General features: G+C 34.8%; 2 protein-coding genes and 1 pseudogene across 3 annotated transcripts; 1 reads left to right on the top strand and 2 right to left on the bottom strand.

Annotated features, from left to right (window-relative positions):
• Positions 1-24,620: 24,620 nt before the first annotated feature.
• Positions 24,621-28,940, top strand: LOC120120469. 2 transcript variants are annotated; one of them, XM_039140101.1, is made up of 3 exons: positions 24,621-24,814; positions 25,808-26,813; positions 27,627-28,940. In XM_039140101.1, the coding sequence occupies exons 1-3, from the start codon at positions 24,781-24,783 to the stop codon at positions 27,715-27,717; spliced, it is 1,131 nt and encodes a 376-aa protein (XP_038996032.1). In that variant the 5' UTR covers positions 24,621-24,780; the 3' UTR covers positions 27,718-28,940. The 2 variants fall into 2 exon arrangements, with proteins under 2 accessions (XP_038996032.1, XP_038996033.1); XM_039140102.1 differs by having other exon boundaries at positions 24,655-24,814; positions 25,726-26,813.
• Positions 28,941-29,137: 197 nt separating this feature from the next.
• On the bottom strand, positions 29,138-31,367 carry LOC120120496 (40S ribosomal protein S25-4-like). Its single transcript, XM_039140137.1, has 6 exons — positions 31,332-31,367; positions 31,187-31,259; positions 30,953-31,089; positions 30,250-30,256; positions 29,480-29,510; positions 29,138-29,389 (listed from the first exon to the last, which is right to left on the bottom strand). Exons 1-6 carry the CDS (start codon positions 31,332-31,334, stop codon positions 29,314-29,316), a joined length of 327 nt encoding a protein of 108 aa, XP_038996068.1. The 5' UTR covers positions 31,335-31,367; the 3' UTR covers positions 29,138-29,313.
• Positions 31,368-49,541: 18,174 nt separating this feature from the next.
• Positions 49,542-58,401, bottom strand: LOC120120542 (annotated as a pseudogene).
• Positions 58,402-66,344: the final 7,943 nt, after the last annotated feature.

Here is a 66,344-nt window from a genome sequence, read left to right on the forward strand (position 1 = left end):
AAAACGATTAAACGAGTAATTTCCCTATATTCAGATTAGTGAGAATGCGAAATAAAAACGGAAAAATAATACCCGAAATTGATAACAGAGTTCAGCCAATTAAGTCTACGTCTCCGGACTGCTGTAAATCTTTTTTACTAAGAGAGAAAATTTATATGTGTTTATAAAACACTTACTACTCACAAGAAAGCTCTATAGTATTAGGAGAAAGAAATGATTTGGGATGATATTGAAGCTAAATGGATTAGGATATTTATAATTGAACCTTAAAGACTAATCTTATAAATATCTTAAAATATATTGACTAAATGTGTGATTATCCCATAATAAAAAATCAACATTATCATGCTCTTTTTTGACCATTTTTTTCGGTGCATTAATGCACCACTTGCATCAAACAAATTTCTGCAAATCCTATCGAAAAAATGGCCTGCAATTGTTGACTTCCAGCCCCAATTTGCTTCAGCCCCACATTTGCCTCCTATTTTGACTTTACACTTCTTTTATATGGCAAGGCGACGCAACAACAAGCTTCCTTTATGGCTAACATTCTTGAAGTATTTGGACTCTTTTCTGGCCATTCCGTGAACAAAAGAAAAACAAAGATATATTTTTCCCCTAACACGCCTACTGTTGAGAGAAATGCTATTAGTGATCTCATGGTTTTTAGCCAAGTCAATGAGATGGGTATGTATTTGGGAACCCCGGTGTGGCATCGTGGTACTAATATTAAACTGCACACTACCATCATGGATAAGTTGCGCAAGAAGCTTTTCAACTGGTCTTCTTCTACTCTTTCCCTTGCGAGTAAAATCACATTGGCGAATGCTGTTTTATCGGCTATTCCAACCTATTTCATGCAGTCGGGTTTACTTCCGAATCATGTTTGTATGAGCATTGAGCAACTTATTCAAAAATTTAAATGGAAATCAAAAGATAGCGACAAAGCTTTCTCCTTCGCTAAATGGAGCACCTTATGTCAACCTTATAAACATGGAGGTTTGGGATTCAGGAAGCAACTGCTCCATAATACAGCTCTAATTTGGAAGATTTGCAATGCCTTAGTTTCTACCCCGGAGGCACTAAGGATTAAGGTGCTGCGCGGAAATAATCTGTCTCGGATTTAGCTCCAATTTCAATCCATAGATCTTCTTGTTCCCCTCTTTGGAGATCTCTAGCTAAGACGTGGCCTCTTTTTTATTCGAATCTCTCTTGGTCTATCGGAAATGGCCAGTCTACGCATTTCTGGTATGATACTTGGGTGCCAGAACTTGGAACTGGCCGATTTTGTTTTCTCTCTTAGACAATACAGCTATTTCTTATATAGAAGGAATTATTGCGCCAAACTCAGTCCTTGGTCACGATCGCTGTCACTGGAAGCATGGCACCCAAGGTGTTTTTACAGTTCGTAGTGCTTATCAAATTCTTGCTGAAGACTCCTGGGGTATTGCTCATCCCACCTGGACGATACTTCGAAAATAAAATATCCGAGAAAGGCTCCGAGTTTTCCTTTGGCTGGTTGTTCACGACAGAATTCTCTCGAATGTTAACAGATATAAACGAGGCATTGCTCATTATCCGTTTTGTACTTTTTGTGGTTCTTCGGAAGAAACAACCATCCACATCTTACGTGACTGTCCATCGATCAAGCCCATGTGGTCCACCATCGCTCACCAATCTGGTATTTCATTTTTTTTTAATTTGCATCTTCATGACTGGATTATGGAAAATTTACCATCCTCTTCATTCAAGCAGTATGCGAGTGACTCTTTACCTTGGAGTATTGTTTTTGCATCTCTCATATGTTAGGATATTTGAAAATAAGCACCACCCCATTGATTCTTTGCTTCATCAAAGTCTCTGTTGGGCTGCAGTTTACTCTTCAAGAGCTGCTGCTGCAATCACAAATTTTAGACCAAACAATGCTGTTGAAATTCAATGGGAACCCCCTTTATTCAGTTTTTTCCGTTTAGACGTCGATGGGTCGGTGGATATTGCTAATAGAGACTCAGCCGGTGGTGTGTTGCGATATCATTATGGCAACTTTATTGTGGGTTTCAATCGAAACTTGGGAACAACCACAGTGATTCAGTCCGAGCTTTGAGGTGTATTTGAAGGCTTGAACTTAGCTTGGGAAAGAGGTTTCCGCCACTTAATTCTTCAGGTTGACAGCAATGACGCGCAGGTTTTAAAAAACGGCCGCAATCACGGTAAATTCGAAATAACCGAAAACGCGACCACAACCGCGATTTAAAACCCTGATGCGTTTGAGACGATAACATCGGCCTCCTCCAATAGCACAATTGCTCTGGTTCGGGGTATTTTTGATTTGGTTAACTGAGATTGGCAGGTTGACTTTAAACATATTCGCAGAGAAGCAAATATGGTTGCTGATTTTACGGCAAATCTCGACGATGAAATAAACATATTTGACGTTTGTCATTCAGATATTCATGAGATTTTATATCGACATGTAATCTGTCCTCCATACGTCCGTTACCGTAAATTTATCTTTTAGGGTGTGTTTGGTTGGGAGAATGTGAGATTTTCTTAGGAATGGATCACATTCCCTCGTTTGGTTGGCCGGGAATGTCATTTCCGGTAATCTTATATTACCAATAGTGGATTTTTTGGAGTATATTATCGAAAATATCATTACCTTCATTTCCTTAGGTATTGTTGGATTACCAACGTTTTGGACTAAAATGCCCTTAAAAAATTTTCAAAAATATCATTATTATGTCATTGAATAATAAAAATTCTACGAAGGTTAAATTACAAATTTATCCTTAAACTATTTTAAATTTACAAAAAAAAAATTATAATTAAAATTTTATATGAAATTTAAGTATTAAAATAAAATTTTACCCTTAGATTAAACCTTTTTATATTTTCAATTTTGTAAAAAAATATAAATTTTATGAATTTATTTTTTTTAAAGAAAATATATAAATATTTTCCAACTTGTTAAAAAACAAATATATAATAAAGACAATTTGGTAAAATATACATTCTAATAATCTTTTATTCCTTTAACCAAACACGGTAATCTTACATTCATGCTAAACCAACCAAACACAAAATACAACATTCCCAGTAATCCTATTCCCTGATAATTTTACATTCCTACTGGTAATCTTACATTCCGTGAACCAAACGCACCCTTATGTCATTTCTATTAAAAAAACTTTTTTTGGTAAATTACACATTTAGTATCAAAATTATTATTTTTATTCTGTTTTAGTATCTATTTTTTTTTTTTAAAACTAGACTTAATGTTTAGTTTACATTTCATTTTAGTACTACACCATTAAAAACAATGAGTTGATCTCAGCCATCAATTTTCACTCTTCTAACAGTCCCAAATCTGTGTAAAACTAAAGAGTTTTACATTGTGTAAGTAGATACTAACTCATATATATACACACACATGAATTTTGAGAAATTTTAAAATAAATTTAAATAATTTTTATTTTTATTATATTATTAATTGTATATTTTATAAAATTAGAAATAACATTTGAATAGTCAATAATAAACTGATATATAAATTCATATGTGATTTAAAAAATAATATATATCTTTTGAAAAAACAACTCTTTAAATAAAATAACTGCTGCTCAACAATAATCGATTTAAATATAATTTCATACATTATTTATAAAAAACAATAATCGATTTAAATATAAATTCATACATTATTTATAAATTTCAACATGTTTATATGTTCATATCGTGATATTTGTCCTAGGTATTAATTATTTTCTTTTATCGTTTACAAATTCATTACATATTTTTCATGATTTAATTTAATCTTTTCTTTTAAATTCATTTATTTAAAATTTATATAATTTTATGAATTATTAATTACAATTAATATAAATATTACTTTAAAATTTAAATTTAAATTCCCTAACGAGGGATTATTTTTTTAAAATAATCTTTAGATAAACAATAACATATATTATTAAGACGAAAAAAACATGTAAGTTTTAAGAACTAAAATTGTTATTGTATTATTCCACAATAACATTTCTATTAAGCCAAGAGTTAAAAATAAGAATCCATCGGAAAACCTTAATAATAAAAAGGAACCATGTTTTTGTTAGAACCAAATCATAATAAATATGAAAATTGACTATGATCTAGTTATGTCAAATCATCAAGAATAAAATACTAGATAAGGAAGAGTATCTAGATTAATTGATAGGTTTAAATCTTTGAGTCTTTATTTGGTTGTGATCTTCCAAGAATATAAAATTCTCTTGCGTATAAATTCTTTGACGAGATAAGAGAAAATACAAGATAATCTATTTCTTAGGGACCATAAACTTTTTTATATAGCTAATTTAAGAATCAATTATTGTATATACTTATAACTTTGTCCCTCATCAAATTATAAATACAATTTTAATAATATTTACACTTTTATTTTCATGATACTTCTAATACCTTAGGACTTTATAACATAATTCGTAACTTAATTTATGTCTTATTTTATATTAACAATATACATTAAAAATAAGCTTAAATGCACCATTGCCCCATAAAGTATATCATTTGTACCGAGTTTCCCCTAAAATATTTTTCGTGATGTTTTTTCCCTTTGAAGTTTAAATTTTACCTCATTTGCCTCAAATCTTTATTTCCGTTAAAAACAACAAGAGTAAATTACATATTTAGTCACTCAACTATTTTAACGGTTCTGTTTTGGTCACCCAACTATCTTTATTTTTATCAAAATTATCACTAAACTTAAGGTTTTATTCCGTTTTGGTCATCAAATTCGATTCAATTTATTTTTAAAAATTGTAATATATAAGAATTTGTTTATATCACATATTTTCTAATTGACAAATAAATTTAATTCATAATAATAAATAATATTATAACATAAATAATAAATAACATATTAAATTATCCATACTTGAAAATTTAATAAAAGAAATATTAAATGTTAAATTAAAATATCATAAATATTTTAATAAATAAAAATATAAATATTTCAGTAGCATCAACAGTCTCTTCAACAACCCTTAACCTAGATACAAGGCTCGCTTCTTCACTTCAGTTAACCATGCCTTCTTCTAGTTCAGTTCCATTGCCAGTAGCTCAGACACGATGGTATCATTTACAAACCTTTTTGTGTCTCCTTGTTGATGGATTTTAGAATTTAAGCTTTTAAAGCTATATTTGGTCAGCATATGCGTGGGAACCACAGGGATACTATTACTATTGCAGAAGTAAAGAATGTAGTCGACGTTGGAGCTGATGTCCATTCCTCAAGGGCTGAAATCATGTCCATATTAGAGGTGTAAACACTAATTTTTTCATTTTATTATTATTATTATTATTATTATTATTATTATTATATTATTAAAATTATTATTATTATTATTAAAATTATTATTATATATTATTATTATTATTATAATTAAATAAATAATTACAAGCCCAAGACTCGTAGGCCCGTTTTACAAATCCCAGAGACCCAATCCAATCCAAAACCGGCCCAAACCAGATAAAAGCCCTAAACCCATTTAGGGTTTCTACTAGGGTTTCTATCCCTATTTCCAGCAGTCGCCTTGGACCAAGGGAAGCTTCCAGCCGCATCTTCACTGCCGACGCCTCTACTGCCAGGTGCTCGAACCCGTTATAGCCACGACGTCGCCGTCTCGACGAAGCCTCCAGAAAGTCTACACTGGCCGTCCACGACAGCTGCTATATGGTGAGTCACCACATAGTTCGGTGACTCACCGAAAGTCACCAATGGAACCGGTCCGAAGGGAGTACCTCCATGGCTATAAAAGCCATCACACCTGCAAAAGGAAAAAAGAGAACAACAACAAAGAATAGAGAGGAAGCAAAACGACAACAACATCAACAGCAAGCAAACAATACCAATAACAACCAACCACCAACCGAGAAAAGAGAAGGAAGAACTTACCTTGCCGGAGAACCCCAAACGTCGTCAAAAAAATCTAAAATACCGAAGGTATTTTCTTTAGATCTACGCGATTCTAAGGGTTTTTTGAAAAAAACTAATGTCGGAATCGGTTTTAGGGCTTTAAGATCTTTGATTTGGGGTAAGTTTTGTAAAATTCGGTCACTATGGACGATGGCCGGCGATGGTGGTTGGTGCCGGAGTAAGGCAGCCGGCCGATGTCTGGTTTCCCTCCGGCGAGGGAAACTTAGAGAGAGGCGAGAGAGACTATTTTCTTAAGAGAGAAGAAAAAAAGTAATGAGATTTTATACCTAAAATGGCCGGTTTGGGGGTATATAAATCCCTCCCCAAACGAAGCTGTTTTGAAGAGGGACCCTGCGTAATTTTATCCATGGGTAAAACCATATCCGCACTCCATCCAATATTGTAACTTTACAATTTGGTCACTAAAATCAAGTTTTATACGTTTTAATTATGTCTTTCAATTTAAGTTTATTATAATTTAATCCTTAACATAATTATATATATTTTAGGGTGAATAACCAATTTAGCCACTGTAATTTTATTAATTAATCTTTTAGTCATGTATTATTATTATGGTTAAATTACACTGTTAATTATTGTTTCTCATAATATTTCGAATTAGAACATTAAGTTTTGATATTTTATATTTTAATCATTTATGAATATGATGCTATATTTATTTCTTTTATTTTGATCATTATTTAATTGCAATTTTATTTTATTTTTATTATTACTTTCGATATGTTTAAATTATTACTTTTATTATTATTTTATTATTATTTTCATACTAGTCATATCAATATATATATATATATATTTGTTTAAATAATAATATTTATTTATTTATTTTTAAATATTAAGAAAGGACAATCTTAATATAACTGATGTCCTATTATGGTATTTTAAATAAATAAATATTATAAAAATTATATATATAATTTAGTTTTATTTAAATTATTTTTTTAGGAAAAATTATTATATTTTTAATATTTTTTTTTAAATATTAAGAAATGGGCAGTCTTAAAGTAACTAGATGTTCTTTTCTCATATTTTTAAATAAATAAATACTTTATTTATAATTTATAAAAATCATTTTATATATGTTTATTTTAAAATTATGCGATTGAATTTGGAATAAACGGATCATAAATTAAATTTATATTTGAACTCTTAAATTCTATTATTAGAGACAATTTATAATCATCAGGGACCAATTTTGGCGTTGTGGGGTGCTAATCCTTCCCCAAACGTAACCGATCACGAATCCCTTTTTATTATTAAAAAGAACAAATTTTTGGTTAAACAAGGCCAGTTTATCTTTTAACTGATGTTTTCTTAAAAACTCTTTTAAAAGATGATTTTTAGGTATTCGACCTACCTAATCGAAAAGGCCGATGGTGACTCTTAAAACATTTTAATAAAAACCATTTATTCACATCACTTTTCCCGCCAAGTAAAATTTCGTGCCCGAACGAAAACAGGTTACGGCAGCTTGGCGACTTCGCTGGGGACACTGGTCAACCTAAGTCGATTATATGTTGTCTCTATAATTAGAAATTGAGAATTCAATTTTATTTAATTTATGATTATTTCTTTCAATTTATTTTGTACCCTTGTATATTTATTTTTAGATATTAATTTTTGTGTGGACATTTCTCCTCACACACAACACATGCATTGCATAACATAAGCTTTATAATCAAGCTTGTCCCTTTTAAGTGGGAGTGAAAGCGACGTCTTCGTGAGAATTTATTCTCCGTGTCAGACCTAGCAAGCAACTTTCAGGGTTCATATATCTTATATCTTCGTGAGGATTTATTCTCCATGTCAGGCATAGGGAAATGTGTCCCCTCGAATTGAACTCGGTCCGCTTAAGTCTGTGATGGACTAGAATTGAGGGTTTGGCAGCCCAAGGAGGCACCAACAAGGACAGTTCGAGTACCTTTACTATTAGAACCAAAACCATGCATATAATAAACCCTAGAAACTCACCCAATCTAAGACAATGCCAAAACTTTGTCCGTAGGTGTACACAAAGGAGAAATAAGTTCTAACTTTTGTTTTTTTATTGATTTTATTTTTTCTTCTAAATAAATACCTGCTAACTAGTAATCATGCGGTTAGGTTAATTTTTCCAAACAAAGCATGGAACTAGAAAGCATGAGGTTAGGATTTATATATAAATACCATGATAGATAGAATCTTTTCTTTCCATTAATTGGTACTAACCATTTTATTTTTTCTTATTTTTTTCCATGCATTGTATTTTGCTCTAATTTGTTTATATTGATTTCTTGTGCTTGCATTGCATGATCATGACATAACCAGAAGGTGTTGACACTTGAGAGTGGACATCAAATTGGAAAGAATTCATAAATGGACAAAAAGTTTTATGATCAAGCAAACTATGACGCAACTAAGGAAAGACATCATAAGGGAACTCCGAAGATAGAGGAGAGCTATACACCCAAAGATCATATGCCCATTGAAGAGAAAAAAGAGATACGAGAAATAAGAGAGCAGATGTCCAAGATGATGGTTAGAATATCTGTTTTGGCCAAAGGAAAATAGACTACTGCACAAAAAGAGAGAGAGCTCAATGAAGATAAATCTGCAATTTCATATATGCAAGAGACTTCTGATTTTAACCAATTTGAGAAATTACAGACAGTCATCATTCGTATTCACAAATTGTCCGGAGATACCAAAGAAATGGTGACAACTGTAAAAGCTCCCAGAGATGAGAATAAATCATATAATATGAAATCGTCGAAGTTTAGTCTACTCCCGATGTCTAAAACTCAGGTTCAATCCAAGACAAAAGGCGGTTCTCATTTTTATGCTATCCCTATATCATATAAAGAGTTATATAATAAGCTACTTGACACGCGAGAAGTAGTGCCATACTACATAAAACCGTACCAACCTCCGTATCCGAATTGGTATGACATCAACGTTTATTGTGAATATCATGTCGGAGCTCAAGGACATACCATTGAGAATTATCTTGCATTCAAACGTCGAGTCCAAAGTCTTTTGGATCATGGAATCTTACAGTTTATGATAAATGGTCGACTTAGTTTGGTAACTGAAAGTCCTGCTAGATTAATACCAAAAGTGGTTAAAGGTAAGAGCATCAGTAGGGGCACCCAGAAAGAAGAAGATTTGCTGAGGTCTGAGGCTCAAATACTTCATTTAAAGATTGAAAACGATAAATTGAGCACCAAAATGGAAACCATGCATGAAGATTTCCAGAAGATCAGTCAAGCCTTTCAAAATGCTGGCATAGGAAACACCCCAAAAGAGTGGATAACAGGGGTCACCAAACTGAAAAAGAACTGTGACATACATGAAGGTCGAGCCAAGAAGCTTTCTCACGATTTAAGAGTTACAGAAGAAAGACGCAATATAACTATCATTGAATTGGGAAAATATCAAGCCAAAAATCAAATGTTGAATAGTTCTATGACCAACATAGAAGCATCATATCAGATCCATCAGCTTGAGATCGATACTGAATTAAAAGCCACTATGGCCAAGAACAAGACATTGAAGAAATGTTTAGATGATTATGGAGATCTTGTACGAGAACTTCTTGAACATAAAGATTATCTCACAAGAAAAAATGAACAACATTGTCTACAATTTCGAGAATTGACACAGAAGATGAAGGAAAAATACAATATCATGAAGGAAGTTGTTGCTCAAGCAAATAATGTGGTTTATAAACTGATCGATTTAGCCGGTTTCACAAGAGAATTAAAGCAGATTGAAAACTCCACACCTGAGCATGAGTGGAAGTTGATTTGGCTTTTAAGGGAAATAGAGAAGTTAGGAGTGAAAGATATCCCCTACATATAAAAGTTTTGTTTGATGCACCAAAACTTTTGTGTTCAATGAAATATGTTTTAAGATGATCACTCTTGAGTGACACCTTTTTCATACATGCATTTGCATCTTTGCATCTTTGCATTATCATTTTACATCTACATTTTTGCATTTGCATTTACATTTGCATCTTTGTGTTTTCATTTTGCATTTGTACTTTTATATTTTCCGTCGTTTTCCACAGTTTGTATTCCTATTTTTATGCATTTTCGTATTTACATTACATTTTTATTTATTTAAGTATTGTTATATACATTAATTATTAAAATATTAAATAATTCCTGAGAGTTTTCTGTAACAGTAAAACTGAGATCATTAATTCATATTATTGTATCATCATCATGAAAACAATGGAGCAATCTTATGAAAGACTACAAGATCAGTGGCCAGAACAATTGACAGGGTTACCTCAGGATACAAGGAAAGAAGCACCACAAGATGGATCAAATCAAATTACTCAGGGGATGACATCTGATAAAGAAGAGATAATTGTTAAAGAACAACATTGTTATCAGATTAATGAGTCGAGAATGATAATATACCCTGGGGCATCCCACTCAAACCCAAAGAATAACCTCATTAATTATTCACAATATGAGGAGAGATTCAAGAGGGCAGATGAAGCAATCAGAAATATGAAAAGTGTTAGTGCCCACCACAAAGAATTAGAAGCAAGAGAGCTCAGCTTGGTTCCAGATTTGGTTATTCCCCATGAATTCAAAATGTCTAATTTTGAGAAATATAATGACACCAGTTGTCCCCTAATTCATTTGAGAATGTTTTGTAGATAAATGGAAGGATATTTAAATTCTGATGATTTGCTAATTCACTCATTTCATGATAGCCTCATTGGACCAACAGTAGTATGCTACAATCATTTAAACCAAAAGCAGATTAAGAGATGGATTGATATAGCTGATATATTTTTGGGACAATATCATATGTTAAAGGCTTAGCTCCAATACATATGGATCTTCAAGGAGTAAAAATGAAAGCCAATGAAGGGTTTCAAGAGTATGCCTTAAGATGGAGAGGAGTTATAGCACAAGTTAAACCTCCCATGTTTGAAGAAGAGATATCACATATGTTTCGTGATTCCTTTCCTTCTCTTTTCTTCGAGTTAATGCTGGAAAATCCAACGAAGGAATTCGAGAATCTTGTGACAAATGGAGAATTAATTGAAAATGTAATCAGTGAAGGAAACTCAAAAGTCACATCCAGAAGCTTGATAGATCAAAAAGCGAAAGCTGATGATGTGAATAAATGTCGCATCCAGAGTCCCCGCAATTGCAAAAGAAAAAGAGCAAATAGTTGTTTGGATTGACCAAAGAAAGTCATGCGATCAAGAAAAACTTTGGAAGTGTTCCAAACTTCCATTTCAGACTTGTACCCTCATTTGGTTAAAGGTCGATACATCACACCAAGACCAACGAAAGTGCCACCAAACCCTTCTGCTCATAGTTATGATCAATGTAGTGTTTGTGATTTCCACTTGGGGGTAAAGGGGCATTCAACAGGGAGTTGTTGGCCACTGCTAAAAGAAATAGAGACGCTTGTTGACAATGGATTCTTGACACAAGAAATGATCGAGAAATGGGGGGCAAATAAGGATAAAAATCCTGGGCCGATTACACACCCAACATTACTGGAATAATGGGGTAGGCTAAATAAATAAGTGGAAGTTGTTATCTACCACTGTAATACCTTTATATTTTCAGCATCTTGTTTGCACATGTTTTTTATTCCTTTCTCCTCCTTTTGTTCAATAAATAAATTCATGTTGCTTGTAAGGTTACGAGCATTGAGTCAATTTTGCAATCTTGCAGTTCTTTGAATATCAAATGGATTAAAAACTCTTTAAATGATTAGAGTTATAATCTTTGATAAAATGTCAAGATTGAAAACCGAAAAAACAAGGACCCTTGACCTTACCTCAGAAGAAATATACCAAAACATTACCCTTTCCACAAAATTGAGAGAGCTTTCTCCAATGTAAGGAATTAGGCAAAAGGTTGGGTATTTACATATAAAGATGTACAATGTGGGGCATCTTGTGTAATAATGCAAAATTGACTAGATTGTTTTTCTATTGATGAAGTTCGACAATGAAACTTTGATAAATCTAGTCTAAAGTAAATTGCTTGGAAATTGAAATTTGGTAATGAGATTTTCTGAATTCTACCAAACACATAGGCTATAACAAGTTCTCCTAAAAAAATAAAAAAAGTCATATATTCAAAACATGACCTTTATCGGGTATTTGACAGTTCGATGTTTGCTCCACTGTGATTGTCAAATTAAAGACATTGTGATGAGTTGAACCCTTTAATTAGTCCAATGAAAGCTAATGTCAATAAAGCTGAAATCAACTAGCCAAAATGACAAAACAAGTTTTTGGAAAGGAAGACATGTTATAGTCTATTTCACACACGTACACACAGAAATTTCATTATTAAACTGATGTTTTCACACTACTTTATCAAGGATTTCAGAGAATTGAAATAGAAGTATTCTAGAAGGTCTAGTAACCGTTATGCTAGATTGTGTCATTTTGTACGCATTTAGTTAAAAATACCAAGTCCTTAAAGTGAGGCATGTGACAAAGTTCACAAAGAGCGAGAGAGGAGTGACATCTTAAATAGATGTAACCATAGAAAAATAGGAAAGCCATCCTGAAGCCAAACCAAATTTTGATACTTGTCAAAGAACTATAATTCTCAAACATTAAAGAGTTATTGATTCTTTTGATATTGTTTGAATTCATTCTTATGATTTGATTCTATTGTGAATCTGTGATAGGCAATACTTTACAAAATTCTTTCATTCTTTGATAAAGAAATGAGAAAAAACATTTTCAAACAGGACAGTCTCAAATGAAGAAGGTCCTTGAAGCAAATTGTTGTCTATTCTACCTCTATTGTAGAAAAAGAATGAGCGATGCTAGAATGATGAAACATTTCACATTTCTTGAAAGCAGGTGGTTCAAGAAGCCAGAAAGTCTGGAGAATTGAACTTGTGATGCTCTCATGTGACATTATTAGCAACTCATCAAGAAAGATTATCCTATTTAAATGGATATTTATCTCATGCTGATGGTGATAAGTATCACCAGGCAAATTACTTTCCTCAGCCATCATTCCTTGTCCCCTAACAGATCCTCCAATCACAGAGCTATAAGTCCCATTAGGTGTATTATGGGAATGAACAAGTCCCCCATCTGCACTCTGGTTATACCATGATACTGGTTTAAAATTTGATACATCATTGCTTCTTCTTCCATGTCGATCATTTTCCTTGTCAGGATTATATCCATTATGTCCTTCCGAATATTGTTGAACTTGAATTTGAGAACTTATGGCACAGAATAAGACATTGGAACAGATTCTACACTTATAGACCTTTAATATTGGGTAATATTGGTTACAAGATTCCAAAAGTAGAGATAACAGTTTTATCATCAACTAAACCTTTCCAAGGTTTGGGAAGAATGGGATATATCTTGGAGCTGCAGAAGAGACAGTCGATATAGCAGTCATTGCAAGAAAAGACACCAACAAAAATCTTCTAGTTCATCCCGATAATGTTCCAGTAAGGTTGCTACATTGGATGCCACCGACAACAAGGTCGAATATGCTAAATCTACTCATCAATTACTCCAATCGATCATTATTCAGTTCTTGCACATCTGCCTTCAAAGGTATACCGAGCTGGTATAGGGTAACATCTGCACCACCGGTCCATGAGAAAAGAGACAGAACATTGATACCCTTAGGGAACATGTCTTTTAAAATCGAAAGATGATAAGCCATTGTGTCGGCCTGGAATGGATTACCAAGCGATTTATACCACTCTGTCCGACTAGATCCCTCCAGATCCAAAAAATGAGCACCTCATTCAGAAGAGGAATATATCTCAGACATTTCCGTCCAAATGATTGATTACTTCTTAAGTTTGTGACAACATGAAGAGAAATCCTCAAGTTACTTGACAACCGCTGTCTAGTGACATCAGAATGAAAGTATTCAAGATAAATAGATTTGGGGCACGAATAAAGCCACAAGTACCCACAACAGTGCATTGTCAAAATTGGACCTCGTGTGGATCATGATATTCAAGTCAAACAGACGTTGAGAGTCAACCAGAAATAGAATATTGGGGCATCTCGAAAGCCCATTTCAGATAGAAATGATCTATGTGGGGCATTTTGAAGGCCCGCATCTGTATGAATATTTGGGCATTTTTGAAAGCTCACATCAACAAAAAAAGCAAATGCTAGGGCATGCTGAAAGCCCATTTCAATCAGAAATATGAATGTTGACGTATTTTGAACGTCCGTATCAACAATTGTTGGGGCATGTTGAAGGCCACATCATCATGTGTTAAAGATCATTGATTTGAGCAAATAAGACAGAAAAGAATGATGAATGAAAATGGTGAAACAATGACAGTAGAGCTGACTATACATAACTGCTTTGTTCATCAGGTAGTTACATTAGGATCATGTTGTTGAACAAATATCCACTCAGCAAGTATGGTTTCAAATACCCAATCTTCTTAACCATGTGTCACATGACAGTGTGTTCTTTGTTAATCTACATCACGGTTGCATAGATAAAGATGGTCCCCAGGAAGAATATTCGATCCAGGGTCCAGTTCCTCAAGATCTCAACTTTGAATTTGGTATTTTGTGTGTCGGTGATGATTAAAAATATTTCTTTGAGGTTTCTGGCAGTTAGTTTCAATCATACTGTTGGGGCTACGAAGCTGTTTTTCACATCAATTTTTGTTTACTTGATGACATTGAATAAAGAGGCTCAGCTTACGTATATTACCCTTATTCCCGTTGTTACTGGGGTTATCATTTCCAGTCAGGATGAACTGAGTTTCATGTATTTGTTTTATCATGTACGTTTCATCTACAACAGCAAGAATTCCATGAATCTATTTCTGTACATGGCTCCTACAGCTGATGTGTTTCTACTTCCTATAACACTCATTATTGAAGAAAACATGATTGGTATCACACTTGACCTTGCTTGAGATGATATCAAAATTAATTGGTATCTTTTTATTTAATTCAGCACTAGCATATTTTGTGAATTTGACCAACTTTTTGGTCATGAAACATACCAGCATCCCATTTGTATTCCCACTGAGTTTTGTTCTCAAGTGGTCTTGTGACATCATACAAAAGCTTTGAATACTATGCAAAGAGCTTCAATGGCAAACATCTGTGCAGAAGCCACAGGAAAGGATAAATGTGTTGTCAAATATTTTACGAACATCAGTGCATAAACCACAGCTGGATAAATATGTTGTCAAATATTTTACGAACCAGTGATTATGGTGTTGAACCAATGTTGTGATCATATGGTTTTCATTTATTGATGCAAGATAAAGCATGTCTTCTTCAACCCCAAGGTTAGAATTGACATATGATGAAGATTTCTTTCCACAGAAGGGAATCTGAAATTTTAACAACAAGAAACTAGTAGAGCCAACTAAGATTGAACAATAGGTTGTTATTAAACATCTCAACATGATATGGTCCAAGTTGCCTTGTTCGAGATCTTATTAGAGATAGAGACATGAAAGGAATTAGGATAAATCCTCCTTATGATATGTTTCAAGAGTCAAATCAGAATAGACACTACTCTCTTAATTAATCTCTGCTGAGTTTGGCATATCTACATCTACATTCTTCAAAGATGATAGATTCTCTCTTTAAAGATAATAAATTCTCTCTTCAAAGATGAAAGCTTTATTGGATTTTTACACAAGTCCAAGCAAAGAAAGCTAGCTTTATCAAAGACAAAATGGGGTATCACAGTCATAATTCTAATTACGGCAAGAGTTCCATAAATGAAACATTTCTTTTGAGACTTTAATGAAATGAAGAAGATACAAAGATACAAGTTGATCAAATGGTTCTTTAGAAATATAGCATAGGTTGCTACACTGATATCCAAAGGTAACCCTGGAAATAAATGATGAAGTGAAGGAATACCAAGTTCACTACTTTGAAGTCAAATGAAGATTGCATCAACATTCATGCATTCATAAGAACATCATTTGAACAATAAACAATGCATTACATTAATACATTTGATTGCATTCAAATATGAAGTTTTACAGATCTTCGTTTGAAAAAAGAAAAATTATGATGAAAAATACCTTACAAGAAGAAGGTAGAATTCAAACCTCAAATGAAGAAATCACGCAAACATCTGAAGAATAGATGGACGCAATCCACAAAAGAAGTATTATTTTGGGGTATGTTACCCAACTAACAAGTTATTTCAAAAAAATGAGAAAACAATTTCCAAAGTTTCTTATTTAATCTTTTCTGAAAATGAAATTGTTGAATAGTAAGAAAACGATTTCCAAAGTTTCTTACTTAGTAAACTATTTCCCACATCTATAATCCCTTCAGTGCATGATGTTTTCAAAACCTTCGGGTCATCCATAAAACCTACAGTGCAGGATGTTTTCAAAAAGCCTTCAGGAGCTTTTTGATGTTTTCAAAGCCTTCGGGTCATCTGTAAGACCTACAATGCATGATGTTTTCAAAACCTTCGGGTCATTTGTAAGACCTACAGTGCATGATGTTTTCAAAACCTTCGATTCATCTGTAAGACCTATAGTGCATGATGTTTTCAAAACCTTCGGGCCATCCATAAGACCTACAGTGCATGATGTTTTCAAAAAGCCTTCGGGAGCTTTTTGATATTTTCAAAACCTTGGGGTCATCTGTAAGACCTACAGTTCATGATGTTTTCAAAACCTTCGGGTCATCTGTAAGACCTACAATGCAGGATGTTTTCAAAAAGCCTTCGGGAGCTTTTTGATATTTTCAAAGCCTTCTGGTCATCTGTAAGACCTACAATGCAGGATATTTTCAAAAAGCCTTCGGGAGCTTTTTGATATTTTCAAAACCTTCGGGACATCTGTAAGACCTACAATGCATGATGTTTTCAAAGCCTTCGGGTCATCTGTAAGACCTACAATTCAAGATAATAAGACTTCAGGGCCATCCATAAGACCTACAGTGTAAGATGTTTTCAAATGAGATTTTAAGAAACTGATTTTCAAAGGTTTCTTGATCTTAAATCCTCCGGGTCATCTGTAAGACCTACAGTGCAAGATGATAAGACCTCAGGGTCATTCATAAAACCTCTGGGCAAAATGTTTTTAACATTTCCATCCTACTCAAAAGAAGTCAAATGAAAAAATTATTGTCTTTTTCGTCTTTGCGCTATTCTTGTTAACACATGAATGAGCAAAGAGGGGCATCTGTAAACACTAATTTTTCATTTTATTTTTATTATTAAAATTATTATTATTATTAAATAAATAATTATAAGCCCAAGACTTGGAGGCCTGTTTTACAAATCCTGGAGGCCCAATCCAGTCCAAAACTGACCCAAACCAGATAAAAACCTTAAACCCATTTAGGGTTTTTGCTAGGGTTTCTAACCCTATTTCCAGTCGTCGCCTTGGACCAAGGGAAGCTTCCAGCCGCCTCTTCACTGCCGACGCCTCTACTGCCAGGTGCTCAAACCCGCTACAGCCACGACGTCGTCGCCTCGACGAAGCCTCCAGAAGGTCTACACTGGCCATCCACGACAGTTGCTATATGGTGAGTCACCACATAGTTCGGTGACTCATCGAAAGTCACCAATGGAAACGGCCCGAAGGGAGTACCTCCATGGCTATAAAAGCCATCACACCTACAAAAGGAAAAAAAGAACAACAACAAAGAATAGAGAGGAAGCAAAATGACAACATCAACAGCAAGCAAACAATACCAACAACAACCAAACACCAACCGAGAAGAGAGAAGGAAGAACTTACCTTGCCGGAGAACCCCAAACGTCATCAAAAAACTAAAAATATCGAAGGTATTTTCTTTAGATCTACGCGATTCTAAGGGTTTTTTTTTATTAAAACTAATGTTGGAATCGGTTTTAGGGCTTTAAGATCTTCGATTTGGGGTAAGTTTTGTAAAATCCGACCACCATAGATGGTGGTCGGCGATGGTGGTCGGCGCCGGAGTAAGGCAGCCGGCCGGTGTCTGGTTTCCCTCCGGCGAGGAAAACTTAGAGAGAGGCGAGAGAGACTCTTTTATTAAGAGAGAAGAATAAAAAAGAAATGAGATTTTAGGCCTAAAATGACCGGGTTGGGGGTATATAAATCCCTCCCCAAACGACGTCGTTTTGGGGAGGGACCCCTGCGTAATTTTACGCATGGGTAAAACCATTTTTGTACTCCATCCAATATTGTAACTTTACAATTTGGTCACTAAAATCAAGTTTTATACATTTTAATTATGTCTTTCAATTTAAGTTTATTATAATTTAATCCTTAACATAATTATATATATTTTAGGGTGAATAACCAATTTAGCCACTGTAATTTTATTAATTAATATTTTAGTCCCGTATTATTATTATGGTTAAATTACACTGTTAATTATTGTTTCTCATAATATTTCGAATTAGAGCATTAAGTTTTGATATTTTATATTTTAATCATTTATGAATATGATGCTATATTTATTTCTTTTATTTTGATCATTATTTAATTGTAATTGTAATTTTATTTTTTTTATTATTACTTTTGATATGTTTAAATTATTACTTTAATTATTATTTTATTATTATTTCATACTAGTCATATAAATATAAATATATATATATATATATATATATATATTTGTTTAAATAATAATATTTATTTATTTATAAATATTAAGAAAGGACAATCTTAATATAACTAGATGTCCTATTATGATATTTTAAATAAATAAATATTATAAAATTATATATATTTAATTTAGTTTTATTTAAATTATTTTTTTAGGAAAAATTATTATATTTTTAATATTTATTTATTTGTTTAAATATTAAGAAATGGGCAGTCTTAAAGCAACTAGATGTCATTTTCTCATATTTTTAAATAAATAAATAAATACTTTATTTATAATTTATAAAAATCATTTTATATATGTTTATTTTAAAATTATGAGATTGAATTTGGAATAAGCGGATCATAGATTAAATTTATATTCAAATTCTTAAATTCTATTATTATAGACAATTTATAATCGACAGGGACCAATTTTGGGCGTTGTGGGGATGCTAATCCTTCCCCAAACGTAACCGACCACGAATCCCTTTTTATTATTAAAAAGAACGAATTTTTTATTAAACGCAGACCAATTTATCTTTTAATTGATGTTTTATTAGAAACTCTTTTAAAAGATTATTTTTAGGTATTCGACCTACCTAATCCAAAAGGCCGATGGCGACTCCCAAAATATTTTAATAAAATCCATTTATTCACATCACTTTTCCCGCCAAGTAAAATTTCGTGCCCAGACGAAAACAGGTTACGACAAGAGGTAATATGCAAATATGGTTGTCTGAGATGAGAATATTAGTATGAAGTTTTGATACTCTAATTGATGAATGGCCTTCATCCCCTTATTCGGTATAACATTTTGAAGCTCATATCTACCGGAGATTCAGACTATAAAGTTACATGTTTTGTTTTATAACTTGCCTATTGGGAAGGTTATTTTGTAATGAAAGCCGCTTTTTTTTTTTTTTTTTTTTTTTTTTACAATTTTAGAAACTGTGCATATGATAGTTTGAGATGTCAGAGAAGACCTGGATTAGCAAAACTACGCAGGTACGGAGCTACTCTTCTGTCGTAGCGGCACTATGGGAGTGAGGATGGATCGATTTCAGTCTGGCATGAAAGTCTTAGTTTACGAAATTCATGATTTAGTCTAAGGTAATTGGCTTAATGCTTCAATGAATTTCTTGTAGCTTTTGAGGCATGGTACTATCAGTAGTGGCACTATCGTTGATCATTAAGATAATTTGGAAAGTACTTAGTTTATTACGATCAATTAACAAAAGGAGCTCGTTTTCCATCAAGTACATAATCAAATTCAATCTTTTTTTTATCCTTAATAGGTATTGTCGTTCATATGTATAAAAAGTAAATGAAAAAAATTAAATTTACTTGTCGAGTAAAAAGTATGTGATATAAATGAATTCTGATATATTAAAAAAATTAAAAAAAAATTGAATCGAATTGGGTGGTCAAAGCGGAACAAAAACTCAAATTTAGTGATGGTTTTGAAAAAAAAACAATTTGTGACTAAAACATAACTATGAAAACAGTTGAGTGACTAAATATGTAATTTACTCTAACTATTTTTAACAGAATTAACGGTTTGAGGTAATGATTTAAACTTCAAGGACAAAACGTTCTGAAAAATACTTTAGAAGACAATTCGGTACGAATGGTATACTTTAGGGGGCAGTGGTGTATTTAAGTTTTAAAAATATGTATCTATAATTATGAATTTTAATCTAACTGTTTTCTTTAAAAAATTATATTTCAGTAGTTGTGTTTACGATGTGTGTGCGCGTGACCAATTGTAACCACTCGTACATTTCAAAAAAAAAAGTTAAAATTATCGACATGCGATCAAAATAAAAATAAAGCAAATCGTTAGACATAATTTTTGAAAAGAATAGTCGAATGATTAAAACAAAAATATAAAAATAAATGACCTAACAACTTTGATAAGATTGACCGAATTCTCGGATGCACTTAGGTGACATTTGGTTGGCATGAATTTCTTGAAATTAGGGGGAATTGAAATCCAATTCCACCACTTTCTCATGTTTGGTTCAAGTTTTCCAAGGGAACTGGAACCCTCATGACTTCAACTTTCCATTAAATGAGGGAAATTGAATTTCATCCAAGAATGGATAGAATTCAATTCCCTTGTTGGAGAGAATTGAAATTTGACCATACTACCCTCATCAATCTTTTAGTAACTTATTCATATATTGAATAAAAATATTTTTTTATTATTTCGGGTCGGGTTTCTAATTTATATATTCGGGTTGGGTCGGTGAAACTTTATTTTGGTCGGGTCGATTTTTTTAAGTGTGATATTCGGGTCGGGTCGAGTTCGTGTTTAGGGTGAAAAATACTCGACCCGAAAATATATATAATTTTACCTTATATATTTAGGAATAATTACAATAATACCTCTCTATATATAATTTTTTTCAATTAAGTCACTATTTTTATTGAATAAAAATTAATTTTTTATTATTTCGGGTCGGGTCGGGTCAGATTTCTAATTCATATATTCGGGTCGGGTCGGGTGAAATTTTATTTTGGTCGGGTCGGGTCGGTTTTTTTAAGTGTGATATTCGGGTCGGGTCGGGTTCTGTTTAGGGTGAAAAATACCCGACCCGACCCGACCCGACCAAAAAAATATATAATTTTACCTTATATATTTAGGAATAATTACAATAATACCCCTCTCTATATATTTTTTTCCAATTAAGTCACTGTTTTTATTGAATAAAAATAATTTTTTTTATTATTTCGGGTCGGGTCGAGTTTCTAATTCATGTATTAGGGTCGCGTCGGGTGGAACTTTATTTTGGTCGGGTCGGGTCTCGGATGGAGGTTCCCTTGTACTCGGGTCGGGTCGAGTGGACAAAAAACCCGACCCATGGCCATCCCTAATTGGGATGATTTTAACTTATGATGTTTATTAATATGATTTTTATAATTTATTGAAATGAATAATCAATCAATAAAATTAAAATTTATTTTTTAAAATTTTTATAATATATTACTACGTGTAATTTATAAAACAAAATAAAATTAAGTAAAAAAACAAGAAGAGCAATTCTGTCATTTTATATTACTGAAATTAAATTCATTTGACATGTCTGTGAACCAAACAAAATATAGAATTGGATTCCAACTCAATTTTCTGCCAACCAAACAGAATATGAAATTGAATTTCAATTCCTGACATATTCTAATTCCCTCATAAACATTCTAACAATTCAAACGTCACCTTAGTTTATTATAGTAAACGAATGATTGAATTTGTCGTAGGATGACGTGGAGGAAGAGTAGCCACAGCTTAATTTGCTTGGTGTTAGGATACGTTGCGTTGCATCTTCGGCCGTCCAAACAATTGAGTGATTGACTGAAATTTTGATACAGAGTGAGCCTTCTTTTATTTTATATCTGCAGCTCAGCATGGCCTCGGCTCAACTCTCCATCCAGCCGACCTCCGCATACGATCCCTTAATCCGTTGGTTGTGGATTGTTTATACTTGAATTTTATTTTGTTTAAAGACATTTAATTTATTTAGTTTTATTAAATTAATATTATTAAATCTCTTGTCGAAAAGGGACCTAAACTCCAAAATTTTCAAATTTTCGTTTTAACGTTTATAAGAGTAAACTATACTTGGGGATGATCATTTTATTAAGATTTGACAGTTTTGACAGATTCTGATTTAATTTTATTTGGTCGATTTTTTATTTTAAAATTTTGAGTTTGAGTTGAATTTTTCTAGGGTGTGTTTGGGTCGGTTTGATTTAAATTTAAGGTGAAAAAATATGATCCTATTCGACATTCTAAGTATTATTTATATGTTTAGAGATAATTATAATAATATCTTTTTCTGTTTGTTTTTTTTGATTAGGTCCATATTTTACCTAATAAAAATAAATTATTTATATTTAGGTCGGGTTAAATTTCAGGTCGGATGGGGCCCCTTCTAAACTTGGGTCGGATCGGGTGCGGCTGCAAACTTCAATTTTCGATTTGAGTTTGGGTGGACTAAAAACCCGACCTAACCTGACTTGTTGTAATCCCTAACTACATTAAATATCATTAAATTACATAAAAATGAATTTTTAATTAGTGATCTTCAAATATTATAAAATAGTCATTAAATTTTTTAAAGAAGAATGATAAAACTGTTACAAAATCGTCTTCAAAAGCTTATTAAACTATTATAAAATAGATCTTAAATTTATTACTATTTTAACGTTGCAAAGGACCATTTGGTAACTGTCTAAGTAGTTTAATGATAATTATGTAACATTTGAAGTGACATTAATCGAAAAGATTACTTTACCAAATTCAATAACCTCTAGTGTACTTTATCTTAATTAAAAATATCCAAAATTAGCGGGATAAATTATGTTAGCCTCCTAAAGTTTTTTAATTTTATTTTATTTGGTGTGATATCTCAGAAAATTTTAATTTAAACTTTTTTTTCCATAAAATTTGTAATTTTGTATGTACTTTTGATAACTTTTTTAATTTAATTCTCATTAAGTTTATTAAAAATATTAACTTTGTAATAGATCAAATGAACATATTTACATTAATAATGGTATGAGTAAATTTCATTAAATATCTGCAAATTATAATTCTTATTTTAAATTAATTTTTAAACTTTAAATATTTTAAATTTATTCTCAAACTATTGATGTAAATAAATCAGGTCCATATGTTAACTAACCTTAATAAAACCATTGAGCGTCAATAATTGTTATAATTAATTGGGTAAAATACATTAGAGGTCACTACATTATATACAATTATTCTTTTTAGACAGTGACCTTTCACATGTTATAGAATGGCCAAATATTTTTGAAGAATATTCCTTTTAAGGTTTTCGTGGAAGAAAGTAGATTATATTCTCAAGGTGAAGAACTTGTTCATTGAAAAATTATTATTTTTATCATTGTTGTTGAGTTTGATTATTTCATCGAATTTGGAATTTTATCTGGAACTTATTGCTCTTTTAAAATTCATGTTAAGGTGAAGATTGTTAGAGTTTGACCAAATTCAATTAGACTAAATTAATGAAAATATAAATTAATAGAAATTGAGGGAAATAAAAAACCTAATTTGATTGAAAGTAGAAGAAACATATCTACTTTGAATGTTGATTAAAAGTAGAAAATCTAGTATTAATATATCTTTATTAAATGTGTCTCAATTTAGAGTTTTTTTTCTAAGAAAATAAATGAAACTAAATTTCGAAAATAAATTGATATTTGTACACAATTAGAAACTAAACTAGAAATCAACCTTTTTTAACATGTAATATCATCAAATTATAATAAATTGAAAACGTTAATAATCAAAATACATTTTTTTTTTCAATTTAATGATCAAATTTGAATAATTTTTTTTTAAAAAATTGGTGGGTCGGGTTTAATTAAAGCTATCTGGCAACAGAACCAACATATGGGTAATCCTATTATAGCGGTCATTTACTCGATGGCACTGCTGCTGCCCCTACTCTATTGGAGGAGAAGGGGAGTACCCAATACCAAAAAAACATGTTCTTTAAACGCTACTGAAATATCATAGGGTTAGATTGGGAGTAACCGTGGTCGTTTGACTGTTGCCGAGATAGTTATCGTCACCTAGAAATGATGGTTGCTGGCGTGGCTAGCTCTCGTCGGAAGATTGATGGGTGTGACTGGTGACCTTTAATTGTGGGATTGGGTAGTTTTCTAATGGGAGAATTGAAGTTGGATAATATTATTTATCTTATTATTTTTTAATTATTTTCCTTTTTTTACCTATCTTTTAACAATTAAAAAAGTATTTATTTAATTTACATCATAATACCGTTAGAAACTTATGGAGTGAAAAAACCAAATGTGTAAAATTGAGTGAATTAATTTTAAAAAATAAAAAATACAGTGATTAAGATAAGAGAGAAAGTAAAACTCCGAGCATGTAATTATAATTTACCCAAATAAAAAATGGAATATCAATGTGAAAAGTGAAAGATTGTGGGACCCCTATCTTATTTCTGTCAGCTCCCAAATTTTATCGGCTCGTTTCGCAAATCGTGGATGCTTTTTCCCTTGCATTTATTTCTTTCACCTCCCTTACGTCCTTTCTCTCTCTCTCTCCACGATCGTCCACAAATTCCTCTATTTAGCAAACAGTATTTTCTCTGATTTTTCTCCTTAATTTGTGATCTGAATTTCTCCATGGATTTGTGTTTCACTGTTTCTCTTTTGCTCGATCTTCGATCTTTCTTTCCATCATGAACACTGATTCTTCTTTCTCAGTCTTTTTAGGTGAGGTTGAAAGCTAAATTCGACTATTTACTTCTTCGTTTCTTTTAAACTGCCTACTTTTAGTGCGTGCCTATATGCACGTGTGAATTTTCAGCTGTTCTGATGTTTGCTTAGTTTATGATTGGAGATCTTTCACTTTTATGAATTATGATTCCGATTTTGCATGCTGAATGGTAGAGTTCGTTTTATTGGTTGTGCTTAAATTAAAAAAAAAAAAAGACTGGTAAGCAGTATTGCATAGATTATGAATTCCGTTAATGGAATGAAGTCGCGAATCGAAACGTAATTCGATCAAATGTGAAACGCCTGTTTCCATGGTTAGTAAGTATTTTATATTCATTATTAAATTAAATTATTAAATTTTATGATTAAAAGAATAATAATTAAATATTCAGAACAACTTTTAATACGAATGTAAAATAAAATCTCAATGCCAAAAATAATTATATCTTATAGGTCCTAAAGTTGAAAAACATAATCCAAAATAAAATCAAAGAAAAATATGCTCAGATCAACTTTTTAGAAATTTAACCTTCAATGGCTTGGTTGTGCAAATTATGTTGCTTTTGAATCGTGCAATCCAGTTTAAACTTTCCAGCAGTGACCAAACAAATTAACTCTGGGAGCTTGGAATGATCTCATGTATCCAAAACTTCAACGAAAGAGTTTATTGGTGCAATCTAAAAACTTTTTGGTTACTTCAACCTTAACATTTCCAGTCCACAGTTCTGAAGGATGAGATTGGGTAATAAGTTATGCATATGTTTCGTTAATCCTTAATTTCCAATAGACTATTTACTGGTCTTTATAAGCGCTATGTTTTGATTTTTTTTTCTAATTTCTTGGAATTTTGTTTTGAAACCTTATGGATATCATGTTTGATGTTACTGTTTGCTGAATTTTATTGTCAGGTAAGACACGTTGAGCCTCTTAACGCTTCTCAAGTTAAAATTGAATTTGATCTTACCATGTCTGACCGCGTTGCAAAATCAGATCGTGATAGCGATGGAACAGCTAGGAAATCTATGAACCATTACCATGCTGCTTGGATGTGTCACTGGAGGCATGCAAGGGAAAAGCCGTCCACTGAGGTTCACAATCATTTACTGAACTTTCCTGGACCCAAAAAAGTTGATCATGAGGATTCTAAGAAGCATCCTTTCCTTGAAGGGACTGAAATGGAAACCAATATTTTGAAATATTCTCAAGGAGATGTTTCTGAAGCCAGAACAGATGACACCTTGAAAAAGAGTCTGAGAACAGTTTCAAAGAAGTTGGGGAAAGAAATTTTGGATGGACAGTCTCTTCGACTGTCCACCAATACAGGGAATAGGGGAAGTGCTTTGTCTTTGAAGAATAATGCAGGTACTTCATCTGATGTTGAGGCAGTGAGGTATCGAATCGATCTCAATGATGGTCATAATTCTCTTGCGCTGGGTAAAAGTGACTGGGCATATCCTGAAGGCATTTCACGGATTCCTCAGCAGCTGGTCAAGCCTCATGAATTTCTTGAAGAAAACATCTTACCTGTTTCATTGTCTTTTCAAAATGATGTTGGGTCATTTTCTAAAATTGTACCATATGTAGTGCGGAGTGCGGTGGCTCCAAAACAATCTTTCACACATCAACATGAAAACATTGATCAATCAAGTCCTGTTGTAGTTCCCAAAGAGCACCTCATGGATACTAAACTTTGCAGATATTCTAACTTTTGGGTCCATGAGAAGAAAGCTGATGCCCTTTTCGAGTCCAGAAGAGTGGGGAGTTCATTATCCAGACAGAATGTTGCACCTCTATTACTGAATGACCAGTCAAGAAACAATAGTGAGAATAAGCAGAGTCAGAAATTGGAAACTGATTCTTATATTAGATTGCTTCCAAGCTTGGGTGGTCCTGAGGAAAAGAAATCAGGAAAACCATACAATGAGCATTTCTTGCTGCCAAGAATACCTCATTCTGTTCATGATGTCAAGACTATGAGGATTCTTTCTTGTTTCAGGTAATTAATTTTTTCTGTGTGACCCATTTAGTGAAAAAATGAAATTGGGAGGAAATAGTGGATTTTTTTGGTTAATGCAGAAGTTCTTTAGTTTAAGGCCCGAAACTATAGCCCAGCACTGATCTTGCAGGGGTGTGGGGATGGAGCCTCCATGGTACTGCAAAGTTTATTTTCTATGGTTTTTTTTCTTTTAAGTTCTTGCACTTATAAATATGCACGTAGGGTTTTGAAAGATTGTGTGAGAGAAAATAGTTCTGTGCCAATGTGCGCTCGTGTGTTAGCGTGATATTCGTAATCCTTGAAATTTCTCTCGTTTGCCCGTGATTTTTACCGTTTGAGATTTTTCACTGTAAATCTGTGTGTTTTTACTTTGCAATCTTGTTTGTTCTGTCGTCATTACCTTTTCGATTTTGTAATAATATTCTACACATTGAGTGCTTTATGGAAGACTAGTTTTCTTTGGTCATCATTAATATTGATCAGGGATGTAGTAGGCAAAATTTTATGTTAGGGGCGAACATCTAAAATTTTAAGAAGGGATGAACTTGTAAATTTTAGGGGAACGAAAATAGATTTTAATAGAAATATATAGAAAAAATCTGATATTGGAAATAGATTTTCAATGGCATTGAAAGGAAAGAAAACGCAAAAATATACCTCCCCCAGTCCATCCCTGATATTGACTAATTGGTCTTGCAATCATTGGATCCTAATGAGCAGAGCATGGCATAATTATATCTCTTTCTATACAAAGAGTGTAAATTACTTTAATTGAGCTTCAAAAGTAGACATAACTATTAATTAATTTTGCAGAACATCAAGGGAGTTCATACATTATCTGAAACTGAGAATGCTACTGGAGAAGCTAGGAACAGAAGTAACAACACAGAATTACCTGATATGAATGACGGGCTTCCTGCACTTCCTTCTGGGGCAAACTCGATGGATGATGGGATGACAAGCACCTCAAGAACCCAGAGTTTAGATGCATATAATCTCCTTTTCCATGCTGAGCAGCCTGCAAATTCCAATACCACTTCTTGTCCAGATGGTGTTTTGGGGCCAGAACCAAGCAGCAGATGGGTTAAACGTCTCAAATTGAACACTTCAGATCCTTTTGCTTTTGGTACTATGAGCTCTAGAATAGGGGAAATTTCATCCCGTGAAAAGATTAACAAGATCAGAAAATCATGAACTGCAGCAGAACGAGTTCAGAGCCCACAGTGGGTAGAAGCTATATGAGACCAAAACTGGCTCTTGATCAAACTCCAGTGCTATTAAAGAACGGCGACTCCACTTCCAGTGGTTCAGTGAGGAAAAGTCATGAAATATCTGTTTCAGGTGCTTGGATTCACCGATGGTGTCGTCACAAAGCTGCTCCACGAAACAAGAAGCCAGATGCTGCAGTGCTATGTGAACCACCGAGCTCAAAGGCAACTTCGCATGAACTCCAAGAGAAGCAGTTTCCAAGCATTGCAGCCATGGGTTTGATGGGGAAGGCCATAAACGGTTTTCATCCTTGTGAGTTTAGAAGAAAGGGGTCTTTGATAATTTGGAATACTTGAGAGATTTAGAGGCAATTCTTGCTAAAACCATTCGTGCTGGAAAAAACAAGTTGACCTCTAGGCGATGCCAGTAGTGTTGTTGGTTCTAGTTGTTGCTGAGGCCAAGAAATGCTCAATCCATCTTTGTTTCATATCAATAAGATCTTTCGCATGAATGGAGTGAAAATGTTGCCCAAGTATGCGTCCTTCATACTTACATTTCATGTGATATTTACATAAAAGGGTAAAGTTCTTCTAGTTGGGTTATTTATGGAAGGATGCTACAGAGGCCTTTAGCCTTAAATGAGCACTTTAACGGAGGATCAAGGAGGCGATCTCAACAACTATCATCTTTTCTTGCAAGTTTGAAGAACACTCCATGACTCAGAAATGACAAGGAAATACGAATTGGACTGTGAATCTTCATAGATTAGAGTGAGTTTTGTAATAATGAATCGGGTATGTGTTTGTCTGAAAAACTAAAAAGATGGAAGGAGTGGTAGGTAATTTTGTATCAAGTGGATTGCGTACTTTTGAAATTTACAACTACCCTAAGAACAGTGTATTAACTATTTTAGTGATATAATGGCTTATGTATGTGAATATAAATATGTGTGCTTGATCTGGAGGATCATTTCCATATATTTATGTCTGAAAATGGGTTGGACGTGGGTACCTGAAATATGAAAAGTTTGTAACATCGATGGACCAAATTTCTAAAGTCAATATGACTATTAAGATTTATGCTACTAAATCACCATATCAACCCGACCTACCAGGCAAATCTACCAAAGCTGAGTAACCAATTGTGTTGAAAAGTATCCACTAAACCACAAGAAATACAAGAAAAAGTAGTCCAAGGTAAAGTTTTAAACAAAAATTAAAGGAAAAATCATTTTCCAAACTCAAACACAACTATTACTTAGATCTAATTACGTAACAGTATAGGTAAAGATCTAGGTGTTTTTAGCCCTAGTGTAAATCTGCTGGCTAGAATGTGCACACATCAACCTAATCAACCCTCTGATACCACTTGTCACGCCCTCAGAACCTTCAAGTCCAAATTATCGCAATATCAGAGTTAAGGTCTGACAGGACGTGCGATCTTAGACGCTTCTTAACACTTCCGTGTCTTCTCTGCGACTAAGTAAGCCTTACTCAAGCCTAGTGAGCATGCAAACTCAACAAGGTTGGAATCAAGCCCTCAAGGCTTCTAGGATGCGGAAGCTTTATCACCAATGTGGCTACTCCAAGCCGCAAAGGTTGGACTATAATGTGGAAGTGCAAACACAAGTGTGGCTACTCCTAGCACCAAGATAGGCAACAACACAAAGAGAATAAAGAACAAAGAACATTGAAACTAGAGTAAATGCCTCATAGCTTTATTACTCTCTCCCAAGAGAATGAAGGAATAAATGGATGAATACAAATGAGGAGGAGAGGCTCTTTATTTATAGTTGAGCTCCCTCTCAATCAATGGCTTAGATCGATTTACATCAACGACTAAGATTTGCCCAATTAATACAAAATCCCCTAAATCAAGAAAACTCAATCAATCTTATCTAATTACATCCATTAGTAGGATTCTTTCATTGGATAGGTTTTCACACTAGATATGGTAAGATTCCCCCACAATATCTTCCTGATTTCTTGTCTCTTTCCATATTTACCGAGCTCATGTGATCATCTTCGGATATGATGCCACTTTCCTTTTCTGCACGGCCAATGTGAATGGGCTCCACAACATTCTCCAAGTGATGGGTCAAGTCTGGTGGCCTTGGCAAGTCCGATACTCCATCTTGAACCTCTTTGTCGGACACTTGCACCAATGTCCCAGTCCCAAAGATCACGACCCCATACACCATCAACTCCCGTATTACCTTCCTCGTAACCATTAATCTTTCGTGTGCTAAAAAAACATATTAGACACTATAACCAACTTTAGGTTGCTCATGTATCTAGGAGCAAACATTTTACAAAAGAAAGACAACCTGAGTACCAAACATAGAACCAACATTCAAACTTGATAATCAGAGATGAACCGAAGGGGGCTGTCGGGGGTGGTCTGTATAATTTCAAATTATTATCTAATTGAAGTATTTTATATTGATAATATGTTTTTCCCCCCATTAAATTTTATAATTTCGTCCCTAGCATAAAATCCTGAGTACGCTCCCTTGTCTATAACACAGGTGTATTAACATGAACATATTACTTTCTGTAACATCTATATAAAAGAGCTTATAAGAAAAAAAATATATAGCTCGGATTGCCAATGAGGGTTAAGAGATTGTAAACTTAGAATAAACAACTTCGAAGTATGTGCCCAAATTCATGTAACCATGTAGTAGTCAACATGGATTCAACACTAAAAAGTACTACCAAATATCTCATATAAATTTGTATTTCCTAATAAAATGAGCAGGGGGAGCAACAATACTACACTCAATCGAATGAACAATACATGCCTCAGTAAAAATCAAATCAGAACCTAATATCATCACAAAATGCAAGAGCAATACAAACATCATGCAAAGGGAAATTTAACAATCAAGAACAAATACTTAAACACATAATGAGGCAAAAAGAAAGTACCCTCAAACGATCAGAGAGGGTTGAAAGAGTGATAAGCTTGTATTTAGGAGCTTCAGAGAGAAGTTTGTAATTGGTAACCTGATCAAACAGTACCATGTTGTTCACCTGCTCTTTTTGCTTTCCCTTGCTCCACTTTTGTTAATACAACAAAAACCCAAATTTTATTTGACTCTAAAAAAAAGAAAAACCAACCCCATTATATATAATAAAAAAAGAAGATGAAGATGATGGCCTTCTTCTTCTGCTTTCCACCTCCAGACTTGGCTGGCTTTGATGAAGGAGGAGGGGCATTGTCTTTCTTTGGGGCCTGTAAAACCAAAAATAAAAAAGATTCAGTTTTCGATCCAAAACAGAGTGGGAAATGACAAGATTAAGTTACCATGGAATCTTTTGTTAGTGAATAAAAATGGGTAAAGAAGAGGTGCATTTTGGACGGCGACGAGAGTGATACAATGAAGGATGTGGGAGCTATTCCTACTCTTTTCACACCCCAAAAATTTTGGGTTAATATTAATAATCTTAATTGGATTATTTATTTCATTAATTTTGTGGACTAGTTTGTGAGTTTCCAAAGTTTTAGGTTAGTTTTTAGTTTCCCCTAGAAGTTCAGGGACCTAACTTGAGATTTGTCCATTCTCTACCTATAGGAAAAAAGAGAGGTTAAGGTGGTTCGAAACTTTGACTTAAAGGAAGGGTGTGCCATGCCCTAGCCATCTACGCTAGGCCACTATGGTGTAACATAATAAAAATGAATTTTAAATACTTAGGCGTGAGTTAAAAATAACCAAAACTAGAAACCCAGTGTTCGTGTTTCAGCCTTAAACCCTAAACTAAACAAACCCCATCCTCAAGCCTTTGACCGCTGATTCTTCCACCTCCGACCAATTATGGATAGCACCAATACCACCAACAGTTCTGGAATCCTCCCACGACCCAACCTCATTCGTTGGCTCACTGAAATCGTCCACATTTTTACTGAATCGAGAAAGAGATGCTACTCGACTTGCCTATCACTCTTTTCACCATTTCATAGTCAATCGACCATCGATGACTGTCATCGTCACCTCCAGTCAAAGCACCGTGACTGTCTAACCAAGACCCCTGAGGTCGATCGTCAAAATTCATTGTCATTCGTCGTGGAAAGCTCATTGAAGTTTCATCGAGAACCCCCTTTTCGCATTTGGTTTGCTCGATTCTGGCCGGTCTCGACACCTGCTTGCCTCACTGCCCCAAGCATCGGACTTCCCAGCTTCGTGTAACCAAAACCAGACCAGGCTCATCGTCGCCCTTTTTACCGATCGTAAGCGTTGGTAAGATCAATTTTAATGTTCGGTTAAATTGTCATGTTTTGGTTGATTTTTGGATTAAACTTAGTTGTATTAATGATTGGATGATTTTGGAGTGTTCGATCGTCCGTCCGGACCATATCGTCACCGCACACCCTGATAGTGCATGTGGGGCTTCTTCCCTTGACCTGGAAACCTTCTAGAACTGGTCTAGTCGATCTGGATTGGCCCGAACTGGCCAACCCGGTATGAACCAGATCTGTTTGACCCTAACCGAGTACACTTGACTCGTCCCATTAACTTTGACCCGACACATTGACTTGAGTTGACTATTGACTTTGACCAAAAAGTCAAAATTTTGAAAAGTCATATTATGTTTTGACGTCCTAAGTCTAAATTCGAAGTCCGTTTTTTCAAATTCAAACCTGAAAGCCTCTGAATTGACCGTTAAACCTGAATGTACATATGTAAATTAAGTATTTATTTCAGCGCATCAATTTTTACTGAAAGGACAAGTACTAATTAATGTTATCGCATATTTAAGGTACTCGTGGATCTCTTGATCGTTCAATTGCTTGACCTGGTTCCTCCTTATCCGCTCATCCACAAGAGCCCGTGAATACTCATATAGTTATGTAACACTGTTAAATATTTAGTTAGTATACTACTTCGATAATAACTCTGTACTGTTATGACCTAAGTTCTCGTACCGCTGGAGAGTGTAGTGAAGGCAATGTTTAGCAGATCTACCAGACTGATTCTTTTTGCGTGGTGTGTTCCTTGTGTGCCATATACCTATTTTAAATATATGTTTGAAATACCATTTGCACATGATTGTTTTATCTGATTTGCAATGTGTCAATATGTTTGACTTGATTTCGTATGTTTTATCTGATTTACAATCTGATTTACAAAGATTTAAGCCTAATTATATGATTCCTATACTCTAGTTATTGATTTTACTTAATTGATATATGTTTGAACTCTGTTTTCCTGCTACCACCGTTTGTTGTCTGAAAATGTTTTTCTTCGGGTACTCTGGGATCTGGTATGAAGTCTCTGCAGGTTCAGCTTCGATTAAGCTGGTAATTCCTTATAGACCTAATGTGACTCTTGGGTGGGCTCCTAGGCCCAATAGGTCTAGTGGTAAGACCTTATGGACCATAAGGTATTCCCATAGGTGGCACCTCTGCTATATGCATTGGGTAAGTCATTATGGGCCTGAGGGCACACCCTCTCATGTGGGCACCTACGCTTCGGCTAGGGTAAGAACTTATGGACCCAAGGTGTTCCCTTAGGTTATGTAGTTCTAGGGGACTGCATATGGTGTTCGGTTGGAGGGTAATTCTAAAATTTTAAACCAAAACTCTACTGAGTTTTAATAACTGTGATCTGAACTGATTTTAAAAACTTAACTGTATTCTTTATTTCTGCACTGTTGGAACACATTGGGCTCTCTAGATCATTCCCCCAAACTTTTCTCTTTCATATATTTTGGATAGTCGACCCGTACCTAACAATTAGTGGATCGACACATTCATACATTACTTTTTGTTGTAATAATTTTATCTTTCGAGTTGCATTTATTTTTGGGTGACATGTGCTACATTTTGAAAATATTTGTTCTACGATATTTAGTCGTTTACTGCTTTTGTTATTAATGTTAGAATGACTTCGATACTGATTTTGAAATATTTTATTTTACTCAATTTTTTACGACTTTAATTTACTAGATTTAAACTTTAATGCTATTAATTATATTTTTAAAGATGTTTAAATATAATATGGATTTTCAGTTATCAAAAAATATTTTAGAATATTTTTACTATAATTCACTAGATTAGGTCGTAACACATAAACCGGGTCTAGGGGGTTACAAATTTTGGTATTAGAGCTTTTGGTTTTAAAACCTCAAACTATGAATGGGTCCAAGTTTTTACGAGTTTAATGTGTTTGGACTCCAAGTGCCAAAACTAATCCTAGGATTTATCTTTTGGTAGTGAACCTCAAGATCCACCAAGATGAGTGCTAAACGTGGTCGTCGACCTGGCCGTGGATGAGGTCGAGAGACTAGGTTTACGGACCCGATAGACGAGACGCGTGTAGATCCTGTGCCTTTTGTAGATAATTATGCTCCTACGACCCCGATGGATCTTCCCCTACCCTTGGTATAGACCCTTGGTATAGGTTTGAGTTATCCAGTTAGAGGAGTGACCGTTTCTGAGATTGAACCTTCTAGAGTAGTGCTAGATGATAATCTCGGTAGGCAATTTCTCCAGATGATTCAGGGAGCTGTAGAGCTGCAGGCGTTGTACATGATGTTCCTATTTCTCAGACTCTGATTACTAATGAAGTTATGACCATTGGAGAGGCCCTAATAGTAGAGCTCCAACTGCGGTCGATGACTGGCTTTTTGATACTGAGCGACGCATAGATCAATTAAGATTCAACATACGACGGCGTTATTTGGGAACTGTTTCTATATTAGATGGGAATGCCCACACCTGGTGGGAGTCTATGGTCAGTAGTGTTCCGTCCGATTGCTTGTCCTGGGATTTCTTCAGAGAGCATTTTATGAGTCATTTTTTGGGAGAACATTATCTCAAGCAGAGGCGACAACAGTTCCAGGATCTGGTTAAGGGAGATATGACAGTATATGAGTATGAGAATGAGTTATTGAAGTTGATGAAGTATGGTTCAAGTTTGGTACCTACCGAGAGGGATGTGTGCCGAAAGTTTGCTCAGGGACTCAGATACGAGCTGCGTCATCAAGTGGTTAGTGTTCGATGTTGTAGTGGGGAGAACAAAAGATGCTGAGGAAGTGTAACTTCCCAAACACTGGGTTAGTGACTAAATTGTAGAATTTCATAATTTAGTGACTAAAGTAGATAAATTGAAAAGTTTAAGGGTTTATATGAAAAATCTTGTGTAGGATTGAATAGAAAAGAAGAATGATTGGAAGGGAACAATGGTCATTTGACAAATAAATGAATTAAAAATTGGAGTATGGTGAGGATATATACACGTGGAGAATGGAAGAAAAAGGGGAAAATAAAGATTTTTCCATAATATCTTCACTCTTCTTCCTCTTCAGCTGTGAACTATCACAAACAAATATGAGTTTTCTTGTTAGCTGATTTTGAATTGAATTTAAGTTTGGTTTATGTTACTTAGATGATACTTAAGCTTAAGGAAAGCTTAAGTTATCTTATAATCAAAAGATGAAAGAGTTAGAAAGAATTAAAGATGTGAGGTTTATAAGTGAAATCTTAGGAGAGAGTTAGTAAGTAAAGTTTAAAACTAAATTTGAACTTGTCATCAGCTAAATTAAGAAATTGGAGTGTTAGAATTGAAATTAGAACATGTTGAAAAATTGGTAGGATTCTTGATTTCAAGATATAGATGATTTTGAAGATAATGATGGTTTATATGGACATAAGTTGATTTGAGTAAGGGTAGTTGAGTTTAATGGCATGATAAGAGCTTAAAATGGAAGGTTTAGATTGATATTGAGGAATTTTTGGGTTTAAAAAGTGAATTCTGGGCTATGAGTATCGATACTGCTTCATCCAGTACCGATACTTCAAGGGTAAATGAATGAAATTTGAAGTAGGGGTATCGATACTGGTTGAATAGTATCGATACCATAAGCCCGGATTTGACAAGTTATTCATGTGGTATCGATATCGAAATGGTAGTATCGATACCAAGGGTACCGATTCCATTAGGCCAGTATCGGTACCATTTTTGAAATAAGGATTACAGAATCGAAAATGGGTATCGATACCCAGGCTTGGTATTGATACCACAGCTAGGGAAGTATCAGTACTATACACAGGGTACCGATACTACTCAAAGTGGAAAAGTGTATAAAGCCTTTCTTTTAGCTTGAGTTATTAGGGATAGAATTATAATACTTAGAATTATGATATACATATCAAATGCATGATTGTGTAGATATCGAGCATAAGAAAGTTCTGGAATGACCGAAGAGTTAGGATCGATTAAGAATGATAAAGTCATAGAAGTTGATTGGGATTAAGTAAGGCAAAGGTGAGTACAAGCTATAGTATAAATATAGTTTTATGGAAATAAGACTTGTGATAAGTCTATTTCCTATGTTTAAATTTCATGGTTCAATAGTTATGAACATGCATATATTGTGATCATTATAAGTACATGCATAAGTGTTATATGTTTATATTTTTTGATACATGCTATATGATTCATGTGAAAATAATTAAATAACATAAGCTATATGACATGATATAGATGATTATATGTCCATGTGCTTCATGATATGTGATAAGATATATGTGATCATAAGAGAAATGACATTAGTAAATGAAATAGTGATTATATGGTTATATGGAACATATAAATATTCAAGCACATGTCATGTGACATGATAATTATAGGTATAGTTGGCATTCCAAGAGTCGAGGGATTATATGAGGTTCTTTGGGACATATACGAGGTCCTTCGGGACATACATGAGGTCATTTGGGACAAATTTCATATGCCACTAAGTGGAAATTATACGAGCTGTGGTGACAGCATGTGTGCAAAACCTCAAAGTACTCACATAACTTCAGTTCTCAATAATATACATGGGCACATAAAATATATAAAAGAGTTTATTTTATTATAAGATATCATGTTATTATTCGTTAATGATGGATCATACGTGATATGATTGAATAGTGAATTGATAATTATGATGATACATGAAATGATTGGATTGCATGTTCATACATTAGGAAATGCATTATTGTATTTTATGCCTCACTAAGTCTATGACTTAGCGTGTAAGCATTTTACACGTAGGTATTGAGAAGCAGGAGGATCATACCTAGGATTTGCAGAACAGTATACCTCTACTCGAAGATCGGGTCAAAAGTAAATTAGATAGTATGTATTTTGTTGAATCAAATGTGTTGGCATGTAGACAATATTATGATTTACATATGCTCTGATCGATTTTGTAATATTTTGATTGTATTTATGTAAATTGTTAACTTTATGTTAATGAAATTTAAATTTTCCATGATTTTTATAAGTGTAAAAGTTTTGAATAGTCAATGTGACATCTCAGATTCGTATCCGGGTCGGGTATGGGTTGGGGGTGTTACATTTAATGGTATCAAAGTTAAGGTTTAGCCGATTCTAGGCATAAACCGAAGTCTAGAGTGTCTTTAAATGTATACATACCAACAAAATAGTAAGAACTTCTGATCTGATAAGGTAATGAGTATGTTGTTTTGCTAATAGAGCTATATAGTTATGTTTTATTAGATGTTCGGACACGATAGCTCCCGAAGTGAAGCGGGGGATGATAGACCTGCTGGGAGTAGTAATTCACCTTCCATGGCTAGGAAAAGTGAAGAACATACACTTTCAGGAGTGCCTGTGTAAGATCAAGATGTTTTCTTCAGGACGTTGGACACTATCCTGGCGCGTTTCTAATCTCTTGCTTCCTCAACTCAGAGAATAAATGTAGCAAATGAGTTAAAGGGATTAGGAGATCCTGAGTTCAAAGGTGAAGTTGATGAATGTCCTATTGTTGTGGACCTTTGGCTCAATGACATGAAGATAATGTTAAATGGAATCCACTGTTATGACGTGGAGAAGTTAGATAGAGTGGTCTATTTGCTCCGTGGGCAAGCGAGAATTTGGTGGATAAATATCACTCTGAGGATGAAAAGTGACTAAGTGACGTGGTCCTTGTTCCTAGAAGAGTTTAAGCACAAATATATAGGAGATCAGTTCATCAAGAAGATGAAACAAGATTTTTGAATCTGAAGCAATTGAATCGTACTGTGTATGAATACGAGTGTGAGTTTAGTAAGTTAAGTCATTTTGCGGCTGAGTTGATTCCGACAGAGAATGATGCATGGAGTGGTTTGTGGAGAGCTTGCGCCCGAGGTTGAAAAAAATATTGATCGTGTTGAATCTGTCCTCATTTCAAGAGGTAGTAAATCGTGCTAAAGCTCTAGAGAGAGCTTAAAATGAAAGGTGTGAGGAGCAAAAAGCCCAACCGTCCAAAAGAAATGGGGCTTCATCAAGTTCTACATCACCTAAGAGAGGTAAAGATTCTGGTTTTTGATCTCAGACAAGGTATGAGTCAGTGGCATCCTCCTCTAGAGGATCAAGTCAGATGAGAGCTAGACAGACTCAATCAGTAGGGTCTGGTACTAGGAGAAAAAATCAGGGTCAAGTCAGACAATGTCAACTTTGTGGAAGAAGCCATAGCGGATTATGTAGATTAATCTCTGAAGCTTGTTTCCGATGTGGAGAAACATGAAATTACATGCGGGATTATCCATTGACGGCCGGAGAGCCTGCACAATCAGAGCGATCTGCTTTGTTGTCTCAGAGAGGAAGGAGATGGGTAAGAAGAATTCAGCCCGAGTCATCTATCAACAGGAAGTGTGCTCCACTGCATGAGTGTATAACATCAAAACCAATGAAGAACATGATGATCCCGTGATAATCGCGGGTACTTTTCTATTATATGATAAATATGTTATGGTATTGATTGATTCGGGTTCCACATACTCATATATTAGTAATAAATTGGTGAGACAATTGGGAATTCAATTAAAAACCACTAATAGTGTTATGATAATAACAAATCCATTAGGACATAGTGCTCGAGTAAATAGAGTATGTCGAGGGTGTCCCATACGGATTCAAGGAATTGAATTCCCTGTTAATCTGATGTAATTACCCTTTGAGGAATTTGAAGTAATATTGGGAATAGATTGGTTATATCATTATCATGCTAATGTCGATTGTAGGCTGAAGAGAGTAACGTTGATCAGTTTAGAAGGAGTGGAAGTTATAGTGTTCAGTGAAAGATGGAATCCATTGGCAAATATAATATCAATGATGTCAACCACAAATTTATTATTACAAGGATGCCAGGGTTTTATTGCTAATGTGATGGACACTAAAACCAATGAGAAAGGGTTAGAAGAGATTCCCATAGTCAGACAGTTCCCTGATGTCTTTCCCGCAGAATTGCCAGGTTTACCTCCGGATAGAGATGTGGAATTTTAGATTGAAGTAATGCCTGGAATAGCGCCTATTGCAATGGCACCATACAGAATGGCTCCTAAAGAATTGCAGGAATTAATAATTCAATTACAAGAATTACTGGAAAAAGGATTTATAAGACCAAGTGTGTCACCTTGGGGAGCTACAGTGTTGTCTGTAAAGAAGAATGTTGGTTCGATGCGTCTCTGCATTGATTATAGGCAACTCAACAAGGCGACTATCAAGAATAAGTATCATCTCCCTAGAATTGACGATTTATTTGATCAGTTAAAGGGAGATTCGATATTTTCTAAGATTGATTTGCAGTCTGAATATCATAAGTTGAAGATTCAAGAGAAAGATATTCCGAAAACAGCTTATAGAACGAGATATGGTCACAATGAGTTTATTGTTATGTTATTTGGGGATGCACCGACTGCTTTCATGGATCTGATGAATAGAATATTTCAACCTTATTTGGACCAGTTTTCAGTGATGATATATTGGTGTACTCGAAATCGAATGAAGAGCATAGTGCACATCTGAAGATAGTTTTACAGATTCTATGAGATAAGAAGTTATATGCCAAACTATCTAATTGTGAATTTTGGTTGAATGAAGTGACATTCCTTGGACATGTAATTTCTGCAGAAGGAATTCGAGTTGATCTCAAATGATAAGAGCCATTTTAGAATGGGAAGTTCCAAAGAATGTATCTAAAGTTTGAAGTTTTCTGGGGCTTGTAAGTTATTATCGAAGGTTCGTTAAGAACTTGATAGCTTTAACTTTGACTAAATTGATGAGGAAATATGAAAAATTTGCTTGGAATCCTGAATGTCAAGAAAGTTTTGATACGTTAAAGAAATTTTTGACAGAAGCTTCGGTATTGGTTCAACCTGAGTCTGGCAAGAACTACGTGGTTTACAATGATGCGTCTCATAACGACTTAGGATGTGTGTTAAAGCAAGAAGGCAAAGTAGTGGCCTATGCATCCAGGAAATTGAAACCACATGAAAAGAATTATCCAACGCATGACTTGGAGTTGGATGCAGTAGTGTTCGCTCTTAAGATTTGGCGTCACTACTTATATGGAGAACGTTGCTATTTATATACAGATCATAAGAGTTTGAAGTATCTGATGACTCAGAAAGAATTAAATTTGAGGCAGAGAAGATGGATAGAATTTTTAAAAGATTATGATGTGGTAATTGATTTCCATCTGGGAAAACCAAATGTGGTAATTGATGCCTTAAGTCGAAAGACGTTTACAACCTTATGAGATTTATATGCCAGGTTGTCATTGGATGGAGATGGTGCAATATGTGCAGAATTAACACTTAATCCAACATGGATGGATCAAATTAAGGAATTACAAACTAAATATGAAAAGTGTTTGAAGAGGATACAAAAAATAAAGAGTGAAGAGAATAAAGATTATGAGATTAAATCTAATGGAAATCTGTATTATCGAGGGAGATTCGTGATTCCGGATGATGATGAGTTGAAGAATGATTTGTTAACAGAAGCTCATTGTAGTCTATTGATGATGTACCCAGGTGGAAACAAGTTGTATATGGATCTCAAGAGTCGATATTGGTGGCCAGGAATGAAGAGAAGTATTAAGGAATTCGTGTCCAAGTGTTTGATTTTCCAGCAGTCAAAGTTGAGCATCAGGTTCCATCAGGACTATTGCAACCAATGTCTATTTCTCAATGGAAATGAGAGAATGTGACGATGGATTTTGTGATGGGGTTACCTTTGACTCCAAACAAAAGAGATTCCATTTGGGTGATTGTAGATAGATTAACTAAGTCAACCCATTTCATTCCTGTAAGAACTGATTTCTCCTTGGATAAATATATTGAACTGTACATCAGGGAGATTATACGATTGCATGGTGTACATGTTTCAATTGTTTCTTATTAGGATCCTAGATTTACATCGAGATTTTGGAAAACTTTACATGGAGCGCTAGTAACTCGATTGAATTTCAGCACAACATTTCATCCTCAGACAGATGGGCAGTCTGAGAGGACTATCCAAAATTTGGAAGATATGCTAAGAGCTTGTGTGATCTAGTTTAAAGGATATTGGGGAAAATACTTGCCACTTGCCGAATTTGCTTATAAGAATAGATATCGGTCAAACATCAAGATGGCTCCCTATGAGGCTTTATATGGGAAGAAGTGTCGTACGCCCTTAAACTGGTACGAGCTTAAGAATCGAGAATTTCTTGGTCCTGAGTTGATTAAAGAAGTGGAAGAGAAAGTTCAAGTGATTCAGAACAATCCCAAAGCAACAACTGATAGATAGAAATCATATGCTGATCTCAAGAGGAAAGAAATCAAGTTTCAGATTGGAGATAAAATATTTCTAAAAGTGTCTCCGTAGAAGAAAGTGTTGAGATTTGGACGAAAAGGAAAACTTAGTCCTCAGTTTATTGGGCCCTATGAGATCGTTAAAAGAGTGGGACCAGTGGCATACCAATTGGATTTGTCACATGAAATGGAGAAGATACATAATGTTTTCCATGTTTCCATGCTTCGAAGATATGGGTCTGATCCCTCCCATGTGGTGACCCCAGAAGAAATAGAAGTTCGGCCTGACTTGACCTATGAGGAAGAACTGGTACAAATATTGGCTCATGAAGTGAAACAGTTACGGAACAAGACTATTCTATTGGTCAAGATGTTATAGATGAATCATAAGGTAGAGGAAGCAACGTGGGAACGTGAATATGACATGAAGAAGCAATACCCCATATCTTTATACAGTAAAACTTCGAGGATGAATTTTCGTAAGGGGGAGATTTGTAACATCCCAAACACCGGGTTAGTGACTAAATTATAAAATTTTAGAATTTGGTGACTAAAGTAGATAAATTGAAAAGTTCAAGGGTTTATATGAAAAAACTTGTGTAGGATTGAATAACAAAGAAGGATGATTGGAAGGGAAAAATTGTCATATGACCAATAAATAAATTAAAAATTGGAGTATTGTGAGGATATATACACGTGGAGAATAGAAGAAAAAGGGGAAAAGAAAGATTTTTCCAGAATATCTTCATTCTTCTTTCTCTTCAGCCGTGAGCTACCATAAGCAAAGGTGAGTTTTCTTGTTAGCTGATTTTGAATTGAATTTAAGTTTCGTTTATGTTCCTTAGATGATACTTAAGCTTAAGGAAAACTTAAGTTATCTTAAAATCAAAAGATGAAGGAGTTAGGAATAATTAAAGATGAGAGGTTTATAAGTGAAATCTTGGAAGAGAGTTAGTAAGTAAAGTTTGAAACTAAATTTGACTTGTCATCAGCTAAATTAAGAAGTATGAAGTGTTAGAATTGAAATTAGAACATGTTGGAAAATTGGTAGGATTCTTGATTTCAAGATATATATGATGAGATTTTGAAGATAATGATGGTTTATATAGACATAATTTGATTTAAATAAGGGTAGTTGAGTTTAATGGCATGATAGGAGCTTAAAATGGAAGGTTTAGATTGGTATTGGTGATTTTTTGGGTTTAAAAAGTGAATTCTAGGCTATGAGTATCAATACTACTTCATCCAGTACCGATACTTCAAGGGTAAATGAATGAAATTTGGAGTAGGGGTATCGATACTGGTTGAACAATTTCAATACTATAAGCCTGAATTTGATAAGTTATTCATATGGTATCGATACCAAGGGTACTGATACCATTAGACCAATATCGGTACCATTTTTGAAATAAGGATTAAAGAATCGAAAATGGGTGTCAATACCAGGTTTGGAATCGATACCACAGCTAGGGAAGTATCGGTATCGTACATATGGTACCGATACTACTCAAAGTGGAAAAGTGTATAAAGCCTTTCTTTTAGCTTGAGTTATTAGGGATCGAATTATAATACTTAGAATTCTGATATGCATATCAAATGTATGATTGTGTAGATACCGAGCATAAGCAAGTTTCGGAACGACCGAAGAGTTAGGATCGATTAAGAATGATAAAGTCATAGAAGTTGATTAGGATTAAGTGAGGCTAAGGTGAGTGCATGTTATAGTATAAATGTAGTTTTATAGAAATAATACTTGTGATAAGTCTATTTCCTATGTTTAAATTTCATGGTTCAATATTTATGAACATGCATATATTATGATCATTATAAATACATGCATAAGTGTTATATGTTTATATGTTTTGATACATGTTATATGATCCATGTGATCATAATCAAATAACATAAGCTATATGACATGATATAGATGATTATATGTCATTTGCTACATGATATGTGATAAGATATATGTGATCATAAGAGAAATGACATGAGTAAATGAAATAGTGATTATATGGGTATATGGAACATATAAATATTCAAGCCCCATGACATGTGATATGATAGCTATATGTATAGTTTGCATTCCAAGAGTCGAGGGATTATATGAGGTCCTTCGGGACATATATGAGGTCTTTCGGGACATACATGAGGTCATTCGGGACAAATTTCATATGCCACTAAGTGGAAATTATACGAGTTGTGGTGACAACATATGTGCACAACCTCAAAGTACTCACATACCTTCAGTTCTAAATAATATACATGGGCACATAAAATATATAAAAGAGTTTATTTTCTTATAAGATATCATGTTATTATTCATTAATGATGGATCATATGTGATATGATTAAATAGTGAATTGATAATTGTGATGATACATGAAATGATTGGATTGCATGTTCATACATTAGGAAATGCATTATTGTATTTTATGCCACACTAAGTCTATGACTTTGCATGTAAGCGTTTTACATGTAGGTACTGAGAAGCAGTAGGATCAGACCTAGGATTTGCAGAACAATATACCTCCACACAAAGATCAGATTAGAAGTAAATTACACAATATGTATTTTGTTTTATCAAATGAGTTGGCATGTAGACAAAATTTTGATTTACATATGCTATGATCGTTTTTGTAATATTTTGATTGTATTTATGTAAATTGTTAACTTTATGTTAATGAAAGTTTAAATTTTCCATGATTTTTTATAAGTGTAAAAGTTTTGAATAGTCAATGTTACACCTCGAATTCGTATCTGGGTCGAGTACGAGTTGGGGGTGTTACAGGAAGTCGAGACTTCTACACTTGATAGAGATAGGGTAGATTGAGATCGATCTAGGAGGCCTTTAGGTCAGTTTGAGTATTTATGCACGCCCTGATTAGAGGACTCGTATTGCTGCTCATCAAAGGAGTCATACTGGTTCGAGGCATGCGTTACCTCCACATTCGTCAATTAGTCGAGGTGATTCTTCAGGTTTTACTCCGATATTGAGTTGTGAGTATTGTGGAAATCAACACGGGGGAGAGTTCCATAAGAAAATGGTTTCCTGTTATCGCTGTGGATCCATTGATTCTGAGGAATTATCCCCATCCAGCCTCTGTCGATCGGACCCCTGCTCAGACTCTTACACGTTTACATTCTTCTGTTTAGACTCCCGTTAGGAGTCACAGTCAGAGTAGGACTTCCAGATCTATTTCTAGGATTGGCAGTAGAGCTCGATCGCAGAGTAGAGGACCAGTTGCTTTTGAGACTAGAGAGTCAGCCCTTGTCTATGCTACCCGATGTTCTGTTGATCAAGTTGAGCCAGGGACTTCTGTAGGTATATTTGTTGTTATTTCCATTTCTTACCTACATTTCTAACAACACCATTTCTATACTCGAGCTACATATCTTAAAACCCTTGAATTTTTTATTTAAGGCACCGAGATCACTGTTTCCGTTCCGAGTCTAACAATATTTTCTATTATTTTCAATAAAGTAATTATCCTTTAACCTATAAAGTAGCCATTAGTGGTCTAGATTTTGTTTCCAGATTGATTCTAGTGAATTTCAAGGATGAAATTCTTTTAAGGGGAAGAGAGTTGTCACACCCCAAAAATTTTGGGTTAACATCAATAATCTTAAATGGATTATTTAATTAATTAATTTTAGGGACTAGTTTATGAGTTTCCAAAGTTTCATGCCAGTTTTCAGTTTTCCTGAAGTTCAGGGACCCAACTTGAGATTTTTCCATTCTTTACCTGCAGAAAAAAGAGGTTAGGGTGGTTTGAACCTATGACTTAATGGAAGGGTGTGCCATGCCTTAGCCATATAGGCTAGGCCACTGTGGTGTAATATAATAATAAAAATTAATTTTAAATACTTAGGCTTGGGTTAAAAATACCCAAAACCAAAAACCCCCGTGTTTGTGTTTTAGTCCTAAACCCCAAACTAAACGAACCCCATCCTCAAGCCTTCGATCACCGATTTACCCACCTCCAATAGTTGTGTACATCACCGACACAACCAGCAACTCTGGCATCCTCTCACGACCCAACCCTATATGTTGGCTCACCAAAATGACTATTGTTTTGCCGAATAAAGAGAGAGAAGCTGCTCAACTTGCCCATCGCTTCTTTTGTTGTTTCATAGTCAATTAGCCACCGGTGAGTGTCATCGTCACTCCAGTTGAAGCATCGCGACCGTCTAACCAAAACCTCTAAGGCTGATCGTCAAAAGCCACTGTCATTCGCCGTGGAAAGCTTGTCAAAGTTTCATCGAGAACCCTCAATCACGTCAGTTTTGTTCGATTTATGTCGGCCTTGACACTGGTTTGCCTCACCGCCCCAAGCACCGAACTCCCCAACTCCATGCGATGAAAACCCGACCAGGTTCGTCACCCATCATCGCTGTTTTCGCCGATAGTCTGCGTTGGTAAGCTCGATTTTAATTTTTGGTTAAATTGTTACGGTTTTGGTTGATTTTTGGGTTAAAATTGGTTGTATGATGTTGAATGATTTTAGAGTGTTTGGCTATTCGTCCTAGTCCCTATTGTCGCTGCACGCACCGTCACGTGTTGGTGGTGCGCATAAGGCTTCTTTCCCTGCCCTAGAATCCTTCTAGAACCGGTCCAGTCAGTTTGGATCGGCCCGAACCGACCAACCTGGTCTGAACCAGGTTTGTTAGAACCGAACCGAGTCAACGTGACCCATCTCGTTGACTTTGACTAGAGTTGACCGTTGACTTTGACCAAAAAGTCAAACTTCTCGAAAAGTCATATTTTATGTTTTTCGACGTTCTGAGCTTGAATCCAAAGTCTGTTTTTTCAAATTCAAACCCGAAAGCCTTTGATTTGATCATTAAACCCGAATGTGTATGTGTAAATTAAGTATTTATTTCTGTGCATCAAATTTTACTGAAGAGTCAATGACTAATTAATGTTATCGTATATTTAAGGTACTCGTGGATCTCCTGATCATTCGAATGCTCGACCTGATTCCTCCCGATCCACTCCTCCCTAAGAGCCCGTGAATACTTGTATAGTTCTGCAAACTTATTAAATATTCAGTTATAATAACTTTGTATTGTAATGACCTAGGTTCCCGCTTCGCTGAAGAGCGTAGTGAAGACAATGTTCAGTAGATCTACCAGACTGATTCTTTTTGCGAAGTGTGTTTCTTGTGTTCCATATAAATGTTTAAAATATATGTTTGAAATACCATGTGCACATGATTGTTTTTTCTGATTTGCAATGTGCCTATCTGTTTGACTTGATTCCGTATGATTTATCTGATTTATAGTCTGATTTCTGATATGATTGTCTGATTCATGTACTCTGGTTAGTGATTTTACTGAATTAATATATGTTTGAACTCCGTTTTCCTTCTACCACCAGTTACTATCTAAAAAATGTTTTTCTTCGGGTACTCTGGGATCTGGTATGAAGTCTCTACAGGTTCAACTTCGGTCAAACTGATAATTCCTTATATAGGTTCAGACCGATCGAGCTAGTAATACCTTATGGACCTAAGGCAACCCTTGGGTGGGCTTATGGGCCCAATGAGCCTAGTGGTAAGACCTTATGGACCCTAAGGTATTCCCTTAGGGTGACACCTCTGCTATGTGCATTGGGTAACTCTTTATGGGCATAAGGCACACCCACTCAGGTGGGCACCTATGCTTCGACTAAGGTAGACCTTATGAACCCAATGTGCTCCCTTAGGTTATGTAGTTATGGGGAACTGCATATGGTGTTCAGTTTGAGGGCGATTCTGAAATTTTAAACTAAAAACTCTACTGATGTTTTAATAACTGTGATCTGAACTGATTTTAAAAACTTAACTGTATGTTTTACTTATGCACTGTTGGAACACACTAGGCTCCCTAGCTCATTCAACCAAACTTTTCTCTTTCATATATTTTGGATAGGCGACCTGTACCTGACACTTGGAGGATCGACACATTCGTACAATATTTTTTGTTGTAATGTTTTTATCTTCCGAGTTGTATTTATTTTTGGATGGCATGGCCTACATTTTGAAAATATATGTTCTATGACGTTTACTGCTTTTTTTTATTGATGTTAGAATGGTTTCGATATTGATTTTAAAATATTTTAATTTACTCATTTTTTACGACTTTAATTTACTGGATTTAAACTTTAATGTTATTAATTATATTTTAAAGATGTTTAATTATAATGTGTATTTTCAATTATTGAAAAATATTTTTTGAAATTTTTTTACTGTAATTCACTAGATCTAGTCTTAACGCATAGGCCAGGTCTAAGATGTTATAACTCAGAGTTTGGTTTGCCTTAGACGTCGTCGTTTTATCTTGTAAAACCATAGGCTTTCAATATTTCTTAACCTGTTAATTTCACTGCAAGCCCGATAGTGCTTTTTATCATAAGCCCAATACCAATTGGATAACTTTCTTTCATTTCAATTTTTAATTAATATAATATCAAAAAAAATTCAACGCTTGACTAAATAATCACTTTGACTCATACTTTATTTTTGAGTATTGTGATTAGGAGTGAGTATTTGATCTAGTCGAGTTAAAAAATTTTGAGTTATTCGAGTTGACGAGTCTTATTTTATAACTCAAAGTTGACTTGAAATTTTTTCGAGTCGAGTCGACTTGACTCAATTCAAATTTTAACATTTTTATTTAAATTTAATTGTAAATATTTATAATATTTGATTCTAATTTAAATATTTTTTCATAACCATATACAATACATATATATTTCTTCATATTTTTTTCATATGTGATATACATATATCATACATAGTCGAAAGACTCGACTTAAACTTGAAAATCAATCTACTAATTATTAAAAATTGAGTTATTCGAGTTGCATTTTACAACTCGATTTGAACTTGAATTTTTTTTAATCGAGTCGAGTTTATGAAATTATAACTTGGAGTCGATTTGAGTCAATTTTTTTTTCAAATCGATTAAAAAATCAATTTTTTGAATTCATCCCTAGTTGTGACAAAAAATTGACTTGCTTCAATACCAGTTACTTGCATTCTAAAAGTAAATCAATGATATTAAATTCGTAGCATTTGTTTTTTTATTAAAGTTCGTTAATATGTCTCGGTGAACGACATTGAATTTGATTTCAAATCACAATCTCAAATGAAATAATCTTGAATTGGAATTCATAATAGGCTATAAGTTAACATGTAAGTGAACTAATAACGATTAACTATTTTTTTTTAAAGATTAGGTTATGGTTAATAAATTTAATAACCAACTGTTTAAGTTGAACAATACAATTAACCGACCGTGAAAACCCTCAATAACCGATTGTTTATTCACAATGCGAGTCTCAATACCTGCCATTCATTTTTGTTTGTTTTTAGTATCAGGTGACTGTCAGGATTGCTGAAGTGCAAAGATGGGTTATGGTTGAGCTGTGGGGATGAAAGGATTATAGCGTTCACAACGAACCACAAGGACCGGCTTGACCCACCGTTTCTACGTCCCGATTGAATCGATGTGCAGATCCAAATGTCCTAGATAACTCCATTCGGGTTCAAAATGTTGCCTTCCAATTACCTCAGGATAACAGAGCAGCCACGGTTCACGGAGATCTATGAATTGCTGAAGACGACGAAAGGGATCCCTGCAGAAGAGGGTGACCTGTTGATTTAAAGGAAGGATTGAAGAAGTGTTGCAGGGTCCAATTCGGTTTCTTGAAACCAAGCTAAGCGACGGTCAAGAAGATGCAGCTGCCGAAGTGCATCTGGAACAAGGCCAAGCAGTAGAAGATGAAGATCTAATACCAGAAATGGAGGATCTACCAAACATTAATCATTTTAATTGTTGGGACACTGAATAGGCTTATTTAAAAACCGAACAGTTCATTGAACGAATATTCATGTACATAATACATACTAATCCAATTTCAAGCCTCAAACAAGCTTCTACTCTTCGATCAAACTAAAGACCTTAAAAAAACCTCATGTCATCTTCAAATGCTTCCCCATGTCGTATCTTGGTCATTGATCCATCTTCTTCAACCTGAAACCATTAGTTTGAAACCCTAATTTATCTTCTTCTCCTTTTCTTTTCTTTTTCCAGGGAAATTATCATTCAACAACTATATGCGGAAGTTTTCGTTTAACAATCAAATTTAACACGAACCAATGCTAAGAAATGATCATGCTGATAAGGGTAATTGCTGATTTAAAAATGAACTTGCCATAAATAGAAACAAGGTTAAATTGTGTATTTGTGTTACCCAGTACTCAGGTGGGCGCATCTTGAGATTGTAAGTTGATGCCATGCTCATGCAGTAAGCACCTGCATCGAGCACGACCAGGCCACCCCTGCAAAAATAGAATCCCGATTAATGCAGATAATTGATACTCCAATCAGTCCAGTATAGATAAAACTGGATACCCTAGCTGGGGTGGACAGTTCTCTCTCCTTTCCCAAGAAATCAACAGATTCACAAACAGGGCCAACAACATCGAAGGTAGAAACCTCTGCATCAGGAGCAGGAGAAACCAACTCTATATGCAGCAATCATATATGAACGGGTTTATTGAAACAGTATGGATATAAAGTTATGATTTTAGAAAAACACGAGAAATTCGACTAGGGTTAATTCATATCTTTAAAGGTTCAAAGTATTCTCAAAACAGAAATTAAATGGGTCTGCATGAATCGTAGACTAAACAGAGATTAGGTGAAGCTGGCCAAATTGATAGTCGATAATCAACTATTTAGGTCCAAGTTCAATCGACTGCACCTAGGACAGAGGCATTGTTAAAACCAGCTGCTAGATAATTTTGACTGTATTTGCATGTTCATGAAAGCTCAAACTTGATGGTTGATCATTGGAACCGATGATACTTACTTGGTAAGCATCATAAAGACTAGGACGGATAAGTTCAGCCATACTGCCGTTGTTAAGAGTAAAGAAACTATTTGTACAGCTAGGGGTTAGTTAGATAATTAGTTAGGCAGTTATATTGTAACTAATTCTATTGTAAAAACTATATAAGTGGTGCATATGAAGAAAATTAATAATACAGAGGCATTTAAGTAAACTTACTGTTTTAACATGGTATCAGCCAAAATTTCGATCCATTCCTCATTTCATTTCGTTTGACTTTCTCTTGTATACTCCTTTTCCTTTTTTTCATCTAAGTTTCTCTCCTTTTTTCTTTCTTTCTGGATTCACGATGCCTCTTGCCGATGAAATGCTTGGTTTCACTCATCCTTTATATCTGCACCCCTCTGATATGCCGGGCTTATTGCTCGTTTCTTAGCCAACTACAGTGTGTGGAGCCGCTCGATGAAAATTGCTTTGCTTGCAAAAAATAAACTAGGGTTTGTTGATGGTTCCTGTCATCGGAGTGCGTACGACGGTGATTTGCAATTACAGTGGGATCGCTGCAACGCCGTTGTTTTGTCATGGATTCTCAATGTAGTCAGCAAGGATTTGTCAGCTGGGCTTGTCTTCTCTTCCAGCGCTGCTTCAGTTTGGAGTGATTTACAAGAATGCTTCGATAAGATCGATGGGTCGCGCATCTATTTCTTACATCGCGAAATTGTTACGCTCTGTCAGTGGGATTCCACGATTTCTGAATTTTTTACTCGCCTCAAAATGCTATGGGATGAGTATGAATCCCTAATTCTATTCACTACTTGCGAATGTGCAGTGTCTCAGCATAATATGAGGCATTTGGTTCAGCAGAAATTATTTCATTTTTTGATGGGCTTGAATGATTCTTATTCAACAATCCGAAGTCAAATCCTGATTATGCAACCTTTGCCAACGGTTAATCAAGCGTATTCGATGTTACTTCAAGAAGAGTCACAGTGTTTCCATCTTTCTGTAGTTGCTGTGCCAGAACTATGGCTCTGTTTTCCAGTTCGGGTAGTTAGTCTAATCGCAGGCGTTTTGCTGAAACCTGCGATTATTGCAACGTTAAGGGGCATAAAAGGGATCAATGTTATAGGTTGATCGGGTTTCCTCTAAATTATAAGTTCCAAAAGAAGAAAGGAGTGTCTGGTGATTCTGTTAATTCCAGCGTATCTTCTGCGTCTACAGCTCCACAAGCTTCTGCTCCTTCTGCTCCGGATTTTACTCAAGAACAGTATAACCAAATCCTGCAGCTGTTGAAGAAGCCACCTTCTGCTGAGTCTGCTATCAACCTTGCAGGTATCTTGTCTTCTGATTCTTTGTCTTCTAATAATACACTTTAATGGATTATTGACACAGGGGCTACAGACCACATTTTATCCGATTTTAAGAGCTTGCATTGTCCTGTGTATTGTGATTCTCCTACGCGTTTAATTCACCTCCCTGATGGTAAAACAGTTCCTGTAACTCACCTTGGCTCTTATTTTCTTACCTCTGAATGTAAATTGGAAAATGTTCTATTTGTTCCTCAATTTCATCACAACCTACTTTCTGCTTCTAAACTAACCTGTGACCTTAATTGTTTTCTCACTTTTTATCCTGATTTTTTGCCTTCTTTAGGATCTCTCCACTGGAAAGATGAAGGGGATTGGTAGACAGTCTAAAGGATTGTATTTCTTTGAATCATCTTGCTCTAAGTCTGGTTTGTCTGTTCATTCTTTACCCAATGTAATGCATTCAACTAGTGCTGTTTCTTGTATGTCTTCTATTAGTTCAACAACTTGTCTTTGGCATGCTAGACTAGGACATGCTGGTTTTTCAAAGATGAATAAATTGAATTTTCTGAGTACTGTTAAGCTTCAGCAACATTGTGTTCATAAATGTTCTATTTGTCCTTTAGCTAAACAAACTAGGCTTCCTTTTCCCCTTAGTACATCTCGTTGTCCTGTACCATTTCAACTTATTCACATTGATCTTTGGGGTCCATATCGAGTATCTACACATAGTGGTCATCATTTTTTAACCATTGTTGAAGACCATACCCGAATGACTTGGTTGTATCTGTTGAAGCATAAGAATGATGCCCGTGTACAATCTTAAACAATTTCTTTCTATGGCCAAAACCCAATTTTCTGCTTCAGTTCAAATCATTAGAAGCGATAATGGTTCTGAGTTTTTTAATTCAGTTTGTTCACCTTTTTTTTCTTCCATTGGCCTTATACACCAAAGTTCATGTGTTGGTACTCCTCAGCAGAATGGGGTTGCCTAGAGAAAGCATAGACATGTTCTTGAAGTTGCTCGTGCCTTACGATTTTAGTCCAAAGTCCCTCTTAAATTTTGGGGTGAATGTGTCATTACTGTCTGTTACATAATTAATAGATTACCCTCCTCTGTTATTCAATGACAAACACCCTTTGAGAAACTTTATCATAAAACCCCTAATTTGTCTCACCTATGAGTTTTTGGTTGCTTGTACTATGCCACTAAACCTAAATACACTGACAAATTTTCCTCCAAGGCTATTCCCTCTGTGTTTGTTGGTTATTCATCTACTCAAAAAGGATACATACTTTTTGATCTTGAAGCCAAAATCTTTTTTGTCAACAGGGATGTTATTTTTCATGAAGATGTGTTTCCCTTCAAACTGGCTTCTCTTAATTCTGTTTCTTTTTCCCCCTCCAATCCTCATATTTCTGATTCAGATTTCTTGAATATTTCTTTTCCTGACTTCCCCACCAGCATCTTAAACTCTTTCTCCTGAACCTTCATCTGAGTCTCAACAAGCCTATTCCTGATTCTCAACTTGATCCTCATTCTGCTTCCAGTGATCCTGTAGATAATCTTCTTAATGCTTCAACACATGTTGTTACTTTGGAGTCTGATCCTATGGTTTTTAGGTCTCAATCTAATAAAACTTCTTCTCGGGTTTCTAAACCTCCTTCATGGTTGAGTGACTACATTTATACCTGCCAATCCACTTCCTTTCCAGGTCAATATCCCATATCTAGCCATATTTCTTATTCCCATCTACAATGGTGTACACAATCTTTTCTCTTTTCTATTACTCATTCTGTTGAACCTAAAACCTTTCTTGAAGCCAAGTCTGATACTAGATGGGTTAAGGCAATGCAGGAAGAAATTCAAGCTCTTGAGTTGAATAATACATGGTTTCTTGTTCCTTTGCCTCCAGGAAAAGTGTGTATTGGTTGCAAATGGGTCTTTAAGGTTAAACTCAAAGCCTTTGGTGAAGTTGAAAGATTTAAGGCTCGACTGGTTGCTAAGGGTTATAATCAAAGGGAAGGAGTTGATTTCGTCGATACTTTTTCTCCTGTTGCCAAGCTTACCACAGTTAGGTTTGTTCTTGCACTTGCTGCAATCTTTGATTGGCCTCTGTGGCAAATGGATGTTCATAATGCCTTCTTGAAAGGTGATCTACTTGAGGAATTTTACAAGGAGTTGCCTCAAGGTTTTTATAGTCAGGGGGAGAATGTTGTGTGTATACTACAAAAGTCTCTCTATGGCTTAAAACAAGCCTCAAGACAATGGAATGCTAAGCTCACAGAAGCTCTTATCTCAGCAGGTTATGATCAAAGTAAACATGATTATTCTATGTTTACTAGGAGACAAGGGGATCATATTGTAGTACTTCTAGTTTATGTTGATGATCTGTTAATCACAGGGAATGATGCTAAGATGATTTCATAATTAAAAGAGGTATTGCATAAGAACTTCAAGATGAAAGACTTGGGTGAATTGAAATATTTTCTTGGCTTGGAAGTTTTAAGGACAAAAGAAGGGATTTTGTTAAATCAGAGGAAGTATGCTCTTGAGCTTATTCAAGATGCAGGAATAGGGGGTGCGAAACCAGTTGCAACACCCTTGGAACATAACACTAAGCTTACCACAGTGGAGTATGATCGTTTCCTACAACAAAAAAACAAAGGTGAAGAATATTTAGCTGACAAAGCAGAATTTCAGAGATTAATTAGTAGGATGCTTTACTTAACACATACAAGGTCTGATATAGCCTTTTCAGTTCAGCATCTTAGTAAGTTTATGCATCAACCAAAGAAAGAACACATGGAGGCAGCTCTTAGAGTGGTAAAGTACATAAAGAATAATCCTAGTTTGGGAATTTTTTGAAAGCTTCAAGTAGTTGTCAACTTGTGGCTAGTTGTGATTTGGATTGGGCAACATGTCCAATGACAAGAAAATCAGTGACATGTTTCTGTGTAAAGCTAGGAGATTCACTAGTTTCATGGAAATAAAAAAAACAAAGCACCATATCGAGGTCTTCAACAGAAGCTGAGTATAGGAGCATGGCAGTGACAACATCAGAACTAGTTTGGTTGCAAGGGTTGTTAAAGGAGCTTGGAGTTAACAACAATCAGCCTGCAAAGATTTTTAGCGACAGCAAAGCAGCCTTGCAAATTGCAGCAAATCCAGTGTTTCATGAGAGAACAAAGCATATCGAGATAGACTGTCATTTCATAAGAGAGAAAATTCAGCAGGGCTTGGTTCAAACCAACTTTGTACCAACTGCAGAGCAACAAGCTGATATTTTAACAAAAGCTCTTGGTGTTGCACAACATAAGTATTTTTTTATCCAAGTTGGGAGTTAAGGATGTATCACTTCCCAACTTGAGGGGAGTGTTAAGAGTAAAGAAACTGTTTGTACAACTAGGGGTTAGTTAGAGAATTAGTTAGACAATTATATTGAAACTAATTCTATTGTAAAAACTATATAAGTGGTACATATGAAGTAAATTAATAATACAGAGGCATTTCAGTAAACTTACTGTTTTAATAGCCATCAATCACAATGAATTTTTTTTGTACCATTAGTTTTGACACCGGTGACACGATTGACTAAGCAGCAAGTATTTGCAATGAGTGATCTCCCTGGTTCAATGATGAGATTAAGATTTCTTGAGATTACGAATTCTCTTACCTACACCAACCACCAAATAAAAAAAAGAACAATAATATTAGTCAAAATGAACACTCCAAGCATATCAATATTGGTGTTTCATATATGATAGAAAGAAGATTATGGCCGTAAGTACCATAGCATTTTATATTTTGAACTGTAACTCATGATGCGTCTGTCAGTCTATTATAAAAAGTAACTTTACATGAAGGATGTAAAGTATTAAAAAGCCAATAAAGTAGCTGCTATGGAACTCCTATTTCTTCCACCAGCTAGCCAAATAAATTCATGCATGAATAGGCCAGCCATAGATATTATGACAACAATTTGCAAGATTTAGAGGTCTGAGCCTTACAGTGTCAATGAGATCTCTAGGTGTGGGAAGGACAGCACCACTATGGTAGTAATCTATTCCCAAACCACCTCCAATGTTCAAATAATCAACTTCAAAACCTCGGGCACGAATTTCATCAATGTAATTGACCATAAGAACAGCAGCATCCCTGAATATATCCACCTGAACAACAATACATGAGAGTTTCATAGAACTTGACCAGCAATTTGTGAAATAGGTTCAGACAAACAATAATGTCACACACAAAATAAACGATGTCGACAGACTGATAGGAGAATCCAAGAAACAACTTTTGGGACAATCAACGAGTATCAGTTGATCTAGCATCAGTTAACTTGGTAATCTGAGAAGTATTGGGTTAACCACAGAAACCTACCCTCAAATTTATCTCTTGCCAGATTTAACTTGCAGAAAGGCAAATCGAATAAACTTAATGTCGTTGATACCTTGGTAATGGTAGAACCAAGATGACAATGGCCCCCCGACAAGCTTCAGTTCATTAGGGTGTGCCTTTACAGCATCCAGAAACCACTGCAGCTTCTCATTCCTAATACCAAATTTAGAGTTCTTGTTCCCAGTAGCAACATATGGATGTACCTACAGATTAATAGCGAAATCATAACAAAACCTAATTATAACTCAGTTGAAAAGCATGCTCCAAGTATCACGTCTATCTTTTAAGTCTTTAATGTCCCCCCCTAGAATTAATGTAATCCTCAAAGCTAGGTTTAAGTTGCATTACCAAAATGGAATCATCTTAAGTAAATTTAATAGCCATCCCATCATGCATCATCAACTTGATAGCTGGTAGTACAGTGCAGTAGGCAGCAGGATTTCAAGCTAAGGAACAATAATCTGGTTCTCGAGTATACTAAAACTGGTGCAAGAGAAAAACGGAATAAAAAGGCAGCCATGAGGTGGTTTAATGGACAGAGAATCATCACGGAAATGAAGATTAAATAAAAGAGGTTAAAAAAGGCAAAAATTGGGTTGAAATTTCTGTTGATCACACTTCAGCAAACCAATATGTACTATGAGAAAGCTATGTATAGCAGCAGAATTAGGTCCTCATGCGCCATATAATAATTACACTAGAATGCAAGTTCCACGTTGTTTCTAACTATTTTATATGTACCTAAATTGTCTAAGGTCAGCTTAAAACCAAGTTTGATCAATTTAGTTATCCAAAGTTATCTTCTTTATAAAAACACCTCTAGATCACACACATTAATGCCCATGTAGTTAAAAGTATAATTACCACATTACCTGAGGATCCACATCAGGATTGATCCGAAGCAAAACATTAACCTTTCTGCCAGCAATTCTTGCAGCTGCAACAATATTCTCCAGATCAAACTCACTATCCACGTTCACAAAAACACCTTCTTTGGAAGCTAGTACCAAATCTTCCAAGATCTTCCCATTCCCATTAAATATACACCAACATATTTAGATATTAACACCAATCAAGCTAAATAAACAGTCAACAGGAACAACCAAATAGTTCCTACTCATAGTAACAAACAAATTTAACATAGCCCAGCGGATATTCGAAGCAGATAGATCCATTAAACACCATATTTCACTGTAATGATGGGTGCAACACCAACCTAAAAAGTCTAGCATTGACAATGACAAGCACAAGAGCTTACCCACATCAAGCTGTTACTTAATGTAGTGAAACCCTCCTTTTAAGATTGTAGCACTTACTCTAGACAACGTGACAAGCTTAAGAATACCACGTAGTTAATCACTCAAACAATATTTGAATGCTGCTTTACAACTAGCTTTTTTATTACTAGTACTAGTAACCTGTTTCACTAAAATGTTGCTGAAGTCAAATGCGAAACCAATCAAAATAATTATAAAAAATTAAATATAAACAAGTGATAAATGCAGTGCCCATTTAGTCATTATTGCTCAATATAGAAAGCAAAATAATGAATTTATTCACAAAGTTACTTTCTTTTTTAATCTAAAGAAGTCAAAAGAAGGTAGCTGACGAAAATATGAACAAAAGCGAAATGAAAAGCAAAAGTAAGCATTGTTCAATACAAGGAATTTACTTAGTTGAATCGCAGCCAGCAAGAGCCAACTTGAGTTCATTGCCACTAACAATCACAGCACCGCAACCCAACTTCCTCAAATGCTGCAAAAGCTTGAAATTATTGTTCGCCTTGATCGCCTATCCAATAGTGGAATTCTTCAAGCCTTCGAGAGCCTCCTTATAAGCTTCCACATTCCTAGTAATCTGAGGCTTACTATACAAATAAAACGGCCTCTTTTCAACATTTTCTATGACGTCCTGGACCTTTGTATCCTCAGTAGAGAAACCTGAAGATACTATTTTTTCCCTCCATTTATTACTATTATTTATTATTATTATTATTATTATTATTATTATTTTATTATTACAAACGAGCCAAGTCTGACCCAACCAGTTAATCCAAATACAGTGGCCCAGTTAACCCAAATGTGCAACCCTAAACCCGTTTAGGGTTTGTATCTAAGCCTCAACCGTCTCATCCATCCACCGTTAGATCTGGCATGATCCAACGGTCCAAGAACCTCCAGCAGGAAACCCTAGGGTTATGATACCCTAGGGACTACGCCAGCAGCCGCCGCTCCACGTCGCTCCAGCCGCTGCCATGCCCCAACAGAAGGCTCCAGAAGTTCCAACGCCAACCGTCCACGTTATGGCCCTAGGTTGAGTCACCACTGGGAGTCCGGTGACTCACCAGACTCCACTCTTTTACCCGGTCCGATGGTCACACCGGTGATGGCTATAAAGCCATCACCCCATCTGCAAAGAAAAAAAAACCCACAGGCCACAGAGAGACAAAACCGAGAGAAAAGATACAAAAACGGAGAGCAACAACACAACAACCAACAAACAAAAAAAAGGGAGAGAAGCTTACCGAGGAAGCCCCGACCACCGGACCTCTTCAAACGTCACTGAAACCTTCGAAAATCGAAGGTATTTTCTTAGATTTGCTCCGATCAGGAGCTGTTTAGGAGAAAAGAGCATCGGAACCGTCATTAGGACGGTCCGATCTACATGGTGGTGTAAAAATAATTTTTTTCGGCCACCGGATACGGTGGCCAGCGGTGAGAGTCACGGCGGCAGACGGCTGCCGCCCGGTGACCGACTTCCCTCCGATGAGGGAAGCTAGAGAGAGGGGAGAGCATTTCATTTCTCTCTCAGTTAGAGAGAGAATAAAAAAAAAATGAAATGAATGCTGGCCCTTCGGGCCAGCCGATTTGAGCTTTAAATAGCCCTTCCCGAACGACGCCGTTTCGGGGAGGGCTATTTGTGTAATTAAATAAAGGTTAAATCCTTTCCGCAGTCATCCTAATATGTAAACTTTACATTTTAGTCACTAAATCAATTTATAATCCTTTTAATTCGGTTCTTTAAATTTATTTTTATTTATTTTAGTCCTTTGTATTAAAATAATATATTTAGGGTAAATAACAGATTTAGTCCGTTAATTTTAATAATTAATATTTTAATCTGAATAGTATGTTTTAATTTATTTTAATCTAATATCCGAATTTTATATAATTTTATTTTAGTCACTAAATTAATAAATAAGGAAATATCATGTTTAATTCCTATAATTTTGATTAATTATGAATTAGGTATTTAATTTCAATTTTACTATAATTTAGTCATTAATTTTAAATATTTTCATTTATTTTACTGCTTTTAAATATATAGTTCTAATTGTATTCTTATTGTTTTAATTTACTTGTTTATATATTTAAATATTTTATTATTGTAGTCATAATATATATATAATAAATAATAATTTATATTTTTCAATAAATTATTTTTTATTTTTCAATATCGAAGAATAGGGCAGTCTTAATACAACTGGATGTCCTATTCTGGTATTTTAAAATTAAATATTAATAAAAAATTATTATTTAATTTTATTTAAATTAATATTTATTAATATCAAAGAAAAGAGCTGTCTTAAGGCACCTAGAAGTCATTTTCTGATATTTTTAAATAAATAAATATTTTTTATATAATTTTGAAATAATAGGATTATAAATTAAATATATTTGAATTTTAATTTTAATAATAGAGACAATTTATAATTAAAAAGTACCAATTTTGGGCGTTGTAGGGGTGCTAATCCTTCCCTAAACGTAACCGACCACGAATCCCTTTTTATTATTAAAAAGAACGAATTTTTGGTTAAAACGCAGATATGTTTATATTTTAATTGATGTTTTCTTACAAACTCTTTTAAAAGATATTTTTTAGGTATTCGACCTACCTGACCCAAAAGGCCGATGGCGACTCCCAAATTATTTTCAAAACCATTTATTCACATCACTTTTCCCGTCAAGTAAATATTTCGTGCCCGGACGAAAACCTGTTACGACAGCTTGGCGGCTCCGCTGGGGACCGGTTAAACTTTAAAATCAATTATAAATTGTCTCTATTAATTAAAAATTAAAAATTCATATATTTAATTTTTAATTTTTTCTTTTCAAAATTTTTATATTTACTTATTATTTTCATAATATTTATATGTTTCATTTTACTTGCAAGTATTTTATTTCATTATTTATTTTTCTGTCAAAGGTTTGAACATTTCTCCTCACACACAACACTTGCATAGCATAACATAAAGCTCTATAATTGAGTTTGTCCCTTTTAAGTGGGAGTGAAAGCGACGTCTTCGTGAGAATTTATTCTCCGTGTCAGACCTAGCAAGTAACTTTCGGGGTTCATATGCTCTATGTCTTCGTGAGAATTTATTCTCCGTGTCAGGGATAGAGAAATGTATCCCCTCGAATTGAACTCGATCCATTTTAGTCTGTGATGGATTAGGATTGAGGGTTAACAGCCCAAGGGGGCACTAACAAGGACAATTCGGGTACCTTTATTCTTAGATCTAAAACCTTGCATATAATAAACCCTAGAAACTCTTTCGATCTGAAGCCATGCCGAAATTTTGTCCAAAATAGGTGTACACACAGGAGAAATGAATTCTAACTTTCCTGTTAATTTATTTATTCTCTTACTGATTAAATTACATGTAAATTTAAATTATTTAAATTATGAAAAAGCATGTTTAAATAAAGATATTTAGGTAGATATTATTGTTAAATTTCTTTATTATGTAAACTAATTCATTTATTTTTGTGTGTTCTTTATCTCTTTTGTTTGCATAGCATCATACAGGATAAAAGGCATTGATCCTCGTGTTAATTGTCTCATTGGAAATCCTTCATCCATGGATAAAAAGTGTTCAAATCAAATAATTCTAAACTCAGAAGTAAGACAGTGGGCTGAGGACTTACAAAGACAAGGAGGAGACAGTCTGCAAGATGACTATGTATCTGATTTGGCCAGTTATGCTCCAGTTTCGCTAAAAAGAAATGATATGCAAGATTTGCGAAGTATTTGGGAAAGTTGGGACTCAAACAAAAAGTTGCAGTTTTATCAGACTTACGGAGACATCCCATATTTGCTCTATGTCGAAGTTGATGATGACTTACTTCGAGCCCTAATACAATTCTGGAATCCATGGTACAATTGCTTCACTCTCAATAAGGAGGACTTGGTCCCTACTATTGAAGAGTACACAATTTTGCTACATATAGAAGGGGCTTTGGAGAATCGAATTTATTCAAAGTCAATTAAAACTCAACCCTTTCGAGTTAAATTAGCAAAGATTGCCGGAGTACGAGAAGAATGGGTGGCATCCCGTACAAAACAAAAAGGCGAAAGCGAAGGCATTGCTTGGACCAACATTAAAGAACTTATTCAGAGTCATTCAGACACTAAAGTACAATTCGATCTATTTGCTTTGGGTATGTATGGTATGGTCATCTTCCCAAAAGTATTAGGATATGTTGAAGCTGCAGTAGTAGATTTGTTTGAGCAACTACCAAAAAAGATTAATCATGCTTCTGCAATTTTAGCAAAGACTTTCAGATCATTAAATGCTTGTAGAAAGCTAGGAGGTGGACGATTCTCAGGGTGTACCCAGTTGTTATATGTTTGGATCCGTAGCCATTTCTGAGGACAGAAAAGGTTTTATACCGGCGCTTTAATACGGATTACTCACCATTAAAAGAATTTCTGGAGCAAGAATGGCCGAAAGAAATTAAGAAAGATATGTGGATTAATGCCTTTCGAAATCTGCAAAGCAATGACATTGTTTGGCGAGCCCCGTGGCAAATCCAAAGAGAATTCTTTTACAAATGTAGTGATTACAACTGGATAATGCTGCTCGGATTGTGGGGAGGAATTGGATATGCACCACTTCTGGTCATAAGACAGTATGAAGGTCGTCAATTTGTACCTGTCACCGCTAGATTACATTCATCTGATTTCGCATTCCACAACAAAAATTATAAAAGAAATATCATGGAAGCCTTTACAGCTTGGAAAACAACTTTTTGTATCCGAGCTAAAGCAGCAAAAGAAATGCTAACTCCTGATTATGAGGAATGGAGATCTATGAGGAAAAATGAAAATATTCCTCTACCAGATCAAAATGAGGATATCTCTATGGAAGATCGCATTAAGGTGGTCCCATCAGAGATTGAAATCCTAAGAGCTGAGTTTGAAGCAGAAAGAGAATGCTGGTCGAAAGAATTAGAGCAAATGAGACGAGATAAAGCTATGTTGGGTGTTGACATTGACTTTCATTCATCACAATGTGCAATGCAGAGAGAAAACAAAGAAAAAGTTGATGGTGAATTTAGAGCATTAAAGAAAAATTACCAGGAGTTATATAAATCCCGGAAAGCATCAGGACCAAGCCAATCAATAGTACAGATGACCAGAGAATTGAACATCGAGAAAAGTCGAGTTGAAGATCTGAAAGGAAAGAATAGCCGTCTACTCAAAAGCCTTGAGAAAGAAAAGCAAAAAATGGAAGATTTTGAGGTTGACAGAAGAGAGCGAATTATAAAACACAAAGCTGAACACCGCGAAATCATGAATGAAATGCAAAGAGAAAGGGATCGAGCCAAAGATTTAGAAGAGATGAAGAATGACATCTTTGATAAATTTGAAGGTGAGAAAAATATCATGTTCAAGGGATTTGAATCTGAAATCAACCAGCTGATTGTCGAACTTGAAGTCAGAGGCCAAAAGATTGAAGAGTTCAATATTGAAAAAGAAAAATGGGAGCTGGAAAGAAATAATTTCAACACCAAACTTGAGGTAGAGCAAGAAGTGGCTAGCAATTGGATGCAAAGATGCAGAAACAAGAATGTTCAGATCCAGAAGCTTAATCAAAGAACGCAAGAAGCACGAACAAAACTTGAAGAAGATCTGGATCAGTCTAGAAACAAAAATGCAGAGTTTAATGCTTACATTTTGCAACTTGAAGAGTCATTATTTCAAGAAAAGGTTCGTCTAGGACCTATTGATTTCAAAGAAAGTAATGAGGAAAGTGCTTCACTGCGAAGACGCATTAGAGATCTTGAAAAAACTCTGCACAATTGTCAAGTCAGAATCACTGAATTAGAGCAAACTCTTGAAGGAACTAATGAACAATGGCAAAAGTCAACTGATTTCTATGTAGAAATAAGTGAAGAAAGAAGTAATATGGTATTCGAGGCCATGGTACAAATGAGCGAAGTTGCTAGATATGTTGGGGAACTAGCTGTTGAAGCTAAAATAATTGAGCATCACGTTGATCCAGTTTCTAAGTTCAGAAAGAAGGTGTCATGGCTAATGAAAGAAATTATAGAGCTTAATAGGAAAGCTACGCCTTATCTGTAGTTATGAACTATTATAAAGAAACTTTTGTATGCCGATAAAAGTTGTTCTATGACAGTTAACTTTTTGGGATCAATACCTTTTTGCATACATGCATTTTGCATACATTCATTATTCATTTCATGATTTTCTTTATGTATAAATTTTATTATTAAGATAAAATTCATTAATTAAAATTTGAAAAAAATATAATAATATCATAAGATTTTTCAATCGCAGTTATTCTGGCCAAAAGAGAAATACAACATCACTACAGTACTAGACAAGCTACTAAAAGAATTATGGAGGATAAAATACAACGTATTGAGGAACATCATAATAAAGAACAAGCAGAGATGAGAATGAAGCTGGAAAAAATTGAAGCCAGTATTGCAAATTCACAAGACAGCATGATGTAGAAAATAGAAGACATGTTTAAAAGGCAGGCTATCATTGGAAAAATGCATGAAAATCCTGTATCTTTCGACCAAGAGCCTATGTATCCTTTAGGTTTTCCACCAGAACCAATTTATCACTCTGGTAATACACCTATACAAATCAATGCTCGCACATCAGCATTTCAAGAAGCCAAATCACATGAAAATCGACAAGTGGATCCTGCATCTTCAAGCAAAAATCCACTTATATCAGATGTGAAAATAGGGGATTTTAATACTGAGCATTTAATCCCAGATTTGAATGAGCTGAATGAAAAATAAAAAGTAAATGAAGAATTGACCAGACAGATCAAGAGCTTAGAAGAACGAATGAAATCCGTGGAAACAACTGAATCATTCTATGGGTTTGACGCTAGTGAGTTGAGTTTGGTTCCAGACTTAATTCTCCCCATCAAGTTCAAAACTCCCGAATTTGATAGATATGACGGTACCACATGCCCTTCATCCCACATTACTATGTTTTGTCACAGAATGGTAGGATATGTGAAAGACGAGAAATTGTTAATTCACTGCTTTCAAGATAGTTTGACAGGACCAGCTTTAAAATGGTATACTCAATTGACCAAAGCCAACATTAGATCCTGGAAAGATCTGGCTAAAGCATTCTTAGAGCAGTACCGCCACGTAACAGACATGGTTCCTGATAGATGGACTCTCCAAAATTTGGAGAAAAAGAATAACGAAACGTTCAGACAGTATGCTCAGAGATGGCGTGACACAGCAGCCCAAGTTCAACCACCTTTGTCAGAAAAAGAGGCCAGAGTAATATTTGTCCATACATTGAAAGCTCCTTATTTAAATCATCTAATGGGGAATGCAACCAGAAATTTTGCAGATTTGGTTATTTCTGGAGAACTCATTGAAAATGTCTTAAAAAGTGGCAAAATTGAATCAAATGAGGGGTCTAGTTCCAAAAGACCTATGTACCGGAAAAAAGAGAATGAGATCAACAATGCAAACTCTTACAACAAGGATTCATCGAAAAGTGTTACAATAACCCAGCCAAGGGTTAAGAAAGAGGAAACAAACACTAATCGAGCAGAGTCCAGAGGATCTCGAAAGGAAAATGAAAGGTTGTCTTTTACACCTTTACCAGTACCATATGCTGAGATTTATGATTCGCTGTTAAAAGCATATGTCATAGGGCCTTATCCTTTGGTTCCCATGCAACAACCATTCCCTCCATGGTATGATGTAAAGGCACACTGTGTTTACCATGAAGGAATTACGGGTCATTCTATTGAAAACTGTTTGGCATTCAAAAGGGTGGTTCAAAATTTGATCAACACTGGAAAGTTGGAATTCAATTCACCATCTACATCAAATCATCCATTGCCAAATCATGGAGATAAAAATGTGAATGCAATTCAGGAAGAGAACAGAAAGAAAGCAAAAACTGATATTTCTGAAATTAAATCTCCTTTTGTTTGGGTATTTCAACAACTCTCTTTAGCTGGTATAATTCCACAACAATTCAGGCCAAAGCATAATGAAGGCAAGAATTATTGTGAATATCATCAAGAGAAGGGGCATGAAATTCAACTATGTCATGAGTTTAGGGATTTGGTGCAAAAATTGATGAACAACAGAGAAATATAATTCTTTGAAGAAGAACCAGGGAAAAAAGAAGATGATGTTTGCTCATCAGAGGATTCTAAACCTAGTCAAAGAACAAATGATCATGTGATCATTAATGTGAAATCATCTACAGTAATTCCGGCACCAACAAAGTCGAAAGTAGTTATCACCACTCCTCTACCATTTCCATACAAAGATACCCGCAGGGTACCTTAGAATTATACTACCAATGTTTCAATGGTAGGAGGATCTGTTTCTCTAGAAAAAATGGAAGAGAAAATACAGAGTTTGGGTTCGACGTCTGAAGCAGTGAGTGAAGTCGGATTCTTTACAAGAAGTGGGAGATGTTACTCTCCCGAAACATCCAATGCCTCGGAACAAGTGAAAACAAAAGGAAAAACCATGGTAATACCCCAAAAGGTATTTGATGATGAATCCCCTCCAGCATTCAATGAGCCTGTGACAGAAAAACAAGCGCAAGAATTTTTGAAATTCTTAAAACATAGTGAGTATAGTGTGGTTGAACAACTATACAAACAACAAGCGAGAATTTCTATTCTTGATCTATTGATGAATTCAGAAGCACATAGAAATGCTTTGATGAGAATGCTCAACCAAACATTTATCCCTGAAGATATATCCCTCAATAAACTTGAAGAATTGTGGGACATATAGCCGCTGACAATTACATAACGTTCACGGATGATGAAATACCTGAAGGCAGAATGGGATCAGTAAAAGCTTTGAATATCACGACACATTGTCATGGTCATGTGTTGCCATGAGTATTGATTGACAATGGATCCGCTCTCAACTTGA

Source organism: Hibiscus syriacus, unplaced genomic scaffold, assembly GCF_006381635.1.
Source record: "Hibiscus syriacus cultivar Baekdansim isolate YM2019G1 unplaced genomic scaffold, ASM638163v2 tig00110339_pilon, whole genome shotgun sequence".
Taxonomy (NCBI): Eukaryota; Viridiplantae; Streptophyta; class Magnoliopsida; order Malvales; family Malvaceae; genus Hibiscus; species Hibiscus syriacus.

Excerpts from the sequence above, each read along its gene's own strand:
- LOC120120496 (XM_039140137.1), bottom strand. Across the intron at positions 31,090-31,186 it reads AGGTGGAAAGCAGAAGAAGA|AAAAGTGGAGCAAGGGAAAG; the intron begins AGGCCATCATCT and ends TGTTGTATTAAC. Across the intron at positions 29,390-29,479 it reads CGCAGAGAAGACACGGAAGT|TGGTATCAGAGGGTTGATTA; the intron begins GTTAAGAAGCGT and ends GGGCGTGACAAG.
- LOC120120469 (XM_039140101.1), top strand. The coding sequence starts at position 24,781 with ATGAACACTGATTCTTCTTTCTCAGTCTTTTTAG. Across the intron at positions 24,815-25,807 it reads TTCTTTCTCAGTCTTTTTAG|ATCGTGATAGCGATGGAACA; the intron begins GTGAGGTTGAAA and ends TTGCAAAATCAG. Across the intron at positions 26,814-27,626 it reads AGGATTCTTTCTTGTTTCAG|AACATCAAGGGAGTTCATAC; the intron begins GTAATTAATTTT and ends TTAATTTTGCAG.